Source organism: Meles meles, chromosome 18 (genome assembly GCF_922984935.1).
Source record: "Meles meles chromosome 18, mMelMel3.1 paternal haplotype, whole genome shotgun sequence".
Classification (NCBI taxonomy): domain Eukaryota; kingdom Metazoa; phylum Chordata; class Mammalia; order Carnivora; family Mustelidae; genus Meles; species Meles meles.
Window position 1 is genome coordinate 14,965,069 of NC_060083.1, and position 72,089 is coordinate 15,037,157.

Sequence of the window (72,089 nt, forward strand, 5' to 3'; positions counted from 1 at the left end):
AGTTTGCTTTTGACAAAGAGGATTTTACCAAAGAGCTCATACCTAGTCTTCAGAAAGTCAGAATTGCAGGTAGCCACCAATGCAGCTTCTCAGACCTTGCCACCTCTGGAAAAAGTTGGGGGAGCAGCTGAAGACAGTGGTTGGGACAAGGAAGGCTAATTTCAGTAGGAGGGCCCAGGCGGCGCCTCTCCCCTGCTGACCGCCAGGGGGCGTGCCGGCTGGATCGAGGCAGAGCCTTGGACACGTGACCACTCTCGGGCCGTCCAGTTTAAGGCTGCTGCCCTGGTGGCAGTTATCTTGGGGCGGGGCTTGGGGGTGACAACCGCAGGTAGGGAGCTCTGGAGGAGAAAACCTTGGTTGCCAGAGGAGTCCAGGCTATGGGAGGGCAGGGCCTTTGAGGCCATTGGAGGGCGCACTCTGTGAGTCAGGGTTGGGGGTCCTGGTGTGGGAGGGCCTGGTGCCCCGCGGGGTTTGGGGGCGCTCGCCCCACCCGGGAAGGGGCCCAGGGCGGCCACAGAGAGACCTAAGCTGGAGGAAGGAGCAGCACCTCCGCCTTTGTGTCCCCCTCCCCTCCCGCACAGACCCCCCACACTTTCCTCCCCTCCCTTGGGCCCCTGTTCGAAATGCACTGGCAAAGTTTGCAGTCAGAGCAGACCCTACAATCAAGGCCCTGGGCTTGAAATCTTAGCAATGCTTTTTCCACCTGGAGGAACCCAGCATTGGAGAGGTCTGCCTCTTTCCAGTGGTGTGAGCCCATTATGTCATTTCAACTCCCAGAGCCTCAAACCCCAGGTTGCTGAAAAAAATGAATTAGAGACTATGTTAGAAGGCTGTTAAACTTTGTAAACGATCGCTGCCTTTCTCAAGCCCTCTGCGGCAGCTGCACTGAACATTTTACATAGGTCAACTCAACCCCAGAATTTAGGGTTCTTGCTTTTATCCTGCCTGTGTGGAAATATGCACTCTGAGGGTACAGCAACTTGTCCAAGTTCTCAGAGCAAGTGAGTGGTGGAACCAGGATTGGGTGCTAGGAGAGACCGACTACAAAGCCCACGCTTTTAACCACTAAACCGCTGCTTCTGTCCTTATTTACATTATGAGAATTGTTGTTAATGCCTGGGTTATCATTTTGATGCCTGTGGGAATATGGATATATACAAAGTGAGTTAGAGGGCTCTAAATTATTCCTGGAAAGGTGAGAGGCCCTGGCATCACTATGCTTCCGATTTGGTACAGGCGTTCCCAGAAGTATGAAATTCTTTTTATTCCTGTGGAAAGGAACCAGAGCAGGTATTGCACTGTTCATTGATAGGTTCATGCACTAGGAAATTAAAATGGGAAACAGAGTGAACTGCTAATGGTTATGGTCAATATTTCTCTAAAGGAAACTCCGCAAAGAAGAATGTCAGGTGTAGGGGAGATACTTACCCCGACTGATTCCCAGTCAGTCATGTCAGGAACATCCCTAGTAAGTAGTAATTTTAAGTCATTCATCTATTCATTCATTCATTCATTTGTTCTTTCATTCATTCAGAATCATGGAATGCTCACCATTTGCCATGCTATGGGGCTAATACAAATAAGATACAGTCCATTTCTTAAGGAGCTCTAGGGTGTGTAGGGAGGTAGACTGATACATGAACACCATAAAACAATATCCTAAGTGCAGTGATTGAGTGATGCATGGGAGATATTTACAAAACAAAAATCAAGGACACTTAGCCCAGCTAGGAGGATGGTCAGGGAAGGCCTCCTGGGGGAGGTGTGCAGAGGAGCTGACAGAAAGAGTTCCTAGGGGTTAGTTGGAATGCACTTGTCTTAGAACAGAGTCAGCGTGATCATAGTAATGTAGGCTCTCCCCCTGAAGGAGAACTCAGTTGTGGTCCAAGGAGAAGTGACTGTGGCTCGCCCATCCTTGGAGATGACCAGTGCCACTTAGAAGAAGGGTTTTGCTGTGTGGTTCTGCTCGGAGGCCAAGAATAAACTTGGCACATGCATGATTCATGTTATTTAAGTACGAAGTGTCCCACGCTCCTTTTAATTTTAAATTATTACTATTTTTAAGATTTTACTTTTTTATTTGACAGAGAGAGTGAGAGAGAGCACAAGCAGGGGGAGAGCAGGAAAGGGAGAAGCAGACGCCCCACTGAGGAGGCAGCCCAATGTGGGGCTCCATCCTAGACCCCAGGATCATGACCTGAGCCAAAGGCAAACACTTAACCAACTGAGCCCCCCAGGCACCCCCCAGGTACCTTTTTGAAACAGATCAGAGTTCCAGTGTGAGGCGAGCACTAAGGCTGGCTGAGTAGGAACAGAAAGAAAAGTAAAGGAGGGAATGAAGCAGCTCTGTACTGTCTTTGGAATCACAATCTTCTTTTATTTCTTTTTTAAGAGAACCCTTGGCGAGTCAAAGGATGCGTTAGAATCAGAACATTTGGAAACAAATGAGCTTTTAAGAGACTTGAGCTCAAAAGGAAAATTTCTTGATTTGAATCAAAGCGGTTCTGAGGAAGCAGAGATTAGTTTCCCTGAAACACAGCCCTCAAGCAAGCTTGGGGAGAAAATCGACCAGATGCCCCAGGATGAACTGGGACGGGAAAGAAGAGAGGTAAAAAGATGATCAGACTTAAGTGAGCGACGAGAGGAAGAATTCCAGTCCATAGAAGAGATCCCCAAGAAATCACTGGTGTCTACCAGCGAGGACATGTTGTTTGAAAGGATGACCGCGCCAACGTGTATCCTTTGGTAAGGGAGTGTAACATGGTTTTTCATGTCCTCTAGTGCTTTAAAAGCATTGTGAAATAAGGGGATTTTATGCATATGGAAGAAAAAAATACCACCAGAAATATCCTTTTGAACTAATAATAGACTTGTATGTTTTGAAGTTCAGTGCTCTGGCGGGACATGGGTCAGAGGAGTGCTGCGTCTGGGCCTGACATCTGGGTCCGACAGGGTTGCTTCCCAGGCAGGAAATTCCGGACCTGCTTTGTCTGTTACCTAGGGTGCCCTTTCTTGTGGGAGACTCAAGGTCAATCTCTCCCTCTCCTCCCCATTCCCCTTCTTTCTCACTTCCTCCTCCGCTCCTCCATGCCTTTCCCCTTTCCCTCCTCTCCTCACCTCTTCTGCCTTAGATGGCTTGATACCTCTTCACAAGTTCCTAAAACTCTTATGGGCTCCTCAAACTGTGCATTCAGAGATGGACCAGAAAGCAAAAGGTATGAAAAAGGGAAAGGCACTGAGAAAGGCACCAGGGGCTTGACTGGCATCTGCCTTTGCCGCACAAATATTACCATTTACCAAGAGAAGGAAGAGGAGGAGAGTTTTTCCCTTCCTCCTCCACCTGGCACTGAAAATTGCTTCCTAGGATTCACCTCCCTTTTTTCCTGTAGACTCTGCCTTTGGAAGATTTGTAAGTGATCGGATGCACGTAAAGTGTTTAATGTAGTTCCTGACACATAGCGAGCACTGGACGGGTGTTCACATCTAGACGATGACGGTGGTGGTGGCAAGGATGGTAGTGATGAGGAGGATGATGGGAAACTCCTAGTGGGAGATGCAGACAACTGCCAGCCTCGTTTCTGTAAATGGGGTTTACTTTGAGCAGTGGATTTCAAGGTCAAAACTTGGGCTTGCCCAGGATGAAAGATAGATCAAGTTTTAGAGCCTGTGAAGACTTTTGGCTTGTTTAGCCAGTTAGCATGACACCCGGGGATATCGCTAATGAGAGCAAGTGTCCTGCGTGCCAGGGGTTTGGGCCCCTGTTAGCCTTGGGCTCACTGTAGAACTCAACTCTTCCAGACCACCTCCCTCCGCAAATTTGTTTAGCACCTTTACGACACCTCCTTTCTGTTCCTTTCTCGTCCTGTTCCTGTATTGGTTTTCTCTCTCTTTTATTTTTAAAAATTTTATTTATTTGACACAGAGAGAGAGATCACCAGTAAGCAAAGAGGCAGGCAGGGAGAGAGGGGGAAGCAGGCTCCCTGCTGAGTGGAGAGCCCGATGTGGGGCTCAATCCTAGGACCCTGACATCATGACGTGCGTCAAAGGCAGAGGCTTAACCCACTGAGCCACGCAGGCCCCCCCCTTTTTTTCTTCCTGTTAAAAATAATAGGTGCTCTTTAGAACTACAGACCAATATCCTTGATGAACACAGACGCAAAAATTCTCGCCAAAATACTAGCCAATAGGATTCAACAGTACATTAAAAGGATTATTCACCACGATGAAGTGGGATTTATTCCGGGGCTGCAGGGTTGGTTCAACATCCGCAAATCAATCAATGTGATAGAACACATTAATAAAAGAAAGAACAAGAACCATATGATACTCTCCATAGATGCTGAAAAAGCATTTGACAAAGTACAGCATCCCTTTCTGATCAAAACTCTTCAAAGTGTGGGGATAGAGGGCACATACCTCAATATTATCAAAGCCATCTATGAAAAACCCACCACAAATATCATTCTCAATGGAGAAAAACTGAAAGCTTTTCCGTTAAGGTCAGGAACACGGCAGGGATGTCCATTATCACCACTGCTATTCAACATAGTACTAGAAGTCCTAGCCTCAGCAATCAGACAACAAAAAGAAATTAAAGGCATCCAAATTGGTAAAGAAGAAGTCAAACTATCACTCGGCATCAGGGAAATACAAATCAAAACCAAAATGAGATGGCACCTCACACCAGTCAGAATGGCTAAAATGAACAAGTCAGGAAATGACAGATGCTGGCGAGGATGTGGAGAAAGGGGAACCCTCCTCCACTGTTGGTGGGAATGCAAGCTGGTGCAACCACTCTGGAAAACAGCATGGAGGTTCCTCAAAATGTTGAAAATAGAACTACCCTATGACCCAGCAATTGCACTACTGGGTATTTACCCTAAAGATACAAACATAGTGATCTGAAGGGGCACGTGTACCCGAATGTTTATAGCAGCAATGTCCACAATAGCCAAACTATGTAAAGAACCTAGATGTCCATCAACAGATGAATGGATCAAGAAGATGTGGTATATATACACAATGGAATACTATGCAGCCAGCAAAAGAAATGAAATCATGCCATTTGCGACGACGTGGATGGAACTAGAGCGTATCATGCTTAGTGAAATAAGTCAATCGGAGACAGACAACTATCATATGATCTCCCTGATATGAGGACATGGAGAAGCAACATGGGGGGTTAGGGGGATAGGAGAAGAATAAATGAAACAAGATCGGATTGGGAGGGAGACAAACCATAAATGACTCTTAATCTCACAAAACAAACTGGGGGTTGCTGGGGGGAGGTGGGATTGGGAGAGGGGGAGGGGGCTATGGACATTGGGGAGGGTAAGTGCTATCGTGAGTGCTGTGAAGTGTGTAAACCTGGCGATTCACAGACCTGTACCCCTGGGGATAAAAATACATTATATGTTTATTAAAAAAAAATTTGGAAGGGTAGGCGAACCATAAGAGACTATGGACTCTGAAAAGCAACCTGAGGGTTTTGAAGGGTCAGGGATGGGAGGTTGGGGGAACAGGTGGTGGGTAATGGGGAGGGCACGTTTTGCATGGAGCGCTGGGTGTTGTGCAAAAAGAATGAATACTGTTACGCTGAAAAAATAAAATGGAAAAAAAATAATAGGTGCTCTTTAAAAAAAAAGAAAGCAGGGGCACCTGGGTGGCTCAGTGGGTTAAGTGTCTGAGTCTTGATTTCAGCTGGGGTTGTGATTGTGATCTCAGGGTTGTGAGCTTGAGCCCCTCATGGGGCTCTGCACTGGGCATGAAGCCTGCTTGGGATTCTCTCTGCCTCTCTCCTTTGGGCCCTCCCCCCTCTATAAATAAATAAGTTAAAACAAAAAAAAAACTTTCAGGCAGATTCCTCTTCTCGCACAGACCATGCCAAATCCACTTCCTGGAAGTGACTACCGTTTCATTTTGGTATAACTGTATATCTTTCCAGACCTTTTCCTGGGCATCTGTGGACACGTCTGTGTGTGTGCACCCACACACCACACATGCTAGGTTTTGTTTTCTTTACCGGTCAGATCTTCTGCATGACCACTTAGTATGTCTCAGAGGGTTTTCTGTATCAGGGCGTGTAGAACCACTTCCTCATTTTAAATTCAACCGGTGCCCTGTTATGGATGGCGCTTTTTGTTACTTCTGATTTGTTCTCACCAAAGGGGCTTCAACAAGTGTGTTCCTGCCTCTCTCTCTGCCTGCAGCCTCCTCCTTTTCCTTTGGGGTCCCTGCCTTACCCCAGAGTCCTGGAATAATTCAGAGTGCTCCTGGTAAGTAGGCATAACCCTGGATACCGACTTCCACCAAGAAAACAAGGTGTCACGCATTTATGAGAAGGAATCTTTGATGATTGTCGAACGCAGTGAAATCTGCTTTGGACCATAGCGTTTTGTGTTCGCGTTTGGAAGGTTGCTGGAAGAGCCGGCTAGCTCCATAACCGTTCACCACGAACGGTAACACTAGGGCCCAGCGTCAGCGGATACCGTGTGCTTTCAATGAGTGTGAGCGCTGCTGGAGCAAGGAGGTCCTGTCAATCCTGAGTGAGTCAGTTGCTAAAAGTCTCTGATCACTTAGCCATCACTTTAGATGCTACCACATTCGATTAATTGGCCTCGGTTAATTTTTTTTTTAAGATTTTTTTTTATTGATTTGACAGATAGAGATTACAAGTAGGCAGAGAGGCAGGCAGAGAGAGAGAGAGGAGGAAGCAGGTTCTGCGCTAAGCAGAGAGCCTGATGCGGGGCTCGATCCCAGGACCCTGGGATCATGACCTGAGCTGAAGGCAGAGGCTTTAACCCGCTGAGCCACCCAGGCGCCCCCTCGGTTAATTTTTTAAATGGAATGTTTTTATTTTAAGTAATCTCTACACCCAACATGGGGCTGGAACACTCCCAGATCAAGAGGCATAGGCTTTACTGACTGAGCCAGCCACACGCCCCTAAGGACTATTTATTGGAGCAGTTTAGATTGATAGCCAACGAAATGAAAAGTACAGAGTTCCCATATACTCCCTTGTGCGCCCCACCAGGTTCCCCTTTTGTTAACATCTTCATTAGTGGGGGACATTTGTTAGAGGTGATGAGCCCATGTTGACTGTTGTTAACTAACATCCATATTTTACTTGAGGGTTCACGCCTGGTGGTGTGACATTCTCTGGGCTTTGACTAAGGTATGATGAGGTATATCCACCATTGCAGTGTCCTACAGACTTGTGTCACTGCCTTCAAATCCCTCGTGCCCCACTCTCCATCCCTGCCTTCACCCCCTCGCTCCCCGGCCACCACTTTCCCCCCCTGTCTTCATAGTTTTGCTTTTCCAGAATATCATGTAGTTGGAATCATACAATGTGAAGTCCTTTTTTTTTTAAGATTTATTTATTTATTTGTCAGAGAGAGAGAGAGAGAGAGAAAAAACACCTGTTGGGGGAGGGGTAGAGAGAGAGAGGGAAAGAGAAGCAGACTCCTGGCTGAGCAGGGGGCCCAATGCAAGGCTCAATCCTAGGACTCTGGGATCATGACCTGAGCCAAAGGGAGACACTTAACCAACTGAGCCACACAGGTGTCCCCACTGTGAAGTCTCCTTAGGTTGGCTCCTTTCACTTAGCAAAATGCATTTAAGATTTCTCCATGTCTCTTCCTGGCTTGCTAGTTCATTACTTTCTATTTCTGAGTAGCACTCTTTTTGTATGTATCCACAGTTTTTATAAAGTGTTTTCATCACATCCATGATTTTTATAAAAGACTTTGCACACAAAAAATATGCAGAAGTAAGCTACTATTGAATTAAAAGTAATAGATTTATAATACCTCTAATTTTTCATTTCAGAAAATTTTTATCTTGGATTTATTCCTGGGAATATGGATTTTTAAAAAGATTTTATTTATTTATTTGACAGATGGAGATCACCAATAGGCAGAGAGGCAGACAGAGAGGAAGGGAAGCAGGCTGAGCAGAGATCCCGATGTGGGGCTCGATCCCAGGACCCTGAGATCATGGCTTGAACCAAGGCAGAGGCTTTAACCCACTGAGCCACCCATGCACCCTGAATATGGAATTTTTAATCATGCTTAGGTAATTTTGTCCCTTTGTGATTCATTCTTCCAGAGGAATTGGTATATGAAGAACAAATACAGATATTCCCAGCTGAATAATTATCTTTCTTATGAAGTTCCTTAGTAACTATACTGTAACTTCCCCCTTCCATATATTTTCATAAAGTAAATTGAATTTCACAATATTAAGTGCTCACTGTGTGTCAGGTACTGAGCAGTCTAGGTTCTGGGGATTAGGAGGATAGGACGTTCTTTCTGTTTACTGTTGACTTTCTTTTCTTTTTTAAGCAAGGTATAATTCACATACCATTAAATTTACCTTCTTAAAATTTAAAATTGTGGTAAAATACACATAAAGTAAAATTTACCATCTTTAAAAAAAAAAGACTTTATTTATTTATTTGACAGAGAAAGACTCAGCGAGAGAAGGAACACAAGCAAGGGGAGTAGGAGAGGGAGAAGCAGGCTTCCTGAGGAGCAGGGAGCCTGGCAGGGGCTCGATCCCAGGATCCTGGGATCATGACCTGAGCTGAAGGCAGACACTCAATGACTGAGCCACCCAGGTGCCCCTCATATTTCTTTTAAATCTTTATTTATTTATTTGAAAGGGAGGGTAGGGAAGGGCAGAGGAGAGTCTTAAGCAGACTATTCCTGGAGGCCAATGTCGGGCTGGATGCCACAACCCTGAGATCACGACCTGAGCCAAAGCCAAGAGTCAGTTGCTGATCCAACTGTGCCACCAGGCATCCCTAAAATTTACCATCTTCACCATTTTGAAGTGTACAGCGTCGTAGTAGGTACAGTCACACTGTGGTGCAACCAACACCTGGAACTCATCTCGTGAGATGGAAACTCCCTACCCATTGAACAACTCCCCGTTCCCCAGCCCTGCCCCTGGCAACCACCATTCCACTTTCTGTCTCTATGGATCTGACTCCTCTTGGGACCATGTCCGTGGAATCCTACCGTATTTGTCATTTTGTGACTGGTGGATTTCGCTTACATGATGTCCCCAAGGTCCATCCACGTTGTAGAGCGTTGGTTGCCTTCCTGTGGAAGCCTGAACAGCACTCACATGTTGTTCATCCCTTCATCCGTCATGGGACACTTGGCGTCCTTTTACCTTCTGGTTTCTGTGAAGTATGCTGCTCTAAACATGGGCGTGTGACTGTCTCTTTGAGACCCCGCTTCCAGTTCTTTGAGCTAGGTACCCAGAAGTGTCATTGCTGCATGATACGCTAATTCTGCTTTCAGTGTTTGGAGAGCTCTCCCTGGGGTTTTCCACAGCAGCTGCACGATTTCACATTCCCACCAAGAGTGCCAGTGGTTCCAATTTCTCCACATCCTCATAAAAGTGACCCCTTTAAAGCGCACCATCCATTGCTTTTTAGCATGTTCACAAGGTTGTGCGGCTGTCACCACTGTCTGATTCCAGAACATTTTCATCCCCCACAGAAGAAATCCATATCCTCTCGCCGTCACTCCCCGACCACCTTCCCCAGGCCCCCAGCAGCCACTGGGCTCCTTTCCATCTCTATGGATTGGACTGACCCTGCACTGTGTGTGGCCCCTTTCACTCAGCATCATGGATTCGAGAGCCCTCCAGGCCCTAGCATGTGCTTGAGGATGTTCTTGAAGTGATTTCCCTCACTTTGGACTGATGATGTGAAATCCTTCCCCTCCAGAGACTGCACCAGGGGTGCCTGGCTTCACAGTTCTGGGTTCGGCACACTCAGTGTCTTGCTGGTCTTGCCTTTGTCTTCCAGACCATGACTTGGTCTTTCAGATGGACCAGTTCTCTTACCGTTTACTACATTCGAGGTGAACACTAGCGAGTCCTTCTGTACGTCTGTGCTCACACTGTGGTCATCGACGATGTCTTCAAGAATACTCAGCAGCACCTTCAGGTATGCAAGTTCTCGTTGTTGCTTTTTAAGATTTTATTTATTTATTTATTTGGAGAGAGCAAGCAAGAGAGAGCAGTAGGGAGAAGCAGACTCCCCTGCTCAGTGGGGAGCCTGACGTGGGTCTGGATCCCAGGACCCTGAGATCAAAGCCTTAGCTGAAGGCCGACGCTTAACCGACTGAGCTGCCCAATATATGGGCATTTATTTGGGCATTTGACATATATTTTAATAAGGACCTTCCTTAAGTCAATGCGTAGGTCAAAAACATCACAGAGGGTTTCCCAAAAGCCTAGTCATATTCAGGGATCCATGCCACGTAGGTGCAGAATTTGCTCTCTAGATGTCCAGAAACACACACAGGCCCAGCAAGCAGCCCTTCTTGGAGCTTAGTTGAATGTGCAGCACTGAGCACAGTGCTGATGGGAGGGAGAGGGGGTAGTTTGTATCTGCAGAGTGAGGAAGGAGCAGCAGGCAGACAGGCTGAGAAATAAGGACCATGCCAGGCAGCTGTCCAGCCTCCTGCAGAGTCAGGTGGCTGGGAGTGGCTTTGACGATCCATCCATCCACCCATTCGTTCCTCCATTCATTTATTCCATAGGTATTTACCAGAAACTCTTTGTTTCAGATTCTGGGCATGTAGTCATGAACAAAACAGATCTAGCTCCCCCTCCCCCCGCCCCCCATGGAGCTTATAGTCTCATAAATACACAATTATGAATTACAACAAGCACTCCAAAGGAAATGTGGGCTGCTGCAGGAGAGAGATCAGGAGTGAGAGATGGCCCTTCAGTGGGTTGCGCTGGCAAACATGCCCTTTGTGCCGAGATCTGACTCACTGAGGAGGATGAACCAGGGGCAGTTTGGGGAGAAGCAGTCCAGACCCAGGGAGCTCCAGGTTTGCAGGCCTGCCCATGGGGCCGAGAAAGAAGGCTGGTATGACTGACATGGAGTGAGTAAGGGGAGAGGAAGGAGGGAAGAAATGAACTATTTCCTGGCAGGGGGCACTAGCATCTTAATTGTTTCCAGAAGGTTCCTGAGTTACTGAGAAAGGATTGTGGGGGGATGGGAATGAAAGCAGGGAGACCAGCGAAGAGGCTTTTGCTCCAGATCTGCTCAGTGGCCTGAGTGGACACTGTTTAAGGGAGATGAGGCCAGCAGGGCTTCAAGGGGGCTGGAGGTGGGGCAGAACCCCAACATTTATTCCCCACCTGGGTTCAGAGTTGGGCACATGCCTACCTCTGTAGGGAGCACTGTCCTTGTGGGGAGTGTGGCTTACACTTTAGGGGTTTGAGGGAGAGAAAATCAGAAAACCACTGGCTATGAAGAAATGCCAGGGGAAGGCCATCGGAGTGGAACTTTCAGCCCGATGAACCTGGAAGAGGAGCTTAGTTTTCTCAGTGGGGCTCCAGCCTCTCTGGCCATCCTGAATCTTTCAGAGCACTTTCTCTGCATTTCTGCAGGGCCACACTAACGCGATCTCCTGCCTCTGCATCAGTGAAGACAGGCGGTGGATTGCCGCGGCCGACAAAGGGCCCTAGTGCCTGATAATCATATGGGACTCCTTCAAGGGTAGCCGTGGCGCAAGCTCCCTTTTCCCTACTCAGTGTAGCATATCTGCAACAAATGAGAAATACCGGTCTGGGCATGCAGAAGCCAGCGGTGGGATGCCGGGAGAGGGTGAAGCGGCCTGGGGAGGCTGGTCGTCCTGTTGCCTTGAGGCCCGGTCGAGTGATATTACCTTCGTGAATTTCCCCATTTACAATTCTTGGCTCTTCAGGCTGAGAAACTTGGTTTGGCGATGTCCCAGAGTAGATGAGGGAGGTTAACACTAACGCAGCTTGGAGGCCCAAGGAAGTGAAGTGATTTTCCCCATCTACAAAAAAAGAGGCTGATCATACCCACTGTTTTAGTTTCCTTGGGCTGCTCTAAGAAATTACCATATGCTGGGGCGCCTGAGTGACTGAGCAGGTTAAGCCTCTGCCTTCAGCTCAGGTCATGACCTCAGAGTCTTGGGATCCAGCTTAGGTGGGAGGGCGCTCGTTTTCCTGAGAGCTGGGGTATTGTCCTAGGCATCTTTTTTTTTTTTTTCCTGTCCTTCGTGCCTGACACGGAATCAGCGCTCAATAGTGGGTGACAGTCGACTTCATGAAGAGAATGAACAGCATGCTTGCATAATGCTGAGTTAGTTCTATTATTTCTTAAAATGAGATAAAATTCACATAAGGTAAAATTCGCCACTGTGAAGCCTGCGAGTCAGTGGCATTGAGTGTGTTTACAATGCTGTGCCATCGCGGCTTGATTCTAGTTCCAACTGCTGTTTTAAAGTCATCTCTCTGCCCAACGTGGGGCTGGAACCTACAAACCCGAGGTCAGGAGTCACATGGTCCACCAGCTGAGCCTGCTGGATGCCCCTAGTTCCAAAACCCCAAAAGAAAACCCCAAAGCCATCAGTCATCCCTACCATTCCCTCTGACACCACTGACATGCCAGTCCGTCCCTGTGGATTTTCTAATTCTGGACGCTTCATAGCAATGAGCTCGAACAACGTGTGGTCTTTGTGTCAGGCTTCTCTACTTCACGTGATGTATGAGGGTCCACCCCTGATACAGCAGGGGTCCGTGCTTCCTTCCTCTGTATGGCTGCATTGCAGTCTGTTGTATGGATGGAGCACATTTGTTTCCTCCATAGCTTTTGAAACGAGTCCCTCCGGGGAGCAAGGCAGACCTCAAATGGGGTTCCCTGGTCCTGTTTTGCAGCATTCCTGTGCACACAATATTTGACAGCTGCCCAGAAGGCAACGGCATCGGGGCCACAGCCATCACCCGGGATTCCAAACATCTGGCAACCATCTCCGATGCTGAAATCCAGGTATGGGGCATGTGGAGGCGGCCTCAGTGGGCTGGCTCGGCTTGGGCCACGTGGTGATGTGATGCTCTCAGGGAAGGACCGGACCCCATGGCCCCCCGTTGAGGGTTCTCTTCCTGAGGTATAGCTCTCGGTGCCATGTTCCCGAGCCACAGTTACATGGCTACCACGAGAGGTGTCGGGTTTGTCAACAGCCTTCAGGAACCTTCTCATTCTCCTCCATCTGCTGTCACTCGCAGGAAGTTTACATCTGGAGGTGGACCTCAGCCGTGGAAACCCCAGCATGTACCCTCAACCTCCTCAAAGAGTATGGTGTTCAGGTGAGCTCAGTTTGAGTGTGTAAAGCTATGTCTACAGTCACACCGAGTCCAGGTCCAAACCTACTTTCGGTTTTACTGGCGTTCAGTTATGGTACACTAGTGCTTGTAAAAAAACACTGCCGTGTCCTTGATCTCACTTTAATCTTCCTGATAGTGAGTAATATTGTTCTGAGCATGTATTATGTGCCAGGTTCTGCTAAATTTGTTACAGCAAGTATCTCCCGCAGTCCATGCAAACGTGCTGGGAAGGAGTTCTTTAGAAATACAATGGACTGCTACTGTTAAGTACTAGATAATTTGTCTGAAGTCACGGGCCAGCGGCCTTTCCTGTTCTAGACATGCTCTTAACTGCTCCTGAGACTCAGAAATTATTAGTCTCAGTTTGCTTGAAGCGACGTGTCAAGGGCACCCACCAAGTCTACTCTTCCATTCTGTGCCGTCGTACTCATCCTTGCACCCTTCGCTCACCACACGGCTGCTCGGTCCCTACGATGCACCAGACACTGTGCAAAGTGCTCACCTGGATGCAGGATCCAGAACCCAGTCAGAGGGCCCAGGTGACTGGGCTCAGCCGGGCACATGTCACGCTGCAGCTTCATGTCCGTGTCTCTCCTTCTGGCCCCCACCGTCCCTCTAGGTCTCCGCAAAAAATTTCCTCACAGCTTTTATAAGCTGAGCTGATACGGTAGCCACCAGCCATAGCGAGTTTTTCTGTTGCTGCCAGAAACCGCTCTGGGACATTTTAGAGCTTGCATTGAATCTGGGGATTGCTTTGGGCAGTTGTCCTCTTAACAATCCATGAGCACAGCGGCGCCTGTGTGGCTCAGTGGGTTAAAGCCTCTGAGCTTCTGCTCAGCTCATGATCCCGGGGTCCTGGGATCGAGCTCTGCATCGGGCTCTCTGCTCAGTGGGGAGCCTTCTTCCCCCCCTCTTTCTGCCTGCCTCTCTGCCTACTTGTGATCTCTGTCAAATAAATAAAGAAAATCTTTAAAACAAACAAACAAAAAGCAAAACAGTCCACGGGCACAGGCTGTCTTTCCATTCTCTTACATCTTCTTGAGTTTCCTTCAGCAGTGTCCTTTGCAGCAAACAAACCCTCCACCGAAGGTTTATTCCTAGGTCTTTTTATACTATCATAAGTGGATTGGTGTTCTTCATCCCCTTCGTGGGTTTTCATTGCTAGTCTTTAGAAACACAACTGCTATTTGTAGGATTGTGTGTCACGAAACTTTGCTGAATGCATGTGGCTGCTTGGATTTAAGTCGATTAGAGTGAGATACAACTACAGATTCAGGTGTCTCTGTGGGGTAAGCTACTGCCTTTGGCTCAGGTCATGATGACAGGGTCCTGGGATCTGGCCCCACATCAGGCTCTCTGCTCAGCGGGGAGCCTGCTTCCCCGCTCTCTCTGCCTGCCTCTCTGCCTACTATGTGATCTCTGTCAATTAAATAAAATCTTTAAAACAAAACAGACAAACAAAACTGCAGATTCATTTCCTTGGGGTCACCACATTTCAAGTACTCCCCAGCCACCTGTGGCCAGTAGCTGCCATGTTTGACAACAGATGAGCCAATGTCTCGGTCACAGAGGAATGTGCTGTGGGCAGCGCTGCAAGGCCCCAAGTCTGGAAGCATTCTTCCTGCTCTGCATTCCTGCCGCCCAGCTGGACCGAACCCTTCAATCTGGGCTTGAGTCACAAAGGGTGAGCGAGCTCTCAGCACAGCCCAGCTTTCTAGTAGGCTGGCTGTTTCATTTCTAGAGCGAACGGTCTCACACCTTCTCTTCTTCATCTCTCCCAGCCCTTCCTCTTCCTCTAGGCTGATGACCTCTCTCATTTTGCATTGAGAGAATGGGGGCCATCGGATACAAACCCCGGCCTGTTCTCACTCCCAGCCTACAACCTGCTTCATCCTCACCACCGTCTCCTGCCCTTCTGCGTGTAAGAGCAGCCACTGCCTGAGATGCCACTCCTCTCGGGCGCTCGAGGCCGTCTCCTGCAGCGATCCGCACCCCCTCTGCTGGGTGATTATACCCCGAGCAGACACACATGCGTTCCTTTCCCCCGTCTCTGGGACACCACTGATGATGCGTCTCCTTGCGACTCTGGCCCTCTGCGCCTCTTCACAGTTACATGTCTCTGAGGTGCTGTCTGTGCCTGCTTTCTGACTTCATCATATCTCATTTACTCTTTTGTGCACAAAATATTTGATCTCTTTATATTTTCATTGCTAAAGGAGGCATACATCCAAAATGTGTACATTTTAAGGCATGAAACAAAAGGTACAGGTGTGTTTACTGCCTGATCAAGAAAGAACACCACCCAAACCCTAGAAATCCCTTTGACCTCCTTCCACAATCCCATCTCCAAGTTAACTAGGGTTAACTAGTTAACTAGTGTCCCCGATTTTGTGTTACACATTCCCATGCCTTCCTGTATACTTTTGTCTAGCAAGTATCTCTTGGTACTTTCCTTTTTTTTTTTTTGTTTTTTTTCTGAGCGAGAGAGAGAGAGAGAGAGAGAATGTGAGCCGGGAGGGGCAGACATAGAGGGAGAGGGAGAGACTCTCAAGCAGACTCCATGCTTAGTGCAGAGCCTGATGTGGAGCTTGAACTCAGGATTCTGAGCTTCTGACCTGAGTCAAAATCAAGAGTCGGATGCTTGACCAACTGAGACCCCCGGGTCCCCTCCCCACCACCACATTTTTTTAAATTCCCATGCTGGAACTCAGGACCCTGAGATCAGGAGCTGTGGGCTCTACTGGCTGAGCCAGCTGGTGCCCCTCCCCCAGTACTATCCTATTTTGTTTTACCTGGGTTTTTTTGGTGCATATGGGGAATCATAATTGCTTCATTTTGTCTGCCCTGTTTCTGAGATTCATTCATTTTGATTACTGAGTTATAATTCACTATTTTCACGCCTATCTAGTCTCTTCTTGTCTTGAGTATAATGTAGCTCATTTATCTATCCTACTGATGATGAACATTTGGTTCTTCTGATCTGTCTTCCACCTACCCACAGCTCTACCAAATCTATGCTTATCACAGTCACTGGCATTTCCAAGTGAAGCGAGCACTATTACATCGGCATGAGCACCATTCCCAGTGGGTGCTGAAGACACCTTCCCTGGGCTCATAGCCTTCCCTGGGCTCCTCTGTGGGCTTGTCCCCTTTCACTGCACACCTTCTAAATGCTGGCCGTCCTCAGGGTTGAGTTGTGGGAGCTCCTCTTAGGGCGACACCTTCTTCCTGGGTGTCCTCATCCATTCCCATGACTTTTAAGTCCTGTGCACTCCCAAGATGCACCCAAAATCCTTCCTCCTCTCTCCATTTCCACTGCCACCACAGCTCCCTGCATGACTACAACATCCTTCAGGCTGAGCTGTGTTCATTCTTGTCCCAGTCCTTCCCGCCTTCCTGCAGCAGCCAGAGTGATAGTTCTTAAGTGAGCCGGACAGATCATAACACTCTCTTACTTAAAGTCTTTGAGTGGCTTCCCTTTGTGATGGGGATAACCCTAAGCTTCCCCTTCACCCATCTCCCAGCATCTACCCTCCTGTTTATTAATGTCTGTTCCTTTGTATGCCCTGGAATTTTACAGAAATGGACTCTTTATGTGGAGTGCGCTGACTTCTTTTATTCAATATAATTTTTTTATTTGATTTAAATTTTGAGATTCATCTATGTATGCAAAAATGGTTTATTCCTCTTTATTCCTCTCTATGTGTCCTTTAAAATGTGAATGCTGAGTAGTCATCGAATGGATATGTCACAGTTTGCTGATTCACCTGTTAAAAGACATCTGCCCCGTTTCCTGTTTGTGGCTGTTGAAAACAAAGGTGCATGAACTTTCATGTACAAGTCTTTGTAGGATATATGCTTTCGTTTTTCTTGGTAATTATCTTTGTTTCTGAAGGCTATTTGCCCTAACTAAGGACTGTAGGGGGGTAGTTATTTCCATACTTTGAGGATATTATTGTCTTCAGACTTAACACCATTTCCCTTGAGAAGTCAACTATCAATCTTATTTTTCCCTCTTCTGAAAGTTACGTATGTCTTTCCCCTCCTGCCCCATTCTGGCTGCTTTTAAGGTTTTCTGGTAATTGTTAGCAGTTTTTAAGGATGTGTCTGTATGCATATGGATATGTTGTTGATTTTTTAAAAAATCCAAAACTGGTGCCTGGCTGGCTCAGTCAGTGGAGTATGTGACTCTTGATCTAGGCTTGTGAGTTCGAGCCCCATGTTGGACAAAGAGATTACTCCCGAAAAAAGGATAAATAAATAAAAAATAAAATCTAAAAAACAAAAATAAAAAAACATATCTTCTGGAGTTCTTTGAAATTGCAACATCATATCTTTCTTCAGTTTTGCAAAATTCTCTGCCACTACTTCTTTTAAAATCACTTTTACCACCTTTTTTTCTTTCCTCTCCTTTTGGTACTCCAATTATACAGACATTAGACCCGTCCTGTGCTATATGTGTCTTATTGTCTATATTGTCTGTTGTTTTGTGTCTTTGTCCTTCAGTCTGGACATATAATTTATCTTCCCATTGTACTGACTGATTATTTCTTTGGCTATATTTTATTTGCTGTTTAATCCTCTGTTGAAGTTTTTTAAATCAGTTTTTTTTTTCAGATCTAGATTTTCTGTTTGATTCTTTTTAAAAATAGAGTTACTGTGGAGATTGCCCATGTGGCCCTCTACTCTCTGGCACCTCGTGACCACAGTTCTTGTCAAGTCTGCGTGTGTCGATGTTATGCCTGCATCTCCTGGGGTCCTTGCTGATGATTGCTTCCCTCTTGGTTGTCAGTCGTTTGGAAATGTCTCCTTCTTATGCCTGGTTGTGTTTCATCGGGTGCCCAGTGTCATGCTTTAAGAAGTTTAGGAATAATTTGAGTCTCAGGATGATACCTTCCTCCAAGGAAAACTCATTTTTGCTTCTTGCTGGCATCTGGCAGAGTTAACGAGATTAACTGATTAATCGCATCACAAATCACAGTGATTTGTCGCTGATTTCCAGCCTTTGTGAGGACTTGTCCATGCATTTGCTTCCAACAGTTCTGCCCACCCCTTCCCCCCACCACCCCATCCCCTACCCCTGCTGAGGCCGTTGAGTTGTCCTGAAATTACTTCTCAAACATTGGCACTGGTCCTTCACTTTCCTGGAGCAGGCAAGGAGTAGGTGATGGTGTGGAGGTGGCAGGAAGGGAACTTAAGTCATGTTTCTAGAAGCTGTCTCCCAGGGCTGCCCCTTCACCTCAGGCCACAGCCACCCCCTCCCACACACATACCCCCACAGGACACGTGCCTCAGTCTCCCCAGGGAGCTCCATGGTGGTGTGGCTGTTGTTCAGCTTCTGCACTTTGTGGTTTCCTCACTTGCGTAGTTACCACAGGGTTGATTTATGGGAAGGGAGCCAGGCAGTCCAGGCTATTCACCATGTTGGCAGGAATCAGAAACTCTTTCCAGTATCTGGCATTCACTCCAAGTTACCTTTTGGCCTTGTCAAATATAGATATGTGTATGCAGCAGTTTTTGTCCAAAAGGACACAGGGTAAAGGTTATTAGTGAATATTGTGCTACTTTTGCTTGTTCCAATTTACAGATGATGAATTATAATAAATAAGACTAAAAATGGGGACACATTTGAGACCATTAATTTTAACACTCAGGGTTTCAATTCTATTCCTATTGCTTACAAAATGCTGTTGTCTTTTCTGTTTTTTATTCCTACTCAGCTATTTAATATAATATAAATATTATTTATTTTTAATGCTTAGCTTAGCCAGGGAGAAACAGAAAATTTGTCATAATGTAATATATTTCCATACTTTATATATCAGAACTATCTTACTTTTAATCCAGAAATATTTTGATTTGTCTTAAATGTAGGGACAAGTAGATGTTCATTCCCCGAGTAGAGATGTTTTGGTAATGTAACAGTACAGTATCTACTTAGGAAGCAATAAATATGTATTAAAATATTTCAATTTAATTATAGCATTTACTTTAATCTCATTGGAAACTAGTGTATTAAATCAGAGGCAGAAATTTAAATTTCATTTAATTTTTTAAAGTAACAAGGCAAATATTTATTTGAATGTATTTAACATGTTTAAAAAATACAGGGTTTTTCAAGACCTTGGTTTTTACCCCTTTTAGAAAGGACATAGAAAAGAGATCAGCATGTATGTGCTGACACAGGGCAGAATTGTGAGATTAAAAAAACATCAAACTTAAACATAAAATTACCACATGCCTCAGCAATTCCTAAATCCAAAAGAATTTAAAAATTTAAAACAGGCATTCAGAGAAACACAGACATACAAACGTTTGTAGCAGCAGAATGATCGTCAGTAACCAAAGGTAGAAGCAAACCACATGTCCCTCAGCTACTAAATGCAGAAACAAAATGTGGCCCATCGTGCAATGGACTATGATTCGGCCATACAGAGGAACGAGGCACTGATGCCCACTGCGACATGGATGAACCTCGTACACATCATGGTAAAGGAAAGAAGCCGTACACAACAAACCATGTGCTGTATGAGTCCATCGATGTGAAATGTCTGGAAGAGGAGAACCCATTGAGACAAAGTACAGAATGGTGGTTGCTGGGCCTGGGGAAGGGCATGTATGATAACTTAATGGAGGGGGTCTTCCTTTTGGCGTGATGAAAATGTCCTGAACTAGACAGAGGGGATGGTGCCCAGCATTGTTAGTGCACTAAGTGTCCCCGAATTGTACACTTTAAAATGACTAATGGTTGGAATGCCTGGCTGGCTCAGTCAGTGGAGCACGTGGCTCTTGATCTTGGAGTTGTTTGGGGTAGAGATTGCTTCAAAATAAAATCGCTATTTATTTATTTATTTATTTATTTGACATAGATCACAAGTAATCACAAGAGGCAGAGGGAGAAGCAGGCTCCTTGCTGAGCACGGAGCCCGATGTGGGGCTCGAACCCAGGACACTGGGATCAATACCTGAGCCAAAGGCAGAGGCTTAACCCACTGAGCTTCCCAGGTACCTCTCAAAATGAAATCGTTATCATTAATTGAATTTAAATTTTAAAAATATTTAAGCATAAAATCTTTAAAAAATAATAAAATGATTAATGGTTAATTTTATGGTAGGTGAACCTTACCTCAATTGAAAATGGAAATTTTCAATGCAAAACAAAACCCAAGATTCAATCACCAATTTTCAGTGCTAGTTGTTACTTCTGGTACATGTTGTAGCTTTAATGCCTTAGAAATGTAGCATTCAGATTTTCATTTACTATCATTTAAACTCACAATCATTTGTGGCATTTTTTTTTTTTACACATTTGCTTTTCTTTCAGAATGCTTTCAGATGTTCCTTGAGGCAGGTTCTCTTATCTGAGGAGGTTGCAAAGCTCTGCCCCTGTTTATATGCATTCCTTTTGATTTTGTGGTTATAGTAGTTCTTTCTTTTAGAAACCAGGTCTTTTTGTAGTGGTGATTATTTTTTCTGTACCCCTCAGTATGAAGAGGGAGGTATACTTGCTCACAGTGCCCCACGTTGAACAGAAAAAGTGAGTATGCTTCCTGCATTTTTATATGCCAGATGCTGTGAAGAGTAAATATGTGTAAGCTTAGTCACTTCGGGCTACTCTTTGTTTGTCTTGATAGTACACCATGGTCAAATCATTGGACATTTTTACTTGGGTCCTTTACTATATTGAATTGTCAATACAGTAATGGAACCATTGTTCAAAATAAAATATTATGGAAGAGAAATTTGACTACCCTGAGAAAATACCCCCCCAAAAGTGATGGCTTTACTAATATGTGTGTGCATACGACAAGGAGTGAAAAGTTATTTTGGAGTGATATAATAAAGAGTTGAACATGAGTGGCTCATTTTTAGGCTAGCCGGTTTTCAGAATAATAAAACATGATCTTAGATATTGAGATGTTTCAGAGCCAGTACAAAGGTGGTGCGTCAGGTGTTGGAGGAAACAGGTTATCTTTCCTGCCTGCTCACCTGGAGCCATTGTCGCATCTGAGGTGGACCTCGGGTCTCGTCTCCTGCCACAATTTCTGCATTTGACACCCATGTAATCTGCCCTCAGTGAGCACCTTATGGTGTTTCTTCTGCTTCCTTTCTTCACTCTTGGTAAGATTTATAGAAATTTATTTTTAAGAGGACATGCAAAAAAAAAAAAATTTGAGATGGATGAATACAAAGATGATTCTGTCCAAACCTCTTTTTCATAAATCAAAGTTATCAAACAATAAAGTCAATTCTCATTATGTGTGGCAGTTAAGTTGCACAAAATCTCTGCAGACCTCAGCGAGTACAAAATCATTGCTCCTAGGAGAAGTACAGGATTACGTTCCTGCCAGCCTTGGGTCATAAGTTTCCCCAACAGATAGATACATAACCTTGTCTTCTGTGTGTTTTCTTTTGAAGACATCGCATTTAATACATAATGTTGATGCATCAGCGCTGCCTCACAGCCAGCAGCTCTGAAACACGTGCCTGAATGACATTTATCTAACTCAAGTATATTCTCTGGAAGGTACATCACTAGACTGCCTTTCAGTACCGTGTTTGCATTAGCTTAAATACTGCCCTCACCAACAAAAGCACCTCAAAAACGTGACCCACGTGGCACTAAGCAGACCCTGGAAAGACACTTGTTTACAGTTTGAAAGCTGGAATAAGAAGGCAGAGCATGTCCTCACTGGACTCAGCTAGGAATGTGTGCACAGGGAGAATCAGATTTTTGCCACTCCGTATTTGCACATGTCTGCAGACCATCATGAAAGGGCCACAAGGGTTGATGTTGGGGTTATAAATTGTAGCAAGTAGGTGAGTTTGCAAATACACAACCCACAAGCCATGACAATGTCTTGTATGGAAGTAGAGCAGCTCTTGGGGAGAACTTGATGCCCTCCCTTGACCAGTGATTGTTTTTCTGACCCTCCTGTGCTCAGGGCAGAAGAGGTGAGCCTAGGGTCTTCTCTGTGTCTTTAGAGAAGGGGGCAGCAAACTTGCTGTATCACGTGACAAATGAAGGCATTTCTTTGTTTGATTCATTCGCTGTACATTCATCGTGGGGCTCCACTCACCACTCTGGGTTCTTTCTACAATTCGTCTCCAAGACACTGCCTAAGAAAGATGGCTCTCGGGCGCCTGGGTGGCTCAGTGGGTTAAGCCGCTGCCTTCAGCTCAGGTCATGATCTTGGGGTCCTGGGATCGAGTCCCGCATCAGGCTCTCTGCTCAGCAGGGAGCCTGCTTCCCTCTCTCTCTCTCTCTGGCTGCCTCTCTATCTACTTGTGGATCTCTCTCTGTCAAATAAATAAATAAATAGAATCTTTAAAAAAACAAAAAAGAAAAAAAAAGAAAGATGGCTCTCGTGCTTTTTTTTATGTAGCACAGATTTCATGAGGTGTCAGGGGTATGTCTGTGTATAGTACTTAATTTCTTCTGATGGGAAAATAGTTTATGGGAAAAGTTTATAGTTATAAGACTGGGATAATTATTTTGTGATATCTTACAACTGGAGCATGCTTTTGCACAAGACAGACATTAGTTTCTTTTATCAATCTCTGAAACCTCGGTAAGAGAAGTTGAATAGGTATAAACAAGTGGTTAAACACTTTTTCATTTGCTTAAAGCAAACAGTTTCATGAACCCCGTACACAGTCCTTCACTTGCTCCTAGCAAACCTTCAGAGGTTCAGAACAGCCTGCACCATGGCAATTCACGGGGACGAGATTTCTTAGTGATTGGTTTTTTGATTTTGTCTTTTTTCCTACTGTAAATCAATGTAATATTATAAAATATGCCATACTGACAAATGCTTGTTTTATATTTATCACCAACGTAATGTGTAATCTGTCTTCTGAAATGCAGACCTTCAACAAGCTCGTGGGAAAATTTAGCCAGTCAGTCTTTCATTTGAATTTAACACAAATACTTTCCACGACAATGGAAGGGAAGCTGGTTGTCTGGGACATCCACCGCCCACCATAGCCTACCTCCGCCTCTGTGGGCTTTCCTCAAATCAAACCTTGTAAATTGGTTCATTTTCAGAAAGAGGGGATCACTGTGTTCACTACAGTTGATCTGTAATTAACTTAATAAAAAGGCAGCTATCAGTGATTATTAAAGTATATTACAACCCTTTTGGATGTATACACATATTTTGTATATGCAGTGAATATTTCTGGAGAAATTCCTTAATAACTGGGAATGTTTGGTGGCTCTGAGGAAAAGAACAGAGAAGCGGGATCAAGGGTGGGGATGGCTTCACCTCTTCTTATGATCTCATTTGTACTAATTGGTTTGCTTTTTTAAATAATTTTTATTTTTATAAACATATAATGCATTATTAGCCCCAGGGGTACAGGTCTGTGAATCGCCAGGTTTACACACTTCACAGGACTCACCGTAGCACATCCCCACCCCAACGTCCAAAACCCCACCACCCTCTCACTCCCCCCCCTCCCCCCAGCAACTCTCAGTTTGTTTTGTGAGATTAAGAGTCTCTTATGGTTTGTCTGCCTCCCGATCCCATCTTGTTTCATTTATTCCTTTCCTACCCCCCAAACCCCCAACGTTGCATCTCCACTTCCTCATATCAGGGAGATCATATGAGAGTTGTCTTTCTCCAGTGGATTTATTTCAGTAAGCATAATACCCTCTAGTTCCATCCATGTCGTTGCAAATTGCAAGAATTCATTTCTTTTGATGGCTGCATAGTATCCCATTGTATATATATACCACCTCTTCTTTATCCATTCATCTGTTGATGGACATCTAGGTTCTTTCCATAGTTTGGCTATTGTGGACATTGTTGCTATAAATATTTGGGTGCACGTGCCCCTTCAGATCACTACATATGTATCTTTAGGGTAAATACCCAGTAGTGCAATTGCTGGATCATGGGGTAGCTCTATTTTCAACTTTTTGAGGAACTCCATGCTGTTTTCCAGAGTGGTTGCACCAGGATGCATTCCCACCAACAGTAGAGGAGGGTTCCCCTTTCTCTGCATCCTCGCCAGCATCTGTCATTTCCTGACTTGTTAATTTTAGCCATCCTGACTGGTGTGAGGTGCCATCTCATTGTGGTTTTGATTTGTATTTCCCTGATGCCGAATGATGTGGAGCACTTTTTCATGGGTCTCTTGGCCACCTGGATGTCTTCTTTGCGAAAATGTCTGTTCATGTCCTCTCCCCATTTCTTGATTGGATTATTTGTTCTTTGGGTGTTGAGTTTGCTAAGCTCTTTATAGATTTTGGATACTAGCCCTTTATCTGATATGTCGCTTGCAAATATCTTCTCCCATTCTGTCCGTTGTCTTTTGGTTTTGTTAACTGTTTCCTTTGCTGTGGAAAAGCTTTTGATCTTGATGAAATCCCAATAGTTCATTTTTGCCCTTGCTTCCCTTGCCTTTGGCGATGTTCCTAGGAAGAAGTTGCTGCAGCTGAGGTCGGAGAGGTTGCTGCCTGTGTTCTCCTCAAGGATTTTGATGGATCCCTTTCTCACATTGAGGTCCTTCATTCATTTTTCATCTATTTTCATGTGTGGTGTAAGGAAGTGGTCCAATTTCATTTTTCTGCACGTGGCTGTCCAATTTTTCCAGCACCATTTATTGAAGAGGATATCTTTCTTCCATTGGACATTCTTTCCTGTTTTGTTAAAGATTAGTTGACCATAGAGTTGAGGATCTATTTCTGGGCTCTCTATTCTGTTCCATTGATCTATGTGTCTGTTTTTGTGCCAGTACCATACTGTCTTGATGATGACAGTTTGTAACAGAGCTTGAAGTCTGGAATTGTGATGCCCCCAACTTTGGCTTTCTCTTTCAATATTCCTCTGGCTATTTGAGGTCTTTTCTGGTTCCATATAAATTTGAGGATTATTTGTTCCATTTCTTTGAAAAAAAAAAAAGAATGGGATTTTTATAGGGATTGCATTAAATGTGTAGATTGCTTTAGGTAGCATAGACATTTTCACAATATTTGTTCCTCCAATCCATGAGCATGGAACATTTTTTCCATCTCCTTGTGTCTTCCTCAATTTCTTTCCAGAGTTCTTTATAGTTTTCTTAGTATAGATTCTTGCCTCTTTGGTCCAATTTATTCCTAGGTATCCTATGGTTTTGGGTGCAATTGTAAATGGGATTGACTCCTTAATTTCTCTTTCTTCTGTCTTCTTGTTGGTGTACAGAAATGTACCTAATTTCTGTGCATTGATTTTATATCCTGACACTTTACTGAATTCCTGTATAAGTTCTAGCAGATTTGGAGTGGAGTCTTTTGGGTTTTCCACATATCGTATCATATCATCTACAAAGAGTGATAGTTTGACTTCTTCTTTGCTCATTTGAATTCCTTTAATTTCTTTTTGTTGTCTGATGGCTGAGGCTAGGTCTTCTAGTACTATGTGGAATAGCAGTGGTGATAATAAACATCCTTGCTGTAGTCCTGACCTTAGAGGAAAAGCTTTCAGTTTTTCTCCATTGAGAATGATATTTGCAGTGGGCTTTTCATAGATGGCTTTGATGATATTGAGGTATGTGCCCTCTATCCCTACACGTTGAAGAGTTTTGATCAGGAAGGGATGCTGTACTTTATCAAATGCTTTTTCAGCATCTATTGAGAGTATCATATGGTTCTTGTTCTTTCTTTTATTAATGTATTGTATCACATTGGTTGATTTGCAGATGTTGAACCGACCTTGCAGCCCCAGAATAAATCCCACCTGGCCGTGGTGAACAATTCTTTTAATGTACTGTTGGATCCTATTGGCTAGTATTTTGGTGAGAATTTTTGCATCTGTGTTCATCAAGGATATTGGTCTGTAACTCTCTTTTTTGATGGAATCCTAGTCTGGTTTTGGGATCAAGGTGATGCTGGCCTCCTAAACTGAGTTTGGAAGTTTTCCTTCCTTTATTTATTATTATTATTATTATTATTATTATTATTATTATTATTATTATTTTATTATTATTTGGAACAGTTTCAGGAGAATAGGAATTAATTCTTCTTTACATGTTTGGTAGAATTCCCCTGGGAAGGTGTCTGGCCCTGGGCTCTTGTTTCTTTGGAGATTTTTTTGACTGTTTCAATCTCCTTACTGGTTATGGGTTTTTACAAATTTACTATTTCTTCCTGGTTCAGTTGTGGTAGTTTATATGTCTCTAGGAATGCATCCATTTCTTCCAGATTGTCAAATTTGCTGGCTTAGAGTTGCTCATAATACGTTCTTATTATTTTTTGTATATCTATGGTGTTAGTTGTGATCTCTCCTCTTTCATTCATGATTTCACTTAATTTGGGTCCTTTCTCTTTTCTTTTTCAGAAGTCTGGCCAGGGTTTTATCAATCTTATTATTCTTTCAAAGAACCAGCTCCTAGTTTCTTTGACTTGTTCCATTGTTTTTCTGGTTTCTATTTCATTGATTTCTGCTCTGATCTTTGTGATTTTTCTTCTCCGGATGGGTTTAGGCTTCCTTTGCTGTTCTTTCTCCAGCTCCTTAAGGTGTAGGGTTAGGTTGTTCATTGGAGATCTTTCTTGTTTCTTGAGAAGGGCTTGTATTGCTATATATTTTCCTCTCAGGACTGCCTTTGCTGTGTCCCACAGATTTTGAATCATTGTGTTTTCATTATCATTTGTTTCCATAATTTTTTTCAATTCTTCTTTAATTTCCTGGTTGACTCAGTCATTCTTTAGAAGGATGCTCTTTAGTCTCCATGTATTCGGGTTCTTCCCAAATTTCCTCTTATGAATGAGTTCTAGCATCAGAGGATTGTGGTCTGAAAATATGCAGGGAATGATCCCAATCTTTTGATGCCAGTTGAGACCTGATTTATGGCCCAGTATGTGATCTATTCTGGAGAATATTCCATGTGCACTAGAGAAGAATGTGTATTCTGTTGCTTTGGGATGGAATGTTCTGAGTATATCTGTGATGTCTATCTGGTCCAGTGTGTCATTAAGGCCTTTATTTCCTTGTTGATCTTTTTCTTGGATCATCTGCCCATTTCAATGATGGAGTGTTAAAGTCCCCTACTATTTTTGTATTATTGTCGATGTGTTTCTTTGATTTTGTTCTTAATTGGTTTATATAGTTGGCTGCTCCCATGATAGGGGCATAGATATTTGAAATTGTTAGATCTCCTTCCTGGACAGACACTTTGAGGGTGATATAATCTCCTTCCTCATCTCTTACTATAGTCTTTGGCTTAAAATCTAATTGATATGATATAAGGATTGCCACCCCAGCTTTCTTTTTTGAACATTAGCATGGTAAATTGTTTTCCACCCCTCACTTTCAATCTGGAGGTGACTTTGGGTCTAAAATGATTTTCTCATAGACAACCTATTGATGGTTTTGGTGTTTTTTTTTAATCCATTCTGATACCCTGCCCTGTGTCTTTTGATTGGGCATTTTGCCCATTATATTCTGGGTAACTATTGAGAGATATGAATTTAGTGCCATTGTATTGCCTCTGCAGTGAATATTACTATATATTGTCTCTGTTCCTTTCTGGTCTACTATTTTTAGGCTCTCTCATTGCTTAGAGGACCCCTTTCAATATTTTCTGTAGAGCTGGTTTGGTGTTTACAAATTCTTTGTTTGTCCTGGAAAGTTTTTATCTCTCCTTTTATTTTCAATGATAGCCTAGCTGGATATAGGATTCTTGGCTGCATGTTTTTGTCGTTTAGTACTCTGAATATATCATGCCAGCTCTTTCTGGCCTGCCAGGTCTTTGTGGATAAGTATGCTGCCAATCTAATATTTTTACCATTGTATGTTACAGACTTCGTGTCCTGTGATGCTTTAAGGATTTTCTCTTTGTCGCTAAGACTTGTAAATTTTACTATTAGATGACAGGGTGTGGACCTATTCTTACTGAATTTGAGGGGGTTCTCTGCACCTCCTGGATTTTGATGCTTTTCCCCTTTGCCATATTAGGGAAATTCTCTGCAATAATTCTCTGCAATATACCTTCTGCTCCCCTCTCTCTTTCTTCTTCTGGAATCCCAATTATTCTGATGTTGTTTCATCTTACAGTATCTCTTATCTCTCAGTTTCTCCCCTTGTGGTCCAGTAGTTGTTTCTCTCTCTTTTGCTCAGCTTCTCTGTCATTTGGTCTTCTATATCACTAATTCTCTCTTCAGCCTCATTTATCCTAACAGTGAGAGCCTCCATTTTTTTATTGTATGTCATTAAGAGCTTTTTTAAATTTCAACTTGGTTAGATTTTAGTTCTTTTTTATTTCTCCAGAAAGGGCTTTTATTTCTCCAGACCGGGCTTCTCTAATATCTTCCATGCCTTTTTCAAGCCTGGCTAGCACCTTGAGAATCATCATTCTGAACTCTAGATCTGACATATTACCAATGTCCGTATTGATTAGGTCCCTAGACTTCGGTACTGCCTCTTGTTCTTTTTTTTGTGGTGAGTTTTTCTGCCTTGTCATTGTATCCAGATAAGAATATATGAAGGAGTGAATAAAATACTCAAAGGGTGGCCAAGACCCCAGGAAAATGTGCTTTAACCAAATCAGAAGAGACTCCAAATGATGGGGGGAAGAAAGTGGGTAAAAAGAAGTTCAGAAATTTTTTTTTTAAGTAAACAAATAAAGAAAATATATATATACATTAGATTGTTGAATAGAACAGGGTCTCCCACTTAATTTTGGGAGTATTTTGGTCTCTTAGAAGAAACTAAAGAAAGTATCTCCCAAAATTTTAAAGAATAAAAAATATATATAATGGTAAACACAATGAAGTGATGGAATATGATTATAAAGATGAAAATTTTTTAATTTCTATAAAAGGAATTGATAAGGATAAATTGGTTGGGAGAATAAAGAATAAGAAATTGGAGACAATTTGCTGAAGCTGGAGATTATAACAAAGCCCTGTGCTAGTTATAGGGTGTATTTTGATCTATTAGAAGAAGTTGTAACCCAAAATTTTTTTTAGAAGAAAAAACCCTATGTGTAAACAAAAAATTAAGTTAGATGCAATGAAGGATAAAATATGACTTTAATAATGAAGCCTCCAAAAAAATGGTTTTTTTTTTGTTTTGTTTTGTTTTTCATGAAAGGTATTGTTAAGAGAAACTAGTTAAAAATGTTAAAAGAGGAAAGGGTAAAATTAAAAAAAATTTAGCGGAAAAAAAATAAAATTTAACAAATTTATTAACTGTGCAAGACTAAAGAATCATGGGGAGAAAGCCATGAATTCCATGCTTTGCTTTCTCCTCCTCTGAATTCCGCTGTTCTCTTGGTACGTGAACTTGGTCTTGGCTGGATTTCTTGTTGACCTTCTGGGGGAGGGGCATATTATAGTGATTCTCAAGTGTCTTTGCCCAAGGCGGAAATGCATCGCCCTTACCAGGGGCCAGGCTACGTAATCCGCTCGGGTTCACTATCCCTGAATGCTTTCTGTAGAGTTCCAGAGCTCAGGAATGAAAATGGCGGCCTCCCAAACTCTGGCCCAGAGGAACAGAGTGCTTGGGGCCCCACTCCTCTATGCGCCCTCGGAGAAAAGCGCTCAGTCACTCCCATCTCCCTGGCCTCCAAACTGTGACCAAGCTTCTCTGTCTCTGGCACACAACCCTGCCTGGAGTCTCTGAACCCCTCCGATCCCTAAGTTCTTCCAGGGGGGTCTCCCCGGATCTTATGGGGTCCCTGCTCACAGAGAAATGGCCTGTGCCACGGTTCACGATAAGGTAATCCCAAGTTGAGAGCTCGCTCCCCGACTCCGTATCTGTAGCTGGCTTCCCCACTCTAATACCTATGAGCTCTGCAACACTCAGACAGCCCCGATCCTTCTGTGAGCCTGAGCGACCTGAGGCCACGCTCTCCTCGCATGGGCTTCATCCCGGTTTAGCCTCTGGAGGGATGTCCCTCAGTGGAGCAGACTTTTAAAAGTTCTGATTTTGTGCTCCATTGCCCTGCTTCTTGCTGGGAGCGCCCCCCCGCCCCCGCCATGGTCTATCTTCCCATCACTTTGATTTCACTTCTCCGCTGGTCCTACCTTTCAGAAAGTGGTTGATTTTCTGTTTCTAGAATTGTTGCTCTTCTTCTATTCGGTCTCCTGTTGGACTTGTAGGTGTTCGGGATGGTTTGATAAGCTATCTTGCTGATCTCCTACTATCTGATGTTGTCTCAGTGGGCTACTTTTCTCCGCCATCCTGACTCCTCCCTGGTTTGCCTTTTTTTTTTCTTTTAAATCATGGCCATGTATTACTTTTAAAGAACCCCTTTGTGTTGGTGAAACAAAAACTTGGTTTTTTCCTTCCACACTAATTAGAGTCATTTTCACCCTAAATATTATGTACTTTAATTTTAAGGAAATGGCATAAATAACTATATTGTTTCTTCTGATTACAAAACAACACTTACCCAGTATGAAAAGATGAAATACAACAGAACTTTATAAAGTTTGCTGACTGAAGAGGCTGTGGGGGCTCATACAGTGTCATTAAAGGCTTTAGTCTCCGACAGAAAGGGGTTCACATTCCAGACATATCCCTTCCTTGCTGAACGACTCAGGGCAAGGGACGTAACTTGGCTGAGCCTCCATTTTTCCACGTGCAAAATGGGCATGACGACACTCTCCCTCAGAGTGATATTATGAGAATTTTTGTGAGACAAGCCACGTAAAACTCTAGCACCTTGTCTGGCACAGGGGAGCTCTAGACGAAATTGTTGTTATCTGTATGCTTGAGAAGTTCCCGAAAGGGACGGAGGACTCTGCCTCATGACAGGGACCATGCACATGTGTTTGGAGTCCCTGTGCCAACTGCTTTCCAAAAGCCCTGCTTTTTTTTTTTTTTTTTCATTTCTTTTAATACAGAGAGCGGTGAGGTCCTGGCATGTCTTTATAAAGAGAAATGCAAATTGTCCTCACTCAGGGGTGTGGAAAATACAGTAGAAGAATTGCAGTTGATGATGAATCAGCCTTTAATTAGTTGGGGGGCTAGGGCCCAGTAAAGACCAGTCCTGTGCTCCCCTCTCTCCATGGTAAATAAAACCCAGCCAGGACCAGGGAGCCCACCAAGGATCTTGAAAACACTTGGCCTGTTTTCCCATTTATTTCCAGCAGAGGGCAGTGAAAGATGTTCTCATCAATTACTCTGCCCACCTGCCTTGCTAATCAATCAGAAACTGCATTTAATCACTTTGCATCTAAAAGAGGAAATTCATCCCCCATTCTGCCCCCCCCCCCGTGATTAGACTTATGCCAGAAGCTTAAAAAAAAAAAAAAAAAACATTTGGGATGGATCTGAGAACTGGAAATAAAAGCCATTTTGTCACAGGACACTGCCTTTGGCTGTGACCATTGAACAAGGTTTTATATGGCTCTGAGGGCAGTGGATTGTGTGGTTTTGCCAAGTGTGATTTCAGAGGGCTGGTGGACAGACTCTTGTGTCCTCTGTGGTCTCGTGGCAGAGAGTGTCAATCAATGCCCACTGTCACTGCACGTGGCTAATGGGAGAGGCCGGGGAGAGGAGAGCGAGACAGAGCGTGTGCTTTGCATTAGGTACTCCTGGGTCCCTGCACAGTCTAGCCACGGGGCCTGATGGAGCTGCCGTGTGTAAGTTGGTCCCCAGCGGTATTTGGGACATACTTCTACTGAAGGATTACTGCTTGTTTCACTGAAATTCAGATTTCATTGGGCATCCTGCGTTTTTTATTTGCTAAATCTGGCAACCCCAGGCTTTGTCAAATTTCTCAACTTCTCTGAGCCTTAGTTTCCCAGACGTAAAGTGGAACAACTGTAAAATCAGCCTCGTAGGACAGTATTAAAGTGAAATTTGTACAACACCTGGAGTCCAGAGCTGAACCCAAAATGAGCTGTTCGGGAGATGGTACTTACTACGGTTAGTTCCCAAACAGATGTTTTTCTCCATTTCAGCTATATTGTCACAGGTGATAATAGAGGTAACATTAAGTTCTACGATCAGACCCTGTCCATTGTTAAATGGTACAGCAACTTCAGACTGAGCTCCTTAAGGACACTGTCATTTTCCAAGACCCCAACAGCTCCCCCACCGAAAAATCAAACTGTCCTCCAGACTGCACTCTAAAAGGTGACCTTTTATTATAAGGTATCTTGTTAATGAATCCAGGGCACCTGGGTGGCTCAGGGGGTTAATCCTCTGCCATCGCTCTCTGCCTGCCTCTTTGCCTACTTGTGACCTCTCTCTCTCTGTGTCAAATAAATTGCAAAAATCTTAAATAAATAAATAAAAATAAATGATAAAATAAATTTAAAAATAAAATTAATAAAATAAAAAAAATTTACAAATAAAATATTAAAAATTAATAATCATCTTCATAATAAAACTACTAATAAAATAAATAAATTGATAATTGCCCAGGTTACATTTGAAAGCAGAATTTTCAGGACACCCGACTGGTTCAGTGTGTTAAGCATCTGCCTTCTCAAGTCATGAGGCCGGCGTCCTGGAATGGAGTCCCGCATTGGGCTCGCTGCTTAAAGGGGAGTCTGCTCCTCCCTCTGCCTCGGTCCCTCTACCCTGCTTGTGCTCTCCATCTCTCTCTGACAAATAAGTAAATAAAATCTTTAAAAAATTTTAAGGCAGAATTTTAGAAATAACTTCTAAAATGATGAGCTGCCCAGATGGCTCATTAGGTGGAGTGTGTGATGCTTGGTCTCAGGGTTGTGAGTTTGAGTCCCACCCTGGGTGTAGAGATGAATTCAGGTATGAGAAAGTACCTCCAAAAACAAGGATTTCATCATTTTTCTCTATGGATAGATAAAAATCTATACCCACATATAAAAATATGTGAGCCGTGTTATGTTGGGACTCCCATTACTGAACAATTGGAAAGCATGTTCAAATACAGAGGATCTTTGGTCAAAGCAAACTGTTGGACTATTACCGATGGGATTACAGTTCAGGATTTCAGAAACCCACCTCCCAGGCTTCCCACATGGGGTAGGGGGTCTTCTTGCTGCTCCATGGCCACAGACTATCCAAGAAAACAGCTGGCTCCTGGCCTGGGGGGAATCGTTTTCAGCAGAAAACCCCCAGGGAAAGAAATTCTCTTCCCAGGCCAAGTTTTCAGCCTCCTGAGCCCCCAGCAGCATGTCTGTGGCCTCGGGAGCAGTCTCTGGTTAAAGTTTCTCTGTGTGCCCGTGGTGTGGGTTGGGCCCTGAGCAGATGAAAGCTCTGGTACTAAGCCAGCCCTGGACACAGGGGACAGTAGATGCCACCCACTCGTGCAAGCAGGAACATGGTCCCACCAAACTGCTATGCAGATGAGGAAGAGACTGACTAGGACACAGCGGGGGTGAGCTGCCCACTAGGGACCTGACGTGCAGCCAGGAGGAAGGGCAAGATCTAGATGGCCTTACTGTATCCCTGGGTCGCTGCTCCTCCCCTCTTTCCTACCTGCCCTGTGTCTCTGTGTGTGCATGTGCATGTGAGTGTATGTGTGTGCGTGTGTGTGTGTGTTGTCAGTCCCCTCTGTTCCTCTCCCCTCCCACCTCCTCCTGCAGTGCTGTCCCTTCTCTGCTTCTCTGTCTGCTTGCTGCCCCATCTTTCCCAACCACCTGCCACTGCGTCCAGGACAGTCAGCGTCGTCTCTCAGCCCCCAGGCACCTTTCTTGCATGCTCAGGCCAGCATCCTTAAAGCTCCAGCTGTACTTCCTGGGAGAGTGGCAAAAGGCGGCCCTGTGGGGGATGGGGGTCCACCTGGCCTATGGGCCACACTGCAAATGTAGCTGTTGGGGTCAGGGCCAGGGTACAGGGAACGGGCCCCGCTCAGGCCCCAGTCCCAGTGTGGGGACTGCTCAGCACCTTCTCCCCCTTACCACCCTTCTCCAGCAAGCTCTCATACCTATACGGATGAGGGAAGGTCAGGGCCTGAGTTATAGCTAGGCCTGCAAGCCTCTAGGACGCAGTTCTCAGCATGGACTCAGGTTGGCAGCAGCCTATCAGCTGGGTGACCGGGGACAGGCGGTGAATCCTCTGTGTGTCTCAGTGTCCCCAACTACGGAACAGGGAAGACTCCCTCCTTCTTAATGTGCCTCTGAGTGGGATAGGGATGGACAGACATCAAGAACTTGGCAGTTCTTGCAGTTGCCACAGGCAGTGGTGAGAATTCGGTTCTGAGTGGCAGCAGCAGCAAGAGAGAAAAGCGCAGAGACCACCAGGATCACAGCTGTAGCTGACCGGGGGGCTTACCACCGGTTGCCATGTGGACCCACATGCGCCAGGGGACCGACCCTGGGGTCTCTGTGAGAGGGTGTTACCAGAAACAATTGCCCTTTGGATTTCAGTTTGTGCTTGTGGGGATTGTCCAAGGAGACTCCACCGTGGGTGCTGGTGCTGTCAGAAAGTAAGAAAAGTTCTGTGAATGGGGCACCTGGGTGGCTCAGTGGTTTGGGCCGCTGCCTTCGGCTCAGGTCATGGTCTCGGGGTCCTGGGATCGAGTCCCGCATCGGGTTCTCTGCTCGGCGGGGAGCCTGCTTCCCTCTCACTCTCTCTGCCTGCCTCTCTGCCTACTTGTGATCTCTCTCTGTCAAATAAATAAATAAATAAATAAATAAATAAAAGTTCTGTGAATGGAAAGAAAAGTTCTGTGAATGGAAAACAGTCCATGGGATCTTAGGGAGAATAGAGGAGAGACTCAGCTGTAGCTGTAACCCCAGACGTGGGTGTGTAAAGTGTATATGAAGAGCATGGCAAGGGCAGGCCATGGGCACTGGAACAAGAATGGTGGACAAAAGGCAAGATGGAAAGCCCACTTGGACCTTCACTCTGTTGCTTGATTAATCAAAATGGGGAAAGAACCCTAAAGGTCTTTAGAGCATCTCCTAGAGGCCAGAGTCGCACAACACTGTGAGTCCACTGTCCGGGATGTTACCCAGAACCAAAGGGCCTGACACCCAGAGAAGAAGAAAATGCGGGCACTTGCCGAGGGAAGAGAGGATGCATGTAGCCCTGCAATGCCCGCCTGACGGGTCCACAGGGGCACGGCTGTGGGACCAGCTCCTGTCCCTGAGGGCTTGGGGCCCAGCCAGGGGAGATGGCTGGCACCCACTGCATTCCCATTCCTCTTCCTCAGTTCAGCCTTCAAGCCTGAGAGATCTGTGAACCCCCTGAGGGTTGGGAACAAGGGAGTCGACCCCTACAAGGAACCTCTGCAGGCCTGATTCATGCACTGGGCGGAAGCCCAACAGAAGCTGTGTGCATGCACATGGGTTCCTGCACGTGCGCTCATTCCTCAGGTTCCAGGTTCCAAAGCTGTGTCCTGGCAACAGGCCCTGCATTGTGCTCTAGGCCTTCTGCCGAGACTTGGCAGCTGAAGGAGAGTGCTGCGAGCCTAGTTTGGTATCCTCAGCATGTGGCCTTACCTGACTGCTCTATGGGCACCTCCTTGAGCAGGCCGTGCCCCTCTCCACAGCCCCGGTCTCTGTGGGGTCTGCACCTGCCAGGAGGGCTGGTCCACCCCAATCCCGCTCACTGTGGCCGCAGACTACTCTTGGCGCCCAGGGCTCGCCCGGCAGTCCACGCCCCGGCGTCCACTTGCAGGCGGTCCTCCAAGTACCCCGCGAGTTGGCAACTATGCTCAGTGCTTGCAGCTTGCATAAAGTACTCCATGATCCTGGAGATCCTGCGCTTTCTTCTGGGGCTCCCCGCCTCCTTCTAGAGGTGGGGCTGCCGGCTGATGGCGAGGCTGTCACCTGCTGGATCACAAGTGTCCTGCCGCCGGTGCTGCGAGTCCATCGTGGACACGGTCACCCCCTGTGTGGTGCAGAAGCAGGTCATCACCGGGCTGTTGCCCTCAGCACCCAGGAATGTCCACAATGTCTCCACAGGGGAGAGCGTGTGTAGAGACCCCAAAGAGAGCGGCAAAGGGATGGTCCACCGAGAGACTCACAGAAGGGACCCTGAAGTATCTGGGGCCCCACAGGGGGCATTTAGGCCCGTAGGGGTCCACGGAGGCCTCTCTTCCTTTGTGCCCAGGCCTGGGCCTCTGCTGAGAGCCCTCCCCCGGGAAGAGAGCTCAGAAGACCCATGCAAAAAGAAGTCCCCCAGCTCCCATAGGAGCTCCTGCCCCACTCGAAATGCCATCACGAGTTCCTACAGTTCCACCAGGGGCTTCCACCTGGGGCAGAGGAGGAGGGGTCTGGCCACAAGTCAGGCCTCGCAGCCCCCGAGGTCCCCCAGAAAAGTCAGCCAAGAGGGCCCCGTGTGTCCTGCCGGAGTGCCTGCACTTTGCCAGAAGAAGAACCAGCTGGAAAAGGATGCCGATACCACCACCAGGCAGAAGGCAACGCAGATGAACAGCTCATCCCCAGCTGACTGTTCCAGAGCCCGAAAACGCAAGGTTCGTCTGCTGCCACACAGGCGAGGGGAGCCTCTGAGGCTGCCGTCACCCCCTGAGCTGGGGTTTCAAGTGACTGCTGAGGACCTGGACCGGGAAAAGAGAGCTGCTCTCCAGCGCATCCAAGATGCTCTTCGAGGGGACACAGAGGACACCTGCAGCTCTGGCCCAACTTGGACATCCAGTGCCTTGTCCCTGTCTGCTGCAGTGGCTGCTCCCCTGCCAGCCTCTGACACCCAGGTCACCCCCGTGGACAGCTCCCCACCTTCGCAGCCTGTCCTCTTGCGGTCTCACCCTGGCTGCAGTGGGAGCAACTGTGCATCTACCCAGGCCCCCTTGATGCCATCCAGGGACAGCATGGCCTCAGTCACAGTCCCCATAGGGCTGCCTGCACTGCCCGGGGGTAGTGGCAACCCGGGATCCACTGCCCAGACCGCATTCGGGGCTGTGGGTGGGCAGTGGCCCGGAGCCAGCACCCTTCACAGCTCTCCCCAGCATGGACGGCCGGCAGCTCAGGTTCCAGACCCAGTCCAGGCCCTGAGCACAGCTCTAGCCCAGCTATCCTTGGGCAGCGGCACCCAGGTGGGTTATGTGGTTCCCTTACCTGCATCTGCCTCCCAGGGCACCCGTGCCTGTGCCCAGCCAGTTTCAACTACCACCCGTGCTGTACTCGCCCCTGGAGCGGCCGCTGCCCCTGGCTTGGCAGCTGCCCCCCAGGTACCCGGCGTTGTGTCCCATGCTGGGCCCAACAGCCAGCAGCCCCGCCCCCCAGCTGGCAGCAGAATGGCAGTACCCATCAGGGTGGGGCTTTCGGCAGCACCCCCAGGTTTGGGGAGAAGAGCTGATATTGCAGATCTGTGCTCCAGCTTTGGGGCTCTCAGCATCACAGCAGGAACGAGCAGCGCCCCAAGCAGCCCGCAGAGCTCCAGGGCAAGCCTGGGCCTGAACACCCTGTCAGGGACCGCGGGAGCCAGCACGATGAACCACCCTGTGTCGGGAGCCCCGAGTGCCCCTCCCTCCAGTCACATCCCCAGGCACCTGACCAAGCAGACATCCAGCTCAGATGGCCACAGCACTGCCAGCAAGGCCGCCTGCGGGAGCGGGGGCATCCCGGTCTCTCTTCCTAGTGGACCCACCTCGCTGGTCAGCACGGCCCAGAGCAGCCTTGCCACCAAGACAAGCTCATCCCCTGCCCAGCGCTTGATGAGACGCAAACGAGCTGCACCATGCAACAAACCATCTTCCTCCACATCACAGCCCACTCCCTTGGGGCCCAAGAGGCGGAGGTTCGGCTGAGCCAGTAGCTTCCTGGAGAAGTAGCCGGTGTCACTTCCAGGTGACACCGGTAAAGAATAGGGTGGAACAGGAGACAAATCCAGCGGGTCCTGGAGCAAAACCAGGCTCCCAGCCAGCCAGCCAGCATTGGGGAAACTTCCCAATCCCTGACCCACCATTTTGAAAGAACATGAGGGCTTGAGGCCTCATGTGTGATCCCAGGAGCCATCGGCCTTGGGACAGTACACGGAGATCCGTGTCCCTTTGGCCTCAAGACCCGCACAGCTCCCGGGACTGTTGCTGCTGCCACAGGTTTCCCCTCCCTTCTCCCCATGTTCTTCCCAGAACTTTTAGGTAGTGTTCATTCATTCATTAAAGCCTTGTTCTAGTTTCTCTGCATAGCTCTCCTGAGTCTCTTCTGTGGGTCAAGTGTGCAAAAGTTGGGAGTAGAGTGGGTGCTGGCATGGGAAGCCAGACACCATCGTTTCCAGGTTCCCGTGGCCCAGCAGAGCGGGTAGGGCTAGACGGACGGACCCTTGAAAAGTGGGAGTAGGTTTTCAGTTTCAGGGATGGGCCTGGGAGAACACTGGCCTGGGGAGGGCAAGTGGGGGAGACTCACCCTTCCCTATTGGAAGCGCCACTTCTCTCCCACTGGGGACCCCACGGAATCTTTTTGCTTCACAGCCCTAGGGCAATGTAAAGACACTCCTGGCCTAGAGTATGGGTCTGGCATCGAAGATTGTGGCTCAGGGCAAAGGAGAACAGCTTTGCCGTGAGGGTGTGACAGCTCCCTGAGTGCTGAGTGACATCCCACTTCACACAAGCCCCAGGCCTCCCTCAGTGCATCTCTTCCCTCTGCCGGGATTTGGGGAGCTGCTTCCTGATGGCACTCAGGAGAAGAATGAGGTGCAAACAAGTCACCTGAAGAGGGAGCAGGAAACAGCTGAAAGGACTGTCACCCCAAAAAACTCCTCAGTCCTGTATTTATTAGATACAAGATAACAACCAACAAAGGAGGAGGTTATACATTAGTCATGGGTCTTGTAGGCCCACCAGAAGGAATGGGAGTCCTATGTTGATCATAGTCTTGTAGGTAAACAGAGTAGGGTGTGCCTGGCCCAGCAGCATGGAATTTATAGTTGAGCAAGAGCACAGAAAGGGATTATTCTAACAGAAGGCTTTAATGAGGCCGGGGAGATAATGGAAAAGGGAAACAGGCAATGTTCCACCCTGAGCGACCAGGGCATCCCCAGCTGCTGGGCTTCAAGAACGTGAATCCTCCTCTCCACCGGAGGCCTGCTGCTAGTACAGGTTTTCTCAAGGTCATCCTCAAGCATGCTGCGTGACCAGTACCATTTCTCATTTATTTATTAAAATATTATTATTTTAATAAATTTAATTGTTATTATTATTAAAATATTATTTATTTATTATTTATTATTTATTATAATTTTATTTATAATATAAATAAATATATTTATTATAATAATTATAATAATATAATATTAATATTATATTAATATTATTATTATTTATTAATATCACCACTTGGTGATATTTTAAGCAGTCTATCATTCTGAGGGACGGTTACATTTCCTCCTTTTTGTTAATGCAGAAGCAGCAAAATCCGTTTGCAAGTTGTCGTACCGTTAGTCATCAGAAAGATTTCCGTGAGCATCTGAGGACTAAGCATAAAATGATTATAGCAATAAAAAGTGTCATCATTCTACCTATAATGCCAAGACCAGTGTTTTGATCCAAGCAAAGGGGTTTACCTCAGACAGAATATCATTAATCCTTTACGCGGAACTCACTCTTGGAACTGATTGTAAGAATACTGAGGAATGCCCTGAATAGTATCTTGAAGCTGTTTAATATCCACAGTGAAATTACCGCCATGATGACTGGTAATATGGGTCTGGGATGTATCACATAGCACAGCATGGCCTGGGACTTGAGTATAAGTAGAAGTACTTGACTGGACATTTAGACATGAGGAATGTGGCAAGTCGCTGGGTTTCAGTGATATTTCTGTATCCATCATATATTCTCTACTCAATTTTAGTTAATGTCTAAATCTGCACTCTCATTCTATCAGTCCTTTTTTTTTTTTTTTTTCCTTGAGATTTGTTTAGATTGAGATCCACTGTTTCTTGGTCAAATAAATCATTTGAATTTTTTGTTTAATCATCAGTTAAAAGGGATTTTAACACTCCCTGGTGCAGGTCTCCTGTCTTCCTAAGAAAAATTTCAAAACACCCATCTGCCATATTAAATTGTTGATTTTATGTGAATTGCAACCCAGATTTCCTAATTTAAATGAGAATTGGTTGAAAAGCATTTTTTCATTTCATTTTTCTTTCAGTTTTTCATTTCATTTCATTTTTCATTTGCAAGTGGTCTGCTCTTTTGTTCATCCACTTGTTGTTCTGCTCTATTTCTCCCAGGATGTGGCCTCTTAGCAGCCCACTTGGCAATAATAAGGGCTTCTCGTGGCCCTGGGGGAACATAGCAAACTACCCGAAGCCTCCCTAGGACAGAGCTGTGACAATGTAGATCCACGATCTGGACAACAGAGTGGTGTTTCCATTCACTGGGGCGGGACCTGCGGATCTGTGTGGTCTAAATTTGTTTAGGTCAGAAAGGGCATCTAACCGGGATCCTCATTTCCTAAAGAAAGGAAGGAGTTAAATCAATGGAACTAAGTCAGGAGGAGGAATTGAATGTGTATTAGTTGGCATTCTCCAGAGAAACAACTGACTGTTTATACCTACATCTCCATGTAATCTCTCTCTAGAGAGGGATTTATTAGAAACTGGCTCACACGGTTATGACCCAGGCAGGAGAAGACAAATGTCCCAGCTCAAAGTCAGAGGGTTAGAAAGAGGGGAGTCTCCCTTACTCAGCCTTTTTGTTCTGGCTCAACCAGTTGGATGAGGCCCAGCAGCATTGGGGTGGCAATCTGTTTTACTGAGTAACCGATTCAAGTGTTAGTCTCATCCAGAAACACTCTCATAGGACCAGAGCAAAGTTTCATCCAATTCGGTACCTTGTGGCCCAGCGAAGCCAACACAAAAAATGAACCATCACAGCATATTCCACAAGAGTGAATGAAGCTTCTGGGTCACGGGGAAATGATACCAAATGAGGTCACAGAGGAAGAAAAGAGAGATTCCCATCTAGGAGGCTGTGCAAGTGCATTTGAGGACCTTTTAAGCACTTTGAAATTTCATGGAGAGTTTTCTCCACATTTTCCATGTTCTAATCCTTGTGGCATTGTTGAGAGTACCTTCAAATCTGGCTCCTAGTTAATTAATTCCTCTGTATCTGCTTAGCCCTCTAGCTGAGTTTGTAATTTTAGTTATTTCATTAGTCAATTCTGGAAGTTTTGCCTGGGTTCCTTAAAAATGTCTGGACATTTTTGGTAATCTTTCATCTTGATGTCAATACATTCTTTTGAAAATATACAGAGTTTGTCATTTGCAGTATGTGGTCTTTGCAAGCTTTTCTTCTCCTTCTCCCACCCCTCCCCTCCCCTCCCCTCCCTGCCCCCAGTGCCCTCCTCCTCCCCCACCTTCTTCTTTGGTTCACATTCTGCACTGTTGTCCCTCCCCTCCCTGCCCCCAGTCCCCTCCTCCTTCCCCACTTTCTTCTTTGGTTCACATTCTGCACTGTTGTATGGGTTCTGATTATTTCCTCAAAAGTTTTTCAATAGGAATATATTAATGCCTGGCTTTAAAGCATATTCCTGTAGAGTATACATATTCCTCTCGGTACCTCCAATGGGAGTAGATGTAGTAAACTCACATTTTGGCTTAGATTTCTCAGTCCACACAGGCAATGTGAATTTCAGGCTATGAAAATTAATAAAGGGAATTTGTAAATAAAATGAATGGAAATCAATATTTAAAGGCTTAAGTGTTCATGTTAAAAATAACCATGTTTTGGGAGAGGAGTGGTTTCCCAGTGCATTTAAGGGGATGACCTTAAGCATCCCATCTTGCAACCTGGAGATCTTGTCTACTGGAAAAGAGCTCCAGAAAAAAATCTCTTCAAGCTCTTTGGAAAGGCCCATATCAGGTCTTGCTAACCAACCCTGTGCTGCCAAACTCCAGGGAAGAGGCTCTTGGATTCACGTGGCACATTTGAGGAAATCTCCAGATTCTCTGGGACCTGCACACCATGCAGTGACCTAGAAGTTCAGATTTCCCAACATGAAGTGGATGGCATCTCAAGAGATAGCTTTGCCACGATGCCTGGGTGAGACCCATGTACCTTTTCTCACACTTGCTTCCTGTCTCCTTCACGGAAAGACAGTGCTCCATCCCACACTTACCAGACCCTTGCAGAAGGAGGCAGCATTATTGTTGTTGTTGTTAGGATTTTTCAGACACAGCCTCCTCATAATACCATGACAAATCAAACTTTCGCCTTGTTTTTGCTGGAGGGCAGACGTTCCTGAATCCACAAAAGTCTTTCTTTCATCGGAACCCCTAACAGACTCCGGATTCTTAGCCACATTCACGGTCTCTGCATTTGCGCACTTACAGGCTGTATTATTGGATAACACTGGCTTCTAAACAGTTCTTTGGGATAATACAATTCTAATGCAGCTGTGACATCTTGCTGTTTTGCAGATAGTTGTCCACCTGTTGTGTCATGTCTATACCTGCGCTGCATCTTCCCGAGGGCACTCGGTTGATTCTCTGACGGGCTGCTTGCAGGGCCCACTACTCTGTTTTCATGGCTGTTTGAAGCAGGGGCTCCAGGAGGCATGCATGGCTCTGTCTGGGTTGGCCTCCACAGGGAGAACTGTTCTCTCCTAAGTCACAATACGTGCCAATAACTATTTTCAGTTGGCTACTTTCTGACCTAGGGTCCTGATTTAGAACCACAATACAACTTGGAATTTTCATGTGAATTTTTATTTTTCTTAACCATTTTATTTATGTATTTATTTAAGAGAGGGAGAGAGAGCATATGCAGCGGGAGCAGCAGGCAGAGGGAGAGGGAGAAGCAGACTCTCCTGCTAAGCAGGGGACCCGATGTGGAACTCTGTCTGATCCTGGGACCCCACGATCATGACCTGAGCCGAAGGCACATGCTTACCTGACTGAGCCACCCAGGGGTCCTGGATTTATTTATTTGAGAGAGACTGCGTGTGTGAGCTCTTGAATAGAGGAAGGTACAGAGGGTAAGGGAGAGGGAGAGAGAATCCTGAGATAAAGAAACATCACCCACGACAGAACGGGAACTACTTACTGACAGCAGGACAGTGAGTTGGGGGGCATCTCCATCCCCTGCATTTGGCAGAGAATCAAGTCAAAGGCAGGCAGAGGAGCAGGAAAGCTTCTGGGTGGTGAAAGGGAAAGGTCTGATGACAGGTTGTTGGGGTGGGGGAGCAGGACGGGAGCTGACAGAACAGGGCTGTTCTATGTCATAGACCATATTCGAGGAGCATATCTGTTTCCCTCGTGGTCTCAAGTCCGGGGGTGTGTGTGCTAAGTTGGGAGCAAGAACAAGAAAAGCTATCTGGGGCCGATCGCTGCAGAGATGTGGCTTGGCTTTCCAGGAGGGCCTCTGCAGAGCTTGTGGGTCCAGCCCTGCCTGGTTTCTTGGCAGATTTAGAATGTTCTGTAGACTGGAATCCCTCTCCTAAGCTGTCTTCAGACAACTGAACACCTTCTATGGATAGAGAAACTATATTCCATAACAACTATGATTAGTACTATACATAATAATTACAATAATGATCAATAATAATTATAATCACCTACATATCATTCAGTGTATAAACATTAATATGTATGAAATTATATAATCGATATAACATGCTTATAGTATGTATGTAATTATACATATTTATAAGAATTATGATAACATAAGTGATAAACTACATTAAAACATAATAAAGTAATACATTAACAAAGTATTAAATAATAAAAATTTTATGATAAAAACGATTGACTCACTGGGAGCCAGAGATGCTCCTTTTCCTTACTGTGAGCTGCTCCCAATGCTTTAGACTGCCAGGTGTCTGATCTCCAGATAACTGAGTGTTTCTGTACAGGGATTATCAGTGTTTTAGAGCACTTTGAGCAAGGGACCACCACCTGCATGACCAGACTATGATCTGCTTTGTGTGGGCCCCACAAACTCTGGCAAGGCCCTTCTGTTGTCAAAGGTCTTCTGTGAAAGCCCTGAGAATTTGATCTCAACTTGGAAAATTGTGTGATGAAAAATAAATGCACAGAGGCATGAAGGACAATGTGGGGTTGACAAAACAGATTTTAGTATTTAAAAGCACTGTTATTCTAGAATGCCATCTTGAGGGGTGCCTGGCTGGCTCAGTGGGTATAGCATGTGCCTCTTGATCTGGGGGTCATGAGTTCAAGCCCCACATTGGGCATAGAGATTACTTAAAAAAATGCCATCTTGAACGTAAAAGAGCTTGAAGAGGCTGATAATGTCTGGAAATACTCCCAAGGATCTCAAGGGATCTGGAAATGCTAGAAAAGGACTGCAGCTCAGCACTTCAGCACCCACTGTATCCTTTTTACTTTTGCACGTCATCAAGACAAGCCATCTGCTCACTCAGTACAAGAGACCGAAAGCTACTTTGAATCTGAAACACTTGCATGTGGAAAATGCTAGATCCTCATCCTTACTTGCTGGATGACTTGCGTGTCCTGCAAGACAGCTTCTCTCAGCTGATGAATTCGTTAGAAGGAAAAGACAGGTGTCAGGCTGTGAGAAGATGAAATCTGATGAACACAATCATTTCCCAAAGGCCTTGAACCTATCGTGTTCTTTTCTCATTGCTATTTTATTTTGGCATCAAGATAACTCCTCGAGTTATCTCAGACTCTCCTTTCCAGACAAGTGAATATTCTGTAACTCGGGAGAACAATCATTGGCATTCATATCACGCACACACAACTGAGAGAGAATGGATTCTCTGTTTACCATTGGATTCTCTGTTTATCCTCAAAGCCTGCCTCCTCCTCCTGTTCTGTCTCCTCTATATTCCATGTGAACGTGGATGGAATTCATAGCTCAGGGAACTCAATCCCTTGTGAAGAACTCAGCCTGGGTCTGTGTGCAGAGTGTTGGGTCACTGGTACTTTCTCCAAGATCTCTATCAGTTCCAAGATCTGGGGATTTTATTTTAGTGTGTGTGTGTGTGTGTGTGTGTGTGTGTGTGTGTGTGTGTGTGGTGTTTGTTTGTTTGTTTGTTTGTTGTATACTGGCCTTATATGTTGGGGAAAAAATAAGTACCCAAAACTTCAGATACTCTCTTTAACAGAAAGGAGTAACCTGCCATAGTAAAATTAACCTAAAAATTTAAAAACAACACGTATGTTTCTTTGATGACATCTGAAGCCTCATTCCACTCTTAGGAGCAAAGACATTGTTTTAGTTTTGGAGAGGAATTAGATGAAATTTAGGCACAGTGCAGGCATCACTAATTACTATTCTATCATTTTCAAATATTTTTAATGGAAGATTACTGTGTAAAATCAAGATACACCATAACATAGTTATATTCTCCTAAAAGTCTTAAGTGTTTGAAAAAAAGAGAGCAATTTTCAGGTAATAGATACAAAATTTTAAAACCAGCCAAAGAAGTATAGTTTATAACGCTAAATGCAAACTGACATGGATTTCACAAGATAACAAAGCCAGAATCATCTGTATATTCATCCATTAACTGCTCATGTGTCTTGATGAGCTCGCCAGCCTGCACCAGCCATAAAGATACAACCTCAGCCACAGACAGAGCCTTGGAAAATTTGTCCACGGGACTCTGGGCCAGGGATATCCATCAGGTGAAGGATGGGCTCTCCCAGGCACCTCCCGGCCCACACTGGGCTGGTTCTGAGCACCAGAGTGGAGCTGAAAATTTCACCAGGGGCACGCTGCCTGGACTCTTCTCAACCAGTGTGAGCGCTGCCAGTCTCATGAGTACGATTCAGAAATATCCGTGGACAAAAACCCATCCTTCCTTTGTGGTCCTCAGTCCATTGGACACCCTTTGTGGATAGAGAAACTATTCAAAAAATGTAACAGTGGGGCACCTGGGTGGCCCGGTCTGTTAAGCATCAGCCTCCTACTCAGGTCATGATCCCAGGGTCCTGGGACTGAGTCCCGAGTTGGGCTCCCTGCTCAGCGGGAAGTCTGCTTCTCCTTCCCACCACTCATGTTCTCTCTCTCTAATACATAAGTAAAATATTAAATAATAATTATAATAATAATAGGTCAACTAATCTTCAACAAAGCAGGAAAGATTATCCAATGGAAAGAAAGATAGTCTCTCTGACAAATGGTATTGGAAAAATTGGACAGCCACATGCAGAAGAATGAAACTGGACCATTTCCTTTCAGCAGACACAAAAATGACTCAAAATGGATGAAAGCCCTAAATGGGAGACAGGAATCCATCCAAATCCTGGAGCAGAACACAGGCAGGAACCTCGGTGACCTCGGCTGCAGCAACTTCTTGCTAGACACGTCTCCAATGGCAGGGAAGGAAAGGCAAACCTGAACCACTGGGACTTCATCCAGATAAAAAAGCTTTTGCACAACAAAGGAAACCGCTGGGACAGAATGGGAGAAGGTATGTGCAAGTGAAAAATCAGATAAAGTGCTCGTATCCAAAATTTATAAAGAACATGTCAAACTCAACACCCAAAGAACAAATAATCCAATCAAAAAATGGGCAGAAGACAGGAACAAACATTTTGCCCAATATGACATCCAGATGGCCAACAGACGTATGAAAAGAAAAATACTACACATCACTCAGGATCAGGGAAATACAAATCAAAACCACAATGAGATGACCACCTCACACCAGTAAGAAGGGCTACAATGAGCCAGTCAGGAAAGGACAGATGTCGGAGAGGATGGGGAGAAAGGGGAGTCCTCCTCCACTGTCGGCGGGAATGCAAGTTGGAACAGCCGCTCTGGAAAACCATATGGAGGTTCCTCAGAAAGTTGAAAATAGAGCTACCGTTTATATTTTAGTCTAGAAACAATTTTGCCTTGATTTGAACTCCCACCATTTTTTTGAAAAGACTTTTCTTTCCTTGATGAAAATTACCCTATGCTGTGAATTTATTTCTTCAATCAGTAATCTGTTTCATTGATCTGCGTCTTTCTTTTTTTTTTAAAGATTTTATTTATTTATTTGACAGAGAGAGATCACAAGTAGACAGAGAGGCAGGCAGAGAGAGAGAGAGGGAAGCAGGCTCCCCGCTGAGCAGATAGCCCGATGTGGGACTCGATCCCAGGACCCTGAGATCATGACCTGAGCCGAAGGCAGCGGCTTAACCCACTGAGCCACCCAGGTGCCCCGATCTGCATCTTTCTGTAAGTCGGGGCGCAACTTTCTGATTTCTGGAATCTTCACAAGTCTTCAAATCAGGATATTTAAATTCTCTACATTTGTTTTTTGCTTTTTTTTTAATTGCTTTCACTATTTTAGGTCATTTGAATTTCTTTATAAATTTAGGAATAAACTTGCCAATTTCTGTACAAACCTGTTGCTGTTTTTCACTGTGATTGCCTTGAATCTGCCTATTAATTTGTAGACAAGTGACAATCAATCTGTACTGAGGCTTGCCGACCCGCCTATCATCTCTGTGTAAAAATATTCTGTTGATTTCGGGAGAGGTCTTGTACTTAGTCCGTTACATTTAGTCTAAAATGTGTAACATTGTGTGATGCTAATATAAATGAAATTATATCTTGTTTTCTGATTGTTTATGGGTCGAATACTCATTTATTTCACCCTTGTGACCTTACTCAACTTTCTTATTTGTTCCAGCAGGTCTCTGCAAATCACTTACATACACTGTATAACTAGGTTTGGCATCTGCAAGTACAGATATTTATTTCAGATATATCTGCCTTTCGTATGTAAACAAAACAAAACATTATCTTCAAGTACATGGTGCCCTGAGGATTTAACAAAGGTTAACTAGTCAGAAGCTCACGAACTCCAGAGCATGATTTTCTAATTAAGAAATGGTCAGGATGCCCTAATAAGATACTACTTCCTCCTTTAAAAGTGACAGCCGGTCCCAGGACATAAAATCTTCTCTTATCTGTATATCGCCTTTCTAACTTTTTTCCAAGGTAGCACCTTTTTCTGGAGCAATTTTACTTTTCTTGTTTTCAGCTAGAATATGTTACCGTTATGGCAGCGGCACTGATCTTCCCTAAGGCAGAGCACCCTCCCTGGTCCCCAGGCACTGAGCAGCGGGTGAGGAGAAACGCTGCCAAGTTCCCATACTCGCCTGTATGTCCGCACAAGTGCCACTATGTACTGGTGGACAACGCATCCATGGAATCAGGAACACCCAAATGCTACTAAGAATTGTTGGATGGGAATTATGGGAACTTGTTTTCTTTTTCCTTCCTTCCTTCTTTCCTTCCTTCTTTCCTCCTTTCCTTTCCTCCCCCTTCCTTCCTTCCTTCCTTTCTCTCTCTCTCTCTCTCTTTTCCTTCCTTCCTTCCTACCTTCCTCCTCCCCTTTGCATCTCCTTCCTTCCTTTCTGGTTCTTTCTCTCTCTCTCTCTTTTCCTTCCTTCCTTCCTTCCTTCCTCTCTCTCTTTCTCTTTCTTTCCCCTCCCTTCCTTCCTTCCTACCTTCTGCTCCCTCTTTGTTTCTCCTTTCGTTCTTCCTGGTTCTTTCTCTCTCTCTCTCTTTTCCTTCCTTCCTTCCTTCCTTTCTCCCTCCCAACTTCTCTTCCCTCCCTCTTCTTTCCCTCCTTTCCTTCCTTCCTTTTCCCCCCATCCCATGTCCTTCAAATTAGCCATAATGAAGAATGCACTATTTTTAAACCATGAAATCAAAACTTTGTTTATAAGAAGAAGCTTATGAGAAAGTTTACAGTTGTTGATTTTCAAGGATAGTTATTTTATAAAGCCGAGAAATGCAAGGCTTTGGAGGTTCCTTTTTGAACTGCACTTTTAAAAAAGAGAAAACCTCTACTTTTCAGTTATGCTACTTGGTACCATTGTATCTCTCTTTTATTATCCAATTAGAACCATCTTTATAGTCATCAAGAGTTCATCAGCAGAAACCTTAGATTATTTATGCTGAAGGGTTTTCAAGCAATAAGTAAATTAATGTGTATGATTTGGAGGTTTGTTTGCATATAAAATTTCTGGAAGAGTTTTTATTAATATTAAACTGAAATGAAGAAAAATCATATCCAATGCCATTTCATTAGTAATGCTCTCTGATTTAAATTTTATCTGAATATTTTTTGGCATCTGAGTGGCTTGTATGGTTAGGTGTCTGCCTTCAGCTCAGGTCATGATCCCAGGGTCCTGGGATTGAATGCTGAGTCAGGCTTCTAGCTCAGTGGGGAACCTGATTCTCCCTCTCCCTTTGCCTGCTACTCAGTCTGCTTGTGCACTCTCTCTCTCTGTCAAATAAATAAATAAAACTTCTTAAAAATTAAAAAGAAAATAAAAATAAATTATATCTAAATATTTAATATATTTGTATTATTATACTTCATATATTATTTTTATATAATTATTATACTGTTTATATTATTAATATTTAGTGTTATATTTATTTACATATGTGAGATAAGCAAAATCTATGAAATTTTTATTTTAAACATGACAATAGAAACTTGTAATAAAGTTTCTACCTTGAATTCCTAGCTTGCATACATGTTATTTGGTCTAAGAAATTAAATACTTTCATGGATTCCCAAAAGTCAATTCATTGCAAACATTAATTTTAAAAGATAGAATACGTTTTGCGTTGTATCTTATCATATAAAAACCTTCTAATAGTTTTCATGTTTAGAATTACATTGATGAAGATCGGTTTATTTGGGATATGAGAGAGGTAGAATGGCTTCCTGGAACTCATGAAAATATACATGACTTCTTTACAGAAGAACTGTACTTCTCTCCCATGCGTAGACTAATGGTTTCTTTTGTTCCTTTCACTTGGTTGTAAGTCCTTTAAAATCTGATTCATTAAACCCTTCTTCTGTTTGGGTAACACTTTTAAGGAGGCACACTGCTGGTTTCAGATGGTTTGCACATCATCCTGTCCAACTGGGCATGAGTAGAAGCAGGCTGGCTTCATGGCAGGGAGTTTAAGTAAGACACCTCTGGGTTTTTAGCTCACTGCCGGTGTAAGTCAACCACTTGACCTAAATGCCACCAAACTTAGAGTTCAGTAACTGTTGTTGCATCTAGGTGCCAAAATCAACACTTAGAGAACCACCAATGAAATTGTGGTCTGGACACACCGAGGTGATGATGATGTATGATCCGATGGTAAAATGAACTAGAAATGTTTGTTTTAAGAAATGAATGCCTTAAAGGGGGATTAGCAGCTGCCTTTAAATGTTCAGTGTCAAAATGTGAAACTAGTTCAAACGGCAGACCTGAGATGGACCTACAAAACCCACATAAATAATGGACTAAGTCTCATGCAGTGGGTTCTCTCCCTGGGTACCCCACGGGCCACTGTGAAGGTAGTGTCGCAGTTCTCTCTTAGCCGTGGTGGCTGATCTGATTTTCCTCTTTTGCCTAGATGGGCATGACCTCACTCTACCAGGGAAGAGATTGAGGCACCTGCTGGCCTGGAACCTACTGGGATGAAAACCAGGCTAAAGCATCCAAGAGTCTGTAAGTCTTACTTTTGTTTTTCTTTTATTTTTAAATTTTAATTCCCATATAACTGAAAGACAGTATTACATCAGTTTCAGGTGTATAATACAGTGATTCAGTACTTCTGTAATCAACCAGGGCTCATCCGGCCGGGCGCACTCCTTCATCCCCATCCTTATTTCCCCCACCCCCTCGCCTTTTGGAACCATGGGTCTGTTCAGTCATGTAACTTTCAGAGGACATTATGAGGAAGCATGAATTCACTGCCCCTCTGGAAAATACAAAGATTATTTATTTATTTATGATGTACTTACAATTGATCCTATCATTACAAAAATACATGACACGGAACACCAAGTCTCATTTTTTTAATTGTCAGTCATCAGGGTTTCCTCGAAAATAAAAAGCAGTGACACAAAGTGAATCATACCTTTAAAAATGCCATTCAAGTAATAACCCAAAGAAGAGATTGTGTTGAGTTTTTAATGACTAGAAGTGAGGTTCAGGACAGCCTTTAGCAGCTCACAGAACTCTTCCTCTTTCCTCTTTGAGGTAGAGTTGGTTGACTGTAGATTGGTGCTGGTGGTAGGCACAATGTTCAAGAAGAAAAAAATACTTAAAATGTTAAAGACCACCATTATGATTATAATTTTATAATCATATATAATCATAATGATTATAAATTTATTAATTTAGGATCATGCAGGGACAGATCGTGGATCAGGATTTACAAAATTGATTCAGTTCCATGAGTGAAGACCTCAGTCCTTTGTGATTTCTCTTTTCCCATTCTACTTCCTTCCACTCCTTATTTTCTATTTCTTTTAAGCAATGGTCACAATTCTCACACAGGTATATTTATTCCCAGGGGATTAAGTAAGAACAAAGGTGCTTCGTACATATTCTCTACATAAATATAACATCCTCAGTAGGTTTCTCAAACTATTTCAAGAAAATACTATTTTCTTGATTTTGTCCAAATTATGTGACAGTGACTTCAGCAGGACACTGGAATAGGAAGCCTTCAACTGATTCTCCTTACCTCCCTTCCCCCCACACACTGGGGTTTAGCAGCAACACACACAAACCAGTTCTCTTTGTGAGAAATCCAGGATCCAGTTGAAACACCCCGCATCCTGGGCAAGTGTGAGCACCCATCACCACCACCGACCATGCTATAGGGAACTGAGAAAGGAACTTCAGTGCCCAGCTAAGCCCTGAGGAGTCACAGAGGAGCACTGACTTAGTGCTGCAGATTTTCTAGCTTTTTCCCAAGAGAAGCTTCTGTCTTGCCTGCCTGGAGAGCTGTGCGGGCTGCCATACCCTCATTCCCGCAAGGGACTGTCCAGAGCCAGGTGATGGTTTGAACTAGCATGCAAGTGTAGGGGAGGAAAGCTTTTCCCTTCTTCTCCTCTATGTTTCCTTGGCTGGCATAATAATTAAATTAGCATAACGGATTAACAGGAAAAAATCACATTTAATTTCATGCGGACAAGAGTTCATAGAAATATGAGACTCAAGGAAGTAACCAAAAGAGGCAGCTTTCATGCGTTTTAGACAAGGAGACAATAAATTTGTAGAGAATTGACAAGACAAAGGGGTTTAGGCTTGGGGTAGTAAATTAATGAAGAAGGAACAAGATTTGTTTGCACAGCCTTCTCAGCCCTAAATTCCCTATCTCTGGTGATAAGGATGTCTCTCTTCCTCCTGGTACAAGAGGGTACCCTTCCCGTAGGGAATTTGTTTTCTGCTTTCAGAAGGACAAAAGAAGCCAGAGTGTTCTTCTTGCACTTAACCACTTTAGTTCAAAATCATCAAAATAAGGAGCGCCTGGGTGGCTCAGTCAGTTAAATTCTGCTTTCAGCTCAGGTCATGATCTTAGGGTCCTGGGATGGAGCCCCAAGTCAGGCTGCCTGCTCCGCGGGGGAGTCTGCTTCTCCCTCTACCTCTGCCTGCCATTCTGCTGGCTTGTGCTCTCTCTGTCTCTCTGTCAAATAAATTAATAAACAAATTACTCAATTAATTAATTAAATCTTTAAAAAAACAAACAAAAAACTCCAAACAATCGTATACAAAGTGGCATATTTTGGGGTGGCACATTGTCCCCCTCCCCCTTTGCAGACAGTTCTCACACTCTGGTCCCCATCTCAGCGCACGGTGAGAAGGAGATGAACCCCAGCCCCCAGCATCTTCTTGAGGAGGGAAAGATTGTACCACATGCCCAGTGTCCCAGCTTTTCTGGGGTTGCCCAAAAGGCTAGCTTCTCCCATCTGTCTGAGTGCTAACAGGACTGAGCCCCAGCATACTCCAGCTGCCCCCAGGTCAGTGGCAAGGGCAGCTGTCACACTGAGCACACAGCTGGTCTCCACAGCGCCTCCTCCTGGTTCAGCGAAGAGTAAACAGGTGAAAAATCCCACACCTGTGCTTAGTCCTAGAGGGGAATTCCTTAGACAGGGGTCCCAACAATCCAGCTATAAGGGGGCTCCAGAGGATCTAGTTCTAGGCACTAACAGAAGCCAGCAGAGTGCAGACACCTGGATACCTGTCAAAGGAAGTCCTGCCGTCTGTATCAGTATGGGTGAACCCGCAGGGTTCAGTGAAATAAGTCAGTGACCAAAAGACAAACACCGCACGATTCCACTTATATGAGGTATCAACAACAGCCAAGCGCATAGAAACTAAGGGTAGAATTGGTTGCCAGGGGCTGAGAAGAGGAAAGAGGAGTTGCTCTCCAATGGGCAGAGTCTCAGTTATGTCAGAAGAATAAATTCCAGGTCCCTGGCATGCAGCATCCTGCTCACAGTTCACAGTTATCTACTGTACACTTAAAACCTGCTACAGGTTCTTACCACAATGAAACAAAATAGAATAAAACAACTGATGAATCCCTGAACTTCACCTCTGAAACTAATAATACTATATGTTAAATTCATTGAGTTTAAATAAAAATGAATTAAAAAGCACTAAAAAAGAGTAAGATAAAAGAAAATGAAAAAAAAATAGTATAAATAAGTAAAATAAACCAAACTCTGGGTGCCTGGGTGGCTCAAGCATCTGCCTTCGGTCATGATCCCATGGTCCTGGGATCCAGCCCAGCATCACTCTCCCTGCTCAGTGGGGAGCCTGCGTCCCCTTCTCCCACTTGCCCTGCTTGTGTTCCCTCTCTTGCTGTCTCTCTCTCTGTCCAATAGATAAATAAAAATCTTTAAAAAACTTTTAAAATTTTTTAAAAAATTTTAAAAACTCAAGAAACTGATACTAGGCTAATAAGTGTCAAACTGGCAATTTGATTCATTTGTTCAAATGTAAAAAGTAAATTATAATGTAAATCATTTTCAGTTAGTAAAATTGTTCATCATATGGGGTCTTTTCCCCAGTGTCCTTAGTAACAACATTAATCTCTGTGACTGAGCCTGGGTGGAAATTATACCGAATGTATCATCGCCTAAACGGAGAATATTGCAAAACCAGCACTGCTTCACTTTGCTATATATATACACACATACATATATATGCATGTATATAGATATATATTGCTAATTAAACTGGGAATGTACTCTTAGGAACAGCTGTCTTGTGAAGTATAAGGCTATTCAGGTATTTTCTGTAGCTTTTGTAGAGTGAACAGTCTAAGGATTGTGAAATAAGAAAAAGTTCAGGTTCGATCTGATACTTTCGGACTTCAATCTCAGCCTGTGATCCATCCTAGCTTTGAGGACATTATTTAGAGTCTATTTTTTCTCAGTTTACTTACTCAGATGACCAGAATATATCTCTACATGTATTTGGTTTTCTCCCAGGGTTCCTGGCTCACAGCTCCCCAGAACTTGGGAATTCTCTGAGAGGTAAGAGCAATGGGAGCTCCTCTTGTTCTAATATTTGTCTCTTTGTCCCCAGTTCCTGAAATCCTTCAGGGCCCTAAAGGTGATTGTCTCGGTAATCATAACAAGCCCCCTTCCACGACAGTGGGGGGGAAGGGGGAGGGAGGACGCCTGTGTCAATGAGGTGATACTGGAAAATACCAAGGATGGACGGTTGGTCAGGTCAACAAACAGGTGGGTAGAAGAGAGAAGGGTGGAACCGATTCCTGGGAAAGGGAGAGTGAGTGCAGCAGAATCGGTTAGCAATGGCCGGTGGTTTCATCTATCATGCCTATGTAATGAAGTGTCCATAAATGTCCAAATAGAATGGGGTTCAGAAAGCTTCCAGGTCGAGAAGCCAGGACCCTTCCATGTGCTACTGTACCAGGTCAAAAACTCCACGGGGAGAGAAGCTCCTTTGTTGGGGCCTCATCCTTCCTTCTTCTGCATGTGGCTGTTGATTCCCATCTTTTAATATCCTTTGTGATGAACTAGTAATCTGTGCAAGCCACTCTAGCAAATTAGTTGAACCTAAGGAAGGGTTGTGGGAATTTCTGGTTTATAGCCCATCAGTCAGAGTACAGGTGATCACGTGAGAGTGTACTGGCACCTGAAGTGGAGGCAGGCTTGTGGGAATGAGCCCTTGACCTGTGGAATCTGATTCTGTCTCCACATAGTGTCAGAATTGAGGTGAATTCTCAGACACCTGAACTGCTTGTTGGTGTGGGGTAGCCTCCACACACACACTGTAATTGTGTCCTGGAACCCAAAGGACCAAAGGTTTCAGCTGCCTGCTTTCACTGCTCTGATTCCAGCTCTCGTACACTAGACTTACTCCCTTTGTGAAATAATAGGTTTAGAGCTGGTTATGTGCTCAGAACCATTTATTTTTCCTTTTTTAATGTCTTTTTATTTTTCCTTCATGCCTTAAGCCTGTCCACATCATCCTCTGTTCATATCCGTCAGCGTTCTCCTCCAGATTGAGCCGTCAGACTGGGTGATGCTGCTGCAGCATCATCGGCTCCCTCCCTCCCTCCCTCCCTCCCTGTCTTGTCTTCTTCTACCAAAGATGTCTTCTTCTACCAAAGATGTCATGGAGAAACACCAGTCTCAGTGGAATCTAACTCCAAGTCTCCTCCCACCTACATAAGAGCTTTTCAAGAGAGACTTTTTCTTGCATACTCTACCACTAAAACTTTAAAGTTGTCAACCTCCACTGAGGACTGAAAAGTTACCAGGTCATCCTATGGTTCCTTAATCACCTCTCCCTTTATTCTATATAGCGGCAAATAAAAACTCTCCGTTCTCCTGAAAACTCTGACCCTCACCCCTTCCCACCAATCTCAAAGATGTCATAAATAGAAAACAGTATTGACATATTTTATTTATTTTTTAAAAGATTTTATTTATTTATTTGACAGACAGAGATCACAAGTAGGCAGAGAGGCAGGTAGAGAGAGAGGAGGAAGCAGGCTCCCTACTGAGCAGAGAGCCTGATGTGGGGCATGATCCCAGGACCCTGAGATCATGACCTGAGCCGAAGGCAGAGGCTTTAACCCACTGAGCCACCCAGGCAGCCCAGTATTGACATATTTTAAAGTCTTCCAACTTCCTGCTTAGGAGTCTATATTTATTTTTTAAAGACTTGTTTATTTATTTATTGTGGGGCAGGAGTGTAGGGACAGAGAGAGAAAGAATCTCAAGCAGACTTCCCACTGAGCTTGGGAGCCTGACATGGGGTTCGATCCCAAAACCCTGCCTCTCTGCCTACTTGTGATATCTGTCAAATAAATGAATAAAATCTTTAAAAAATAATTATAGGAAACTAGTATGTCCCCTGGGTCTTCGTAGGATAAGTTGTATATAATATGATGAAAATTAGCTTCAGGAACATCCTTATAATAAACATAATAGTGAGATTCACAGGGTTATAAACCAATCATGTAATACCAAAGGAGAATTTTTTTAAGATTTTATTTATTTGACACAGAGAGAGAGAGAGAGATCACAAGTAAGCTGAATGCAGGCAGAGAGAGAGGGGGAAGCAGGTTCCCTGCTGAATAAAGAGCCCGATGTAGGGCTCGATCCCAGGACGCTGAGATCACAGCCTGAGCCAAAGGCAGAGGTCTAACACACTGAGCCACCCAGTTGCCCCACCAAAAGAGAATTTAATAAAGTCTATTCTGTATGAGTGGTCTGAATACACATACTTGATACAACTAATAATGATGTTGTGAGAACCAGGTCACTTAATTCTTAGTTTAGTGGTTTTGTTTTCCTTCCATCTATAATGGAAGCCACGTATACGTGTACATGCACATATACACACGTGTGTGTGTGAGAGAGAAATAGTGTCTTCCGCACGATGCTCACTTGTCAGTGATATGTTCTGGATTGGTAAATCAACACACACACACACACACTGCTGACGATTTCTGATATATGGGAAGAAATGTCACTCTCTTTGCATGATCTAAAATGCACTGACACTCATAAAGTAGTTCTGTTTTTAATTTTTTGAGGAACATCCCTACCGTTTTCCATAATGGTTGCACCAATGTACATTCCAGCCAGTAGTGTGTACAAGTGTTCTCAACCCTCCAATACTTCTTTTGTTTCTTTTACAATTATCATCCTAACAAGAATGAGGTGGTATTTCATTGTGGTTTTGATTTGCATTTCCTTGATGAAGAGTGACATTGACCATCTTTTTGTAACTTGTTGGCTATTTGTTTGTCTCCTTTTCAGAAATGACTGTACAGACTCTTTGTCCAAGTTTTAATCAGATTGTTTGTGGGTTTCTTTTTTTCTTTTTTTAAGTTGAGTTGTAGGAGTTCCTCCTATATTTTGGAAAATTTCCTTTATCAGATAAATGTTTTACAAATATTTTCTTACATTCCATTGGTTGTCTTTTCACTGTTGATTATTTTCCTTCCTGGACAGAAACTTTTCAATTTGATGTAATTTACTTGTCGGTTTTTGCTTTGTTGCTTCTACATTCGGTATCACATCCAAGAAATAATTGCCTACACCAGAGTCATGAAGCTTTTCCCATTTTCTTCTAATAGTTTTTCAGTTTCAGGTCTTACATGTTCTTCCTCAGCCCATTTGGAGTTGATTTTTGTGTAAGTTAGCTAAGGGTCCACTTTTATTATTTTTGAATGTGAATGTCCAGTTTCCCAGTAATCCCACTTCTGGGTATATATTCAAAATCATTGAAATCAGGTTCCCAAAAGTTTCTGGGCTCCCATGTTTATGGGAACATAGTTTATACTAGCCAAAGTATGAAATACACAAAAAAATCTAAATGTCCATCAAAGGATAAATGAATAAATAGAATGTGAGATATGGAGACAATGGAATTTTTTACAATGGAATAGTTTTCTTCTTATAAAAAGGTAATCTTGCCATTTATGGCAATAACGGTAAACCTAGAGGACGCTTTGCTAAGTGAAAGAAGCCAGTCACAGAAGGACAAACACTGCATCGTTCCACATGTAGGAAGTATCTAAAAAAGTCAAACCCATAGAAGCAGAAACCGGAATGGTGGTTGCCAGGGGCTAGAGGAAGGCAGAAAGAAGGCTTGCTGTTACCTGGGTGTAAAGTGTCCTCATACAAGATGAACAAGTTCTAGAGAGTAGTGTACCACACTGTGCCTGTAATTAACCCACGCTCTACTGTGCACTTAGAATTTGTTGAGAGGCTAGAACTCATGTTAAGTGGTCTCACTACAATTAAAAATAGATAAGGAAATAAATGCATTGGCAAATGGAGGTGAACCTATTATTTAGAAATATGGAAATTTACATAACTCTGAAAGCTGTTGGTATGCATTTTCACGAGTTGTTGATAACTTCTAACCCCTTACTTTGACTGATCAACAGTGACCAACATCGAAGCTACAGGTTCCAATCAATGGAAATGCCTGTTCTGAAAAATCACACTTTGTCTTATTAGTTTTACTAAAAAAATAAATAACATATCTCAATAAATGCTGAGAAAGTGTTACTACAGTGTGCAGTTTGTACCTTCAAACAGCCAATAAAATGTACCATTTCTCAATGATCCCATAATGTCTGGGATTGTCACAAGCATTTATCCCTCTTCATTATCTTCCCCTTTTCTCAGTCTTCTTCCCATCATTGTCTCTAACACCAGCACAGCTCTGGTTGTACTGGGGGAAATGCTGAGGTATTGGTCCCACTATTTATCATAAGATGTGAAGTCACAGAAAGATCATCTCAATTTCTGCATTTTGAAGTTAAGGAAATAGCAAGGTCATATCACTTATCTAAGTCATGAAATTAGCAGATGACAGAGCAGAGCACGGAACCTGGAAATGTCACCCAGTTCCCAACTATCTGCAAGTGTAGATGGCGCTCACAGCGGCTCACACGTTCTCTGGTACAAAGTCTGATCCCTTCAAAATCGATAGTGGTCTCCACAGTCACTGTTTGTAATTCTTGACTTTTTAAAAGTTTCTGTTTCTATTCACTCGTTTTCTCAGGCTTTGATGTATTTTGTCCACTATAGTTAAGCAGTATTAACTTATTTATGCTGACATGCCTTGATTCAGCCTCTTATCTCCAGTTTCCATGAACCAGTCTTCTTCATCATAGTCTCTGACGAGTTCTTTCATCTGGGGATGAACCCAGAGTTAGAAAGTTCTCCTTCCTAATGACTCGTTCTCTGTGACATTCACTTGCTGATCCTAGCTGTATGCTTTTCTGCACTATCAAGATGGTGTTTGGACTCATACATCCAAGCAAATTTGACCTGTTTGCTGTCAGCCCTCAATTCCTGTTTGAGTTTTCTCTGTATGCTGTCTGCGTCTGCCTCTGTTCCCAATAAGTTCCTGAGACACATGGGTATTGAGCATCTACTCTCTGTCTCACCATGCATGGGGGAAATAAACAAACAGAATGGAAGAAAACTATGATCTTTAAAAGCAATCTTTTAGGGGCTCCTGGGTGGCTCAGTCAGTTAAGCGTCTGCCTTCAGCTCAGGTCACGATCCCTGGGTCCTGGGATTGAGTCCCACAATGGTCTCTCTGCTCAGCAGGGAGTCTGCTTCTCCCTCTCCTTCTGCCTGCCATTCCCCCTGCTTATGTTTGCCTGTTCTCTCTCCCTCTCTTAAATAAAATCTTAGAAAAAAATCCTTTAATATAGGAAAAGGGGCAAATGTTAAATGGGTAATTATGCAGAATATTAATTAGTATTGTTATAGGTTATAAAGGAATACAGAGAACTGTGAAGAAATAAACCAGGGAGATGTAAACTAGTATAGAGAACATGCAAGGCATTTTCTTTTCATGCCTGTATCCCAGGATCGTTCAATGAAGGGACGAGGGGATATTCAGCAAACCCTCATCTACACCTTCTCTTACATCCTCTAGATCTATCTTACCATGAGACTCCCAGAATATGACACCAAGCTTCACACTGTAATGTTCTGATAATGGAGTAGGGCATGACTACCACATTAACCATGAGACATGCTACCTTCCCCCTTTTATTTGTTCTTTTAGAATTTTTTTTTTTGTTTAATGTTGGATTTACCTGTGAAAAAATACAGTGTTATCCTAAAATAAGTCAAGCATACTAATTATGCTTAAAGCTCCTGTATCATGTGAAAATATAAAAGTGAACATATTAAAATCTCAGAGATGAAAAATGAATCAAAGTCAAATTTGGATAAACATCTGTAGCTTCCACTCTGTCATGTATTTCTCTCTGTGTGTGTATTTATATTTTAAGCTTAAACTTTAAAATTTTAACTTTAAACTTTAAGCCATGTCATGAATATATGTCACACAACGTACCATTTGTAGATCAGGTGTTTTTGCATCCAGCAGATTATCTGTTATCGCACGGTGATCTCTCTGTAAAGATTCAGAAGCATGTCTTATCAGGAGGGCCACCTGTTCCGGTCTTATTCCCAGCCTTCTTTCCCAGTACTTGTCTATCAGGTATCTATCTGCAACTGGCTTTACCACCTTCTCCGTGTCTCTGCTCCCTGCTGCAGGCTGGTAAGAGCTCTTGGTGCCCTGATACCACTTTTGTTATGGTTCAAATCTCTTCCCAGAGAACAAGGAGTCCAAGAGGTCTGATGTAGCCTGAACACAGAAGTAGAGCAGGATAGGCTGTCTTTTTTATTTGACAGTCCATGGAGACTAATATCCAGGGACAACAGTGGGTTTCAAAGTAGGGAAAGCGGTAGTAGTAAAGATGCAAAGCATAGAAGCTAGACTCCCCAGCTCCCCTGCACAGGAGGCAGAAGGAAGCCAGTACTGGGGCCATGTTTCCTCCCAACAGTGGAAGCTGCATCTAAAGTGTAGCTCCAGTGGGTAGATAAGAAGGTGCAGAATCCCCAAGGTGCTGGCTAGCTCAGTTTGGCTTGCTTCCTTAATGATTCTGTTGCTGAAAAGGAACCAACTTGGGTGGTTCCTTATGGAACCACCATATGGCATCAGCAACTTCTGTGCAAATTACTCCTAAAAAATACTTGGAAGGACAAGTAACTCATCACCAGAACCCTTGCTCCATTTTCAAATTGTTGATATGGCCCATATTTTCTAGGAAATCTGGATTTAAATACTGGAAACCAATTTGAAATAAAAACAATAATACAAAGAAAAAGGCCGACAGAGGGGAAACTCTCAAAAGACAGCATAAAACATAGACATGAAGGTCTAGAAAAGCCATCTTAAGAAACATGGAAACACGGTGACCAGAGCAGCTTCAGGTCTGCACAGGATGGGCCTGGGGCCACTCAGAACTTCAGGTTCCACATCCCTCCTCACATGTGTTTCAGTGTCTTTCTTCAGCTGTAGGCAATTTAGCAGGAACCATGGTCTCTAGAAGGTCCTGGTCCATAAGCTTCACATCCACTGAGGCTCACAGTTCCAGGGAAAGAATCTGATGGGCCGGAGTTGGATTAGATGCCCAATTCTTGGGGAAATCACTGTAGCCAGAGGAGCAAAATTTCAGAGTGGCAGCCCTGCCTGGGTCAATGGGGATCACTCTCCTGAGAGATTATTACTCTCAGGACGAGGAGACACGTCCTGCGGCCCATTATAGTCTGCTACTCTACTGACCAGCATTTGCCTTGAGTTCAGTGTGGCACATTTTCCCTCACAGAGATCGAAGAAGTTAATTTTGTGGAAGCCTTGAGTATTTACACAATAAATGTCTTATTTTGAGCCAGACTGTTTCAGAGTTTGGGAATGTTTTTCCCCAATATGAGCACCTTAGGATAAATGTGTTTGATACATCTCTCAAGGCACAGGGCCTTAAGACAATTCAGCAAGTCAACAACACAAGGCTTCAACTAGTTCATAGATATTACAGCAATCTTCCTAAATAATGGAGGAAATTGAGTTCATTAAGGAAAAGATGGAAGAAAAAGTGCCAGTGGGGCAAGCTCTACTTAGCGGGGATGAATAATCCGGGTGTTTCTCGAGGAAGAGGCCCAACCCATCACTGGAGCAGTATCAAATTCCATTCTACCATGTAATTAGTTAATTGTATCTGTTTCCTTTAGTGAGTCATGGTTTAGCAAGACATTGCTGACTCTGACCCATGAAGGGACTGTAGGAAATCATTTCATAGAGGGCTCTGGAGCAAACATGGGACATGTACTATCAGAAGGAACCATGTGAAAACAGCCCTGGAACCTTCAGAGTGGAAAGAGATGTGCTCATTCTCCATGCCTAGTGTGCATGGTCTAGGGATTGCTGCACTACTGGACCCACGCTCTGGAGGCATCTCCTAAAAACAGTGGCTTCTGGTTTGCTGGACCAGAAAGAACAGGTCTGACGGTGGTTTGTGAGTTCTCTTATGCTTCCAAATGGATGGGAAACATCCTTCTGTCCTCAACACATTGGCCAGGACTCGTCACATGACTAGCCTGACTCTTAGGAGACTAGGAAATCTGGGACAACAAAGAAATTAATTGAGGAACAGAGTTGTCCCTGTCACAGAAGAATAGAATGCTGCTTTATTGTTATTATTAGTTTTGGTTTTATAATATCTTTATAAAATCCCCTTATCAGAAAATATCTGGGTCAGAAATCTTATCTTTTGATGAGGGACTCGCGGGCATAGGGATCCTCCAGAAAATATGAATGCTTACTGATTCACCAAGTGTCCATTTCTCAAGTTATAAAGGTATAGAGAACATGCTTATTATAAAGTATTTATAATACTTTAGATCTTTGAAATGTCACCTTCTACAAGTTCCCCACACCCCCACGTGTCTTCTGTGAGAACAATCTTAACTATAATCACTTCTTCGTGAAGTCCCTTGAGTTTTACAGTTTGTAACTGAACATATGTACAAGATGGGCTGTAGGGGCAATGTGTTGTATCAACTTAGGGGGTGATACATAACCTAAGTTCCTTCTAATAGGAGTGCGCTGTCATTTGGGCAATCCCACAAATGCATGTGTGACAGCTCATTGCATGATTAACTCCAAAAGCATCTAAAAGTTCTTTCCTAAAATGGAATAATGTCACAAGAGAATCTGTAACTTCAAACAGAAGCTCTACAGTGGCTTTGGTTTCGTATTTGAAGTTCAGCTGATTATGTATTCATATAAACATGGTCTCATGTTATAGCTTTGTAGATAGGAAAGTAAGATTAGAGTGAGAGTGAAACAGTTTATGTTAACACAAAACAATTTAATTCTAAGGAATACATTTTATACTTTGGAATGCATCCTCTGCTTTTTCATCATTAAAATGTATTAACCGTTTATATAGAAATTGGGATTCCACAAATTTTTCTCTCAATTGTTGAGCCTAATGTTTATGTAACATGGATTCCAAGAACCAAAATATACTTTGAAGAGATAAATTTTTTACATTTGTGAAGTTGATTTTTTCACATTTTTTATAACGCAGTACATGCTGAATTATCAGCACAAAGGAGTCAACAATGAAAAGTCTCTCAAGAGTCTTCACAAAACCACAATTTATAAACATGATTTTTTTCTTCATTCTCATCACACTATTAGTATTTCAGGAAAAATGGTGAATAACTAATGTAATCGTGCGCATCCTTATCTTTTGACTTTCATTGGTTGTGCTTCTAATGTTTTCTTATTAAACATACTAGTTTTAGGGTGAAACACACAAACACACACAGACACACAATTATCATGTCATAACAACAAAGTATTCATTTTAAGGAGTTTTGTCAGATGGTGGATTTTATCCAATGCTTTCTTAGCTCCTGAGGAGATATTTTTACCTTTTTATAGGTTACTGTGAATTATTTTAACATGTTACAAATATTATGATATTGGTTCTATTCTCCTGAATATTTTAGTATTTCATTTTAAAATTTACATTATGAATTGTAAGTGCTACTAGCCTAGAAATTTGGTCTCAGGTGTTGTGTCAACATTATGGTGCTACAGACAAAAACTTTCTCTTCTTCCTTCTCTAATCCATGCTCTGAAATAAATTAAGGAGCTTTGGAATGATCTCTTTAAAAGAGCTAAAGTCACCTATGAAATGGACTGAAACTTACTGGGCTTTTTTGGGGGGAGGGGAGGAGAATATAGATTTTTTTTAAGTGGCCTCAATTTTTCCACAGTAATAGTACCTTAGACATTAATAGTTTTCTCGGGAACATAAAATATTAATTTACATGTCTTGAAAAATCATCATTTTCATCCAGGTTTTCAAATTCTTAAGCAGAAATTGAAAAAAACTGCAGGCTTTTATTTTCTTGTATTTGTGTTTTTTGCTTTTCTTATATTCGCATTTAAAAAATTATGTCTAATTCTATATGTATATACATTTCCCCCTCTGTTTTTTTGACTAAGTTAATTAGTGGTTTTCCCTAGTGGCCAGTTTACGCTCCCACCACAGTTCACGGGGTTTCTCTTTCTCCATAACCAACATTTGCTATTTCTTGTCTTATCGATGACGGTCCTTGTAACAGGCATCAGGTGATTAGTGACCATCTCTCCAGTCTCTATCACTCCACGGACAATCTATAACTTAAAAGTTCCACAAATTGATGATACTTGTCACAAAATAGCTTCAAAACATCAAAACTCTCTTTGTTTCTTAATTGAAGGTGCAGAAAATCCAAGATTTTGAGGTTTCTTGATGTTCTGAACGGTTGCAAGTTTATATTACCTTGAGAACAAAGCTTCTCAATTTGGAAACCTAGCAGAATCAGACATTAAGCTGTGTAGAATGTGTGAAATATATCTTTTTTTTCCATTTGGAGATATGGTTCTCTGAATGAATTATAAAGTGTGGTCGTGGCGATGTCTCATTGTGGTTTTGATATGGATTTCCCTGATGATGAGTGATACTGACCATCCTTTTTATATATCTGATTGCCATCTGTATGTCTTCTTTGGAAAAATGTTTATTCAGATCCTGTGCCCATTTTTGAATTTGATTGTTTGTGTGGTTTTTTGAGGGGGTGTTGTGTTGTATAAATTCTTTATGTATTTTGGATACTAACCCATTATCAGTTATGTAATTTGCAATTACCATCTCCCATTCAGTAGGTTGCATTTTTGTTTTGTTAATGGCTTTATTTGCTATACAAAAGTTTTTTATTTTGATAAATTCCCACAAGCCATCACTTTACACTATCAGAATGGCTAATGTAAAAAAGATAAGTAATAAAAATTTTAGTGAGGATGTGGAGAAAAAGGAGCTTTTGTGCACTGTTGGTGGGAGTGTAAATTGGTGTGGCCATTATTGAAAATAGTATAGTTTTCTCAAAAAACTAAAAATAGAAATATTACATGACTCAAAAAATTCCACTTCTACTTAACAAAAGAAAACAAAAATACCAATTTGAAGATATGGGCACACTTAAGTTTATTTACAACAGCCGGATGTGGAAGCAGCCCAAATGTCCATGGATAGATGAATGGGTAAGGGAAACACACACACACACACATTCTGGAATGTTATTCAGCCATAAAAAAGAATAGGATCTTGCCATATGGGACGACATGGATAGACACAGAGGGTACTATAGTAGGTGAAATAAGTCAGACAGAAAAAGACAAATACCCTATGATTTCACTTATATGTGGAATCTAAGAAAAAAGAACAAACCCCAGCAGAAACAAACCCATCAATACAGAGAACAAATTGTTGGTTGTCAGAGGCAGATGGACAAAATGAGCAAAGAGGAGTGGGAGATACAGGCTTTTAGTTATGAAATGAGAAAGTCACAGGGATGGGGGATACAGCATGCGGACTATAGTTAATTATGTTGCAGTGTGTTGTATGGGGATGGATGGTAGCTATACATGTGGTGAATGGAGCATAATGTGTAGACTTACAGAATCACTATATTGTATTCCTGAGGCTAAGCTAATGCTGTCTGGCAACAATGCTTCCATTAAAAAATTAAAAATATATAAATAAATATGAAGTAATGGCATCTTCTCTTTGGGGAGTCTAAATATATGTATCTGGCATATTATGAAGTAAGTGATTCAATATTAGACTATTGTTCAACTCAAAATATAGATATCACCCTAACAACACTATTTGTAAACAATGCAACAGGAAGGAGAAGAAAACACCACTGGAGGAAAATGTGACCCATTATACCCAATTAGCTATTTTTGTTGAAGAATCTGATCAGAAGTGACAGTCTTCAGGCTATAAATAAGCACCAGGCTTTGTCTAATTAACACCACGGCTTAGTTATATAGCACCTTCAAGTTTCTTCCTAGAGTTTATGTAAGTTCAAAAAAAAGAAAAGAAAAGAAAAAACATCTCTTACACACGAAAGCCAGGATTTAGAGGGGAGCGGATAATGCCAGAAAGATGTCCAGGAATCTGTCAACACCCAGGGTGTCTCTTGTGGGATTTGAAAATTTGCCATAATCCAATACTCAATCCTCAGTCTGCAGACTCAGAAAAAGACTGTTTTTCAGGTTATCAGTAGCGGGTATCTATTTAGTGAGTATTTCAACTCCTTGTCACAGCTTTATTCATATGTGAATTCACATATAACACATGTTCTGTGGCATCAATTTTGAGATACAGAGATGCTCTTGATACCAGCACCACAATTAAGACAATGAATACATCCATCACCCTGTTTCCTCAAGCGTTTTGGTAATTCATCCCTACCCCTCCCCAGCCCGAGTCACTGACTCATTTTCTGTCCCTTTAAATTGGTTGACGTGCCCTGGAATTTTTATAAATGAAACCTCCCAGTACACCCTTTTTTTGTATGCTTCTTTCACTAAATATAATTATGTTGGGATTCATTTACATGTGTTCAGTCTACTCGTTGCTGAGTTTGGCTCCATTCCGTGGTATACAATCAGCGTAACCATGCATTTGTTGAAAGCCCTTCTGTTTCTTTCCAGTGCTTGAGCACTACCAGCAAGACTTCCATGCCCATGAATGCAGAACTCACTGCATGTCCATGTCATGGCGTGGACATGTGATCTCCTTTCCCTTGGCTACTCACCAAACCATGGCATGGCTGAACAGTACACCGTGTGTGCTTAATTTTTTAAGGAACTGTAAAATTGTTTTTCAAAATAGTTTTAAATTTTATATTCCCTCTAGCATTGTATTAGAGATCCAATTCATGTACATTTCCAAACATTTGTCCTAGCCACATGATTTGTTGAAATTTTAGCCATTTTAATTGATGAATATTCTTTCTTAGTTGTGTTTTCAACTGGTCGTCAAAAACCAGTTGTCTCTATATGTTTGTGTCAATCTCTGGTTCTCTGTGCTGTTTCCTTTCTTTATTATCCAGCATTATGTCCGTACCACACTGTCATAATTACTGAGGATTTAAAATAGGTCTTGAAATCAGATAAAGTTATTACTTCATGTTTTGTGCTTTTTAAAATATATTTTGGATATATTTTAAATTCTATAAGAATTTTATAATAATTTTGTCCTTTTTTATAAAATTTTCAATTTTTTTCATTTTTACAAAAATCTGATTAGGGTTGAATTGATAAATGTGAGTAGATCTGACATTAATAATACTGGGTTTCCAACCTATGGAAATGGACTACTTTTCCATTTATTTATGTCTTCATTACTTCATTCTCCACAATGTTTTATAGTTTTCAGTGTATAGGTCCAACATGTATTTAGAATTTGTGTCAGACAGAGTGTAAAGTAATCACCATAATGTCTACCTCCTGGTATTCTTACATTTATATGAACTTCTTCCATTGAGAGTGGTTGGGACCTGTAACTGGTTTCTAACCAACAAAATATAGTTATTGTTGACTTTTTCCATTGTTTTTCTATTTTCTATATCTTGACTTCTACTCCCATCTTCCTTGTTTCCTTTTTTTTAAATTTAGTCAGTTCAATTTTTAAAATGCCATTTCTTTTTTTTTAAGATGTTATTTATCTATTTGACAGCGAGAGAGAGCACAAGACCTGGGCCGAAGGTGGTCACCTAACTTACTGAGTCACCCAGGTGCCTCTAATTCCTAGTTTCTTAAAGTGTTCACTGGGGTTGTTAATTTGAGAGCTTTCTTTTCTTGTATAGATGATTCTATAGATGATTCCTGTCCCCAAGCCCCACTTTAGCAGCATTTCACAAATTTTCATATGCTGAATTTTTATTATAATTTAGTTAAAATATCTTTTAATTTCCCCTTCAGTTCCCCTTTTGACCCATGAATTACTTAGAAACTTATTATTTATTTTTTAAATGGCAATTTTCCATAGATGCTATTGATTTCTCATTTAATTTCATTGTCGTCAGAGAACTTCATATGATTTGAACCCTTTTAAATAAATATATTGAGCCTTGGTTTATAGCCCAGAATGTGATTTCTCTTTAAATATGTTGTATGTGAACTTAAGAAGTATGCTCCTTCTGCTCTTGGGCTGTCCCATCAATACCAGTTATGCCAGTCATGTTTTTCCAGTTTTCTGGATCCTCACTTGTCTTGTTCTAGCAGTCATTGTGAGAGAGAAAGTGAAATCTCAATTACAGATTTGGGTTAGCTTATTTCTCTTGGTCTCTCAGTTTTTACAACATGTATCTTGAAGCTCTGTGTCTTAGTCTGGTTGAGCTGCTATAACAAAAATACCATAGCCTGGGTAGCTTATAAAAAACAAAAGTTTATTTCTCACAGTTCAGGAGGGTGGGAAATCCAAGGTCCAGATGCCAGCACGGCCATGTTCTGTGAAAGCCCTCTTCCTGGTTCACAGTTGATACCTTCTCACTCTGTCCTCATTTGGTGGAAGGAGCCAGAGGTTTCTCTTTTATAAGACACAAATCTCATTCATAAGAACTTTACCTTCATCTCTTAAGCACCTCCCAAAGGCCATCACCTTAACATGAAATTTGGGGGCACACATATTCAGACCATAGCATTCTATTATTTAGGGCTTCTTTTTCTTTTGGATGACTTAATCTTTTTAACATTATTGTATGACCTCCTTTATTCCTAGTAATACTATTTTTTTTCTAAAAACTGTGCTGTCTCATTAATATAGGTACCAGGTTTTATTAAAATTCATCTTCTTATGATATATTTTTACATCCTTTTGCTATTTCCTTTTTAATAATTAAGGTTTGTTGTAGGCAGTATGTAGCTGGATCTTGGTTACCCCCACCCTTCCTGCAATCTGAGAGTCTCTGCCTTTTAATTATGGTATTTAGATCACTTTCACTTAATGCTATTGTTGCTATGGTTCAGTTTAATATCATTATACTATTTGTTTTGTATTTGTCCCTCTTTGCTTCCATTTTTGTCCTTTTCTGTCTTCTTTGAAATCACTAGCTCATTTAAAACAATACAGTTTATCTCCTTTTTGGGTTATTAGGCATACACTCTCATATTTTAGTGGATCTTTTGGGGTTTTTAGAATTCATCTTTATAAAATCACAGGCTACCTTCAGATGATGTTATGCCACCACAGTTTCAGAATAAGAACTTTATAACAGAATATTTTCACTTTTCCCAGTAATTATGCTTCTGCAGTCATATAACTGCTTATGTTTACAATCCTCATCAACCCCACAGATCATGATCACTCTCTTTACACAGTGAATTCTCTTTTAAAAATGTATAAATAATATGAACCTCTAATGTATTTAATCATAAAGTTATCCTGTCATGCTGTTTATTTCCTTGGGTAGATCCCTATTTTCCTGTGGTATCATTTTCTTGTGCTTGTAGGATATTTTTTAACATGTTTATTCGTGGAGCTTTACTGGTGTTTTCCAGCTTTCCTACGTCTAAAAAGTCTTTAATTTGCCTTCGTGTGAAGTTGTTTTCAGGGAACAGAACTCTAAACTGGTAGATGTTGTGAGCTTCACTTAAGTGGCATCAGATGCTTTTGCGTTCCTAGAACTACTCTTGAGTTTTGCTGTGGAATGATGTTATGTTACCTGCAAATTGTTTAATCTTTTTAGGTGTTGCTTTTAAGATTTATTGGGTAGTGATTAGTCTAAAACTAGTTATACCTTATTACTGAGGCAAAACCCTCTGAGTACTTTTCTCAATGTATACTCTTGAAGTTTTATAATTTGGCTAGTGGAAATAGTCACTATTTGTGACCCTTTCTGAATACCAGCTGTGTTACCTGAAGTCCTTTTGGGAAAATTTCCCACCAGCCTCCAGGAGTTTCCTCTCTCCGATGCACTGATCAGTACTCTGCTGAATACTTTAGGGGACCCCTCTGTGTATGTCTGCAGTTTCCTCTCTGTACAGGTACCTCCTCGTTCGTATTCTGTCCAGAGCCCTTAGCTGCCTTGAACTACCTCAGCTCAGGGCACCAGCATGGCCCCCCTGGGTATCCCTTCCCTGACATGTGGACTGGAAAGTCTCTTGAAGCAGTCAACTGGAATAAGCTTAGGGCATGACTACTTGGTTTATTCTCCTCCCAGGGATCATGGTTCTTGTTGCCTGAATCACAGCATGTGAAAATTATCATTTCATATACTTTGTATTTTGGTTATATCAGGTAGGATGTTATAAAAATATATCTCAGTGCAGATGAACGTGAACCAAACTTACAGTTAGTAAGATAAAATTAATCCATGAGAATTTCTATGAACAAGGAATTAATACATTCTAATCTCTCCTTCTATTTGAGCTTTGCTACAAGGCAACATTAGAAGGTCATTTGTTGATCATAGACTCAGAAGAAGTCAAGCCAAATTGGAACAATCAAGCTAGGGGCATGATGCCAAGACAGCCTGATGCACTCATGTCCCATGAAAAATCTCTTCAGTCCATTGGCAGGTGTAGAGTCCAAGAGCATAAACCTCTCCTTGCCTCTGGGCAGTGTCCAGGTGGAGACTGACAACTTTTCCATATGGAACTCTATCTGTGCCTCTACGGCTAACAAAGATGCCGGATAAATACTTGTTCTAACGTCATGTTCATATCTAGATACTGCATGTTCTTTTTCAAGTTGCCTTCAGGTCCGTTGGGCTGAAGGTCCTTAAGTAATTCACATATTCTTTAATTTTCTACATTGATCTCATTTTAACCTACAGAAACAACTTCCTTTACTTAATTTTCAAATTCTTACTAGATTCTCAGTGAGGCCCAAGTGCTGGACATAGTTCTTAAATTTGTTCTTATATCCATGACATCCCACTAGAAATATGTTACTGTATAGCAGCTTAGGTACACGGATATATTTCTCTCCCCATTTTCCATGCACAACTATTCACCATTGAAGACATGCACCGAGCTAGTGCTTAAATATTATGAGATAAAGGACACATGTTTTCCTTCTTTTACACACTCATCTGAAGGCACACCTTTCAGAATCTCTCTTATCTCCCAAATCAGTTAACATTCTTTATAACTGCAATGTGGTCACTTTTCCTTAGAAACATTACTAATTTGGGGCACCTGGGTGGCTCAGTGGGTTAAGCCGCTGCCTTCGGCTCAGGTCATGATCTCAGGGTTCTGGGATCGAGTCCCGCATCGGGCTCTCTGCTCAGCGGAGAGCCTGCTTCCCTTCCTCTCTCTCTGCCTGCCTCTCTGTGATTTCTCTCTGTCAAATAAATAAAATCTTAAAAAAAAAAGAAACATTACTAATTTTTTCCAGAATACTTTATACTAACCTTATTTTAATGTTACCTCATCCTGTGTTTTAACCTTTTCACACTATTTATATAGAAATATTTTTTGGGGGGGGCACCTGGGTGGCTCATTCGGTTAAGCATCCAACTCTAGGTTTTGTTTGGGTCATGATCTCAGGGTCTGTGTGCAACACGGAGTCTGCTTGAGATTTTTTTCTCCCTCCTGCACTCTCTCTCTGTTTCTCTCTCTCTCTCTATCCTCCCAAATAAATAAATATTTTTTTTAAAGAGAGAGATGTTCTTTCTTTCCCTGAAACCCTAAAATGCCTTTAACTGCTACTTTGTATAAAACATTCTCTATGATATTTACATGATTCTAGTTATTATCCTGCTGCCTCTAAAAAATACTTTAGTCTTCCTATTAATTCAATTTCATCATTTAAGACTTTCCTGAATAATATGATTTAGTTTCTTTACTTAGGATATTGTTTGTGCTACCTTCTGTCCACTTTGAATGGATTATGTCCTCAGAAGTTCACTTTTTTTTTTTGCCATACTCAGAAAGATATGATTTGAAGCTTCCTGATCCATTGCTCTTATCTCTTTTCTAATATAAAATATAATAGTACACCGAGACTTTATCCACCATATCTGAACTATGCTGCTGAATAGTCTTAAGTTTTCCTCGTTTCCTCATAGAATGCTGACAAAATGACCCATTTCAGGGAGCGAAGATTCCCTTGGGTGAATCTGAAGGACTTGT

The 72,089-nt window shown here is 43.1% G+C and overlaps 1 pseudogene; it reads left to right on the plus strand.

Moving 5' to 3' along the window:
• The first annotated feature begins 2,572 nt into the window (after positions 1-2,572).
• Positions 2,573-32,254, plus strand: LOC123930002 (annotated as a pseudogene).
• Positions 32,255-72,089: the final 39,835 nt, after the last annotated feature.